Here is a 72089-nt window from a genome sequence, read left to right as displayed (position 1 = left end):
AGAAAAAAAAAAAGTCCTGCAACAATGTTTTCATGCATGTTGGCTACCTGGCTTTGGGAAGTTGTCCAGCCCTGATTCACCTTTCCTGGTGTATTAGACAAGAGCCTAACTATGTATTCATTTATTATTACTAAGGAGCCTGAATAAGCAATATCAGAAGTGTAGATATTTAGAATTCAGTTGTGCTTTACGTATTGTCAAGGCAAAAATACACTGTTCCATCTAGAATTGCTGTCACTAAAACTGAACCTTTCCTCAAGCATGGAGAAAAGTCATTTTAGTCTTTGGGTATAGAGCATGCCACACCATAGAAACATTTCTGTACTTAGACGGTCTTCTATTGGCTATTCCAAGTTGGGTGCTCGGTGTAAGGTATTTGTGAAGCCCTTTTTCGCATGTCCTCTTTTGCCAAGCTACACAACCCTGTCTAGTTTGACTACCAAACTCTCTGCCTCCTGTATGCCAAGGTCTGACCTGCAGTAGGGTCATTGTTGATTAACGTTAACTTCTGTTTTTTAAATTGTGCCATGCCACTTCCATGATGAAGTTTAAAAAATAAAAATAAAACTGCAAAAAATCCATTAATTACTTGTATCTGTATATAAGGAAGCCTATTTTATATACATAATGTCAAAATGTGCAATATGCATGGGTTTTTGTTTTCTTTTTTTTTTTTCAGAGAAATATATATATTGTATTTGCAGCAAATACAGATGTGAGTTCTTGTCCCTTGGCTGCTTTTAAGGTGTGCATTTCATGTCATCTGATGCATTGCACACATTTATGGCACTTTGGGTGAAGCACAGAAAAAGAAAATATGAGCAAAAAATAATTAAAAAATATATATGTTCATCACCTCTGTTTTTTGTCTTTCATGTTTTGGACTTTGCGCTTTTGAAGTTTGATTAATCTGATTTATTTTGTATTAAGTTGCTGTATTTTAGATTTAATTTGACAACTTCAAAGGCTGTGTAATCCATTCGTGGGCACTGTCTCCTCAAATATACAAAGTTAATAAATAGAAGGTTTAAAGCAAATTTTATTAACCAGGTAAAAGGGGATGTGTTGCCTAAGTAACTGTGAATGTAGTCTTTATAAACCTAGATAGACTAGCGTTTCCCAAATCTTCATCAGTCCTAAGGTAGCTTTAGAAGGATGGTAATTTGGCCAGTTCAACAGGGACTGTCCAAAGTATCAGTTGCCGTCCTTGTTTGACAAAAGTTGGTTGAGTGGCTTCTGTAGGAGAACAATTTGGAGAACATTTCTGGCTTATGTGGTTGGGAGAATCTGGTGGGGGTTTTTTTTTTCGTTTTTCTGTGTTTTATTTATTTATATTTTCGCTTTTTTTTATTTTTTATTTTTTTTTTCAGCCCAATGGCTGAACGAAAAAAAGGCATGTATTAGTCAGCTTGATTGTTACTATTTAGTCTTGGTTCTTTTGTAAGCTCTGTGCACTCCGTGCATGCAGTTTTGTTGTGCTGCCTGGTAAGTCTGCCACCTAAATATATCCAATGTGCCCTAACTGCCTTTTGGGTTATCTGCTGTTTGTTCCCCTCACTACCAGATGTTGTCATCAAGTGTAACATACAAATAGACAAGTGTAAGGCTGGGAGGAGTCAGGCTGCATAAAGCCTCCCCTCTGTTCCTCCTTCCCTGTCGATGGTGGCTCACATATGAGTGCCATTTTTGGGCGACTTTTTGGCATCATGATTTTTGGATCTATGGGGAAGATCGTGTGGTTGGTTCCTCCTGCTCTCCCTTCTCTTGTATAAGGCAAAAGCATCCTCACTATCTGAATTAAGGCTCTGTGTGTTAGGTGTGGCAGGTAAGGGCGGGGGCATTCTTCCCTCCAGTTCTTGGCCAACATTTTGTTCAGTTGGCAAGCCCAAGGTCCAGCACTGGCACTGCCTGGGGGAGGGGGGGGGGAGATTCACATCCTACATTTATGTATGCTGGTTTGTAAATGTCATGTTTTCTGTAGGAGGGTTGAATAGTAAGAGGGGGGATATTCCACCTTCTGGTTCGAGGGGTTTCTTTGCTTTTGCTAGAAAAGTTATCACCTGTGCCACTTCCAGCATTTAACACTCCTGGTGCTTCAACACCTTGACATTTCACTGCCTTTTCAGTCGTCTACGCGACACCTTGTCTGGGTATTTCATAGGGAGTGTGGCAGCTGGTTGACTGAGAGCTCAAATGGCCAGGAACTTGTCTGCATACACTGCATACCATTTCACATATCCATTTCTCCATCCGCTGGGTCCAGAGTTATGTAAGGCTCAGAGCAAACAGATTTTATACGGCATGGTTCCTACTACATACTGGTAATTTGTCATTTCTACCATGGTTTTGTTTTCAAACATCTGTCATTTCTACTGCTGTGTTGTATATTTTTATTTTTTTTATGTCTATACTGTCGTAATTTGGGCTTATGGGTGCCATCGGTTTCAACACTATCACAGGTACTGTTCCATGCTAAACTGTAAGGAAATATGCTTCCACAACACTTGGCTCATGTTACCCACCCATACCCCTTCTTTCGTTTACTTTCCTTTTTAATTAGTCATTCTACCTGTCTTTGATTTTCCACCTGACGCTTCCTACACTTGGGTAACTGCATAGACTCCACTCTTCTCTTATACGCTGGACTACATTTCCTAACTGAACTCTAATTCGGCCTTGCGCCCCCCCCCCCCTCCCAAATACCATCTTTGTATGAATGTAGTTCATTTCTTGGGACGGCTGGCAAGGGTTTGGGCTGGCCCTGCCTTGCATAAAGTTTCACTCTGGCGACAAGTGTTGGGCACTTGTACGTGGGCACTTTGACTAAGGCACTGCTTCAAAAAGCTAAGTACAGACATTAGTGTTCCACACTTATTTTACACAAAGTTCCCCTTATCCTCTTGCCTCACCCTTCCTTCTATTCCCATCTCACCACCCACCAACATGCTCACACTAATCTTTGCTATAATGTCCTATCTCCTCAAACTGTCATGTCTTTTGCCCCTCTCCAGCCCCCAACCTGTACATATCTCCCTCTCGTCTGCCAATATTAATAATAAATATTACTGCACTTATCACATCCTGCTCATTCTAACCCCACACAGTATCACCACTTCCACTCTACTGCCTGCCTATAAATCCCCCTCCCACCTTACCACCCTCACACTCCTGATGTCTCGTAAGTGAGTGACTTGTATAGTGCTACCTCTGCAAACTGAATCACCTCAGGGCGCTTTCTTACCACCAGAGTCTATCTGCGGCTTTTTTTTGCGTGGTCCTTTTACCCTGTCAAGTCCTGACACGCTTACAAACACATACAACATTGACATACACATAGTAAGGCCAATTTTTAGACAAGGTCTAATTAACCTACCAGCATGTCTTTGGAGTGTGGCAGGAAACTGGAGTACCCAGAGGAAACCCATGCAGGCATAGGGAGCACATGCAAACTCCAGGCAGATGGTGTCGTGGTCAGGATTTGAACCAGCGACCCTATTGCTGCTAGGTGAAAGTGCTAACCACTACACTACTGTGCTGCCGTGATGTCTGGGGACATCGCACCAAACCCTGGCCTTCCCACCCCCAAATTTGTCCGTTTACCTCCTCCAACAGTAGTCGTAACGCCCACCTTCTCATCCCAATTCCCCTGATTCCACAAGTCAGCCCCCCCCCCCCCCCCCCTCTCTTTCATGTGCCCTCTGGAATGCCTGCTTGGTCGTCAACAAACTAGTGTCTGTCAATTACATTTTCCTCTCCAAATACCTTAATCTATTTGCTATTACCGAAAACCTGGCTCCAGAAATTTGACACTACCTCTCCAGCTGCCCTGTCCCGCAGTGGCCTTCTCTGGACTCACACCAGACACAGTGGATAAAAAGGAGGTGGTTTCAGACTTATTTCCCCACACCTCCCTCTCTTTCCCCCTGCTCTTTAAAAGTGCACTGCATTTGTCTTGTCCTTTCTCTCCAGCTTGTCTGAGGGTCGCAGTCATTTATCGGCCACCTGGACCAGTGTCACGCTTTCTGGATGACTTCTCTGCATGGCTACCCTACTTTCGCTCCTCTGAAGTACCTACCATTATCTTAGGTGACTTTAACGTTGCAATCAATGTTAATACTGCAACCATCACTCAACCTAACCTCCTCTTGTTTATGACCTCCCATGGCTTCCAATACCACCTCTCTGCCGATGGCACCCAGATCGGGCTCTCCTCACGGATCTCAAACTTACTGAATGACATCTCAGTATGGATATTACACCACTTTCTCAAACTCAATTTTTCTAAAACTGAGCTTGTAATATTTTCTCCTTCCCGGTTCCTCCCATGACTTTACTATTAAGATCAGCAGCACAACCATTGGTCCCTCCACACATGCCAGGGTGCTGGGTATAATCCTTGGCTCTGACCTCTCCTTCAGCCCCCACATCCAATTGCTGGCTATATCTTGCCACCTTAACCTCCGCAACATCTCCAGAATTCGACCCTTCCTGACTAATGACACCACAAAGCAACCTATTCATGCCTTGACTACTGCTACTCTTACCTTAATGAAGGATAGTGGGGGGAAAACACTGCGCTAAGAAAAAATAGTGTAAAAGTAGTAAGCAGCTGACACTGAAGCAAACAAAGCCAAGCTGAAAAGTGGTAAATTAGTGTAGCGCTAAATATTGTACAAACAATATACGTGGAAGTGCAATTAAACTTGCAATATAAACAAATTGCCATATAAAACCCAAAAACCTTTTTTCCATCCTGAGTTTTGGAGGAGAAAGAGCCAGTCTGGATCCATCCAACCATCTTCCACATACAGCACCAGGCTGAGACTCTAAGCCTTTATGACCCACTGTCGTACGGCATGTGTGTCCAACTATATCAGTAAGTACACATCTTTTCATCTTTGAAGGGTCGGTGTAGATGTGTCTCCAGACAACTGGTTTCAAGTTTTAAGCACTATATTCAGATCGAAACTGTGTTTTGGCAACATTTTACAGGAATATTTATTCCTCTGCACTACTTATGGACTGTCATAGCTATGAGGACACTCTAGATTGAAAAATTATGTTCTCCTAATTTTTTATTTGGCTTTTTTTTTTTTACAAATTTTTTTTTTTTGTGTAATACACTTTACGATTTTGTTTATATTGCACTTCCACGTATATTATTTGTACAATATTTAGCGCTACACTAATTTACCACTTCTTACCTTAATGGCCTACCCTTACGCAGGCTATCCCCCCTTTTAGGCTGGATTCACACCTATGCATTTTTTGTGCATTTTGCAAATCTGCAAAAAGCACAAAAAATGCATAGATGTGAATCCAGCCTTAGTCTATTATGAATGCTGCTACACCTCGCTAACTGATCTGTGACTGCTGCTCCTCTCTGCCAATCCCTTTGCTGGCTTCCCCTACCCCACCGTATAAAATTCAAAATGCTAACCATAACATACAAGGCCATCCACAACATTGCCCCCAGCAACATCACCAAACTCAGCTGCAGCTATTGCCCAAATCGTCCCCTCCCAGGACCTCCTGCTCTCTAGCTCCCTTGTTACCTCCTCTCATGCTCATCTTCAGGACTTCTCCAGACCCTCTCCCATCCTCTGGAATTCCCTGCCCCGGTATATCTGATCAGCCCCTAATCTGTCCACCTTTAGGAGATCCCTGAAAACGAATTTATTCAGGGAAGCCTATCGCATCATTCCCCGCATCTCTTACCTTTTGTACCACCGCCCCCTCCCTTTAGAATGGGAGCTCTATGAGCAGGGCGCTCCTGTCCCTTCTGTATTGAACTGCACTGTAATTGTGCTGTCCCCCCTCTACATTGTAAAGTGCTGCGTAAACTGTTGGCGCTGTATAAATCATGAATAATAATAATTATACTTGGTCAGTATGCCTAAAAGGGGGGCATACCCCAGGTCTATGTTCCATAGCTTCTTGCTTTCCTAAAACAATCCATAAGGAGACTCTGAGTACAAACTCACTTTGTGAGATGCACAACGTTTCATAAAACAGCCAAATCTCAATTGAGCTCACATAACGTCTATACATCTGCTCTATATATTAAACTGTTCTCCACACAGCTAAAAGCATGCTCTTCTGTACAGTAGACTGGTAGACGCGTATTAAGTATGTGCAATGATTATTAAATACAGAGTTAAAATGTTTTTATTAGGGCTGGGAAAATTAAAGATTAATTCCTCGATTAATCGTTAATTTTTTTTTGAACAGAACCTTCGTCAGCTTCCAGGTCTTCAGGGAGTTCCATCGGAGCTCCGGTGATGCAGATGTCCGTGATGTCACTGGATCCCCCCCCCCCCCCCCAAGTGCTTCCGTCTGATAATGAAGGGAAGGGGGAGGAGTCCGGTGACATCTATGTCCGTGACGTCACCGGACAGCCTGAACAGTGATGGTAAATATGGATGTGGTTACCTGGGATCTTTCAGTGAGCTAAGTGTAGACAAATTTGATAACCTCAGTTTTTAACATTGTAAATAAAACACAACAAATGGTAAACACTCTGATATGTCTGCGTGACTGGCTAAAGTGATGCCTACTATAAAGTGACTGATAGTCAGTCAATATACTAGATATGTTTTATAATTAAAGTTGAACTAACTTTCTTAAAATGTTATTAAAAAAATTACTTACGTCAGTGCTACAGTTTGAATTTTTAATATGTATTTGTGTGAACTGTGAAGTTAAGTCATAAATTGTGGAAACTAACTAGTGTTGGGTGATTGTATATAGTGTATACCACATTTAAAACTGACTAATGCAAAGTTGCAATGCAAGGAGATCAGCTAAACGTAGTTGGATCTGTATGTGCGTTATAATTAGTCGATTAAAAAAAAAAAAAGATAAATCGAACATGGAAATTTTAATCAGTAACAGCCCTAGTTTTTAGACCTGGAGTACAGCTATAACCACTTCCCGACAGATGTACTGTGGCAGGTTTGCTCTATTGCTTGAAACAATGTACCTGTAAGTCATTTTGTGCAATAGACACTGGGGGTGCCAATCAGCAGATCCTATGTCCATCAACCACCCATGATCGTTTCCGAAATGCAGAACGCCGATCTGCCTATGTAAACAAGGCAGATCGCCATTCTGACAGGGAAGAAGATTGAGATCTTGTGTCATTAGTACAGTAAGTGCATATTTTTGTCACCGATCACTGTCACTGGTTCCCAAAACATTTTCAGGTGTTCGATTCGTCCGTTGCAATGGTGCAGTCCTGTTAAAAATCTCTGATCGCCGCCGTTACTTTTTTTTAAAAGTAAAAATGACATAAATATATCCCATAATTTGTAGTTACAGTAACTTTTGTGCAAACCAATCAATATATGTTTATTGGGATTTTTCTTGTATATTTTTGATTGGATATGTTTTATATCATTTTTTTTTTTTTTTTTTCCATAGAGGTGATCAAATACTACCAAACGAGCTCTATTTGTGGGGAAAAAAGCACATCAATTTTATTTGGGTACAGTGTCACACAACCGCTCAATTGTCAAAGTAATTCAGTGCTGTATCGCAAAAATGGCCTCGTCATTAAGGGGGTAAAACCTTCCAGGGTTGAAGTGGTTAAAGATAAATGCCATGTTATCCCCTCTTTCAATCAATCCCTCTCCTGTCATTTTAAGATTTCTTTCCTCCTAGTGATGGACAAAGATCCTCCTTTATTTTTTGGTGTAGCAAAACAACCCCTGCCTTATCAATGGTTAACCACTTCCCATCTGGGCCAATTCTGGCACTTCGCTCCTACATATAAAAAGTATAATATTTTTTTTTTGGGTAGGAAATTACTCAAATGTGTCACGTGGTATTAGTGCAGAAATGTTTCAAACACATTTTTTGGGGGGGAAATTTTTTTTAATGAAGTAAAAAAAAAACACTAATGTTAGTTTATTTTTTTGTTTGTTTTTTTTGGTGAAAGATGATGTTATGCTGAGTAAATAGATACCTAATATGTCACGCTCGAAAATTTTGCACGCTCATGGAATGGTGCCAAACTTTGGTACTCAAAAATCTCAACCGGCAACGCTTGAATTTTTTTTACAGGTTACCTGTTTAGAGTTAATTCAAATTGTTTCTCTCACTCTGTTTACAGCGATACCTCATGTGGTTTGAATGACGTTTACATATGTGGGTGTGACGTACGTATGTGTTCGCTTCTGTGTGTGAGCTTGCGGGCATGGGGGCGCTTTAAAAATAAAAAGAGTGTTTTATTTTCATTTTTTCACTTTTTTTTTTTTATTGCTTTTATTACCAATTATATGGAATGTAAACATCCCATGTAGTAGTAATAAGGCATGACAGGTCCTCTTTATGGAGAGATGTTGGGGCAATAACACACCACATCCCTCCTCCAGGCTGGAAAGCCTGAGATAAAAAAAAAAAAAACAATACGATCTCGGCTTCCAGCCGATTTTATATGGCGGTATTTATAACTGCCAGGCTGGGCGTGACATAACGTTGCACCCGGGCCTCCAAGAGCCATAGTAGATGACCAGGGACCATCTGTTAGCCGGAAATCTCTATGGTCAACTTCCAGTGTTGGTGGATTCCTTTTCGTTGGCTTGGAATCACACAGGTGAGCCAGTAGAAGTATTGGAGGGTGACAACTGTGGCTGGGAGAAAGAGGGGATATCCCCTCCCGCCGGTACCTGTAAGAACAATCAAGCGGCTGAACTGCTGCTATGATTGTTCTTGCGTGAAGGCAATCGCCAGCTGAAGAGAATGATACCGGGTTGATGCCGGTTAGGTGCAAGCATCAGCCCGATATAACCACTGAAATGGGAGAACATCCATATACGCCCTCCTGCTGGGAAGTGGTTGAATGTGACACTAAGGGCCCATTTATATCTATGCATCAAGGTATTACATTATATATATATAATTTTTTTTTTTAAACCATAAGCTGGTGGGTCCTGGGATATGCCCATTTTGGAAGGGCAAAGCTAGTAGGATGAGGTCTAACCCCCTATTAACCACTTAAGGACCAGCCGCCATAGTTCTATTGTGGCATGTTTGCTCCCGTAGACGAAGCGCTGTCATGGTACTTCGGCTGCTTTTAAGAGTTCTTAGGGGCGCACCGCGTTGCCCGCCAGCCACCCGCAATCGATCCTGACAGACAGAACGAAGATCTGTCAATGTAAACAGACAGATCTCCGTTCTGTCAGGGGAGGAGAGACAGATCTGCTGAAGATTAGGAACAGCGATCAGTCTCCTGCTCCTGGCAGTTCTATCCCCCCCAGTTAGGACACACATGAGGGAACATGTTTAACACCTTGATTAGCCTCTAGTGTTAACCCCTTCCCTACCAGTGACATTTTATACAGTAATTAGTGGCTTTTTTTTTTTATTAGCTCTGATCGCTGTATAAATGTCTGGTCCCAAAATTGTGTCCAATCTATCTCACAATGTTGCAGGCATGCTGAAAATCGCTGATCACCACCATTACTAGTAAAAAAAAAATTATAATACCATAAATCTATGCCGTTTTGTGGACGCTATAACTTTTGCACAAACCAATCAATATATGCTTACTGCGCTTTTTTTTTTTTAATATATATATATATATATATATATATATATATATATATATATATATATATACTTTTTTCCAAAAATATGTAGAAGTATGGATATACACAGTGCAGCACTAAACATGAAAGTAAAAATAATTGTAATGATAGTGAATCGTTAAATAAAATGAAAAAGGTGAAAAATATAATAATAAGAGAACTCTTGTACAGCTCATATAGGTGAGTCCTAAAACTTTGTGATGATAAGTAGTGATGATCAGTCACCCAATAGACAAAACAGAAGAAGAATCACCGCTGTGAAAGACTTCAGCCACTGAATGTCATATAAGGAGGCTTACCGGAACATATGAACCCTTTTCAGCTTATGCTAAGTCGGTCGGGCAGGCAGTGGTGTCTCAACTCCTAAGTGTAGATGGTTTGCTGTAATCTTCTCCAAGAGACCTTATGATGTTTAGGAGGATTTCTCAACAGCCACCAGAGCCAGTATAATAGATTGTGTAGACAGATAAAGCGCTTCAGAGTCAAAAGTGGAATCCTCTCATCGGTACTCCATTAGGATGTAAATCCAAGGAGAAAGGATAGAAGACTCGACAGTGTAAAACTGTAAATAACATTTTATAAAAAAAAAAGAAAGGTGAAATACTCACATTTCAATAAACATCAAAAGGCATGGATTGAATGGTGCATAGAAATCAAGTTGTGATGGCATAGGCAGGACAGTGGACCCGGCCTGTTTTGTCTCAGTCAAACATCATCTGGGGTGTCCTGATGCCTCTGCCGCCACAATATTTACAGACAATGTACCCCCTCAAATGAGTAACCACTCTGCTTAACACAGCTTCTAATCAGCCAAACACTTCCGAGTTTACCAGCAAAATGACACGGAGGTGTGCGGGTCAAGCTTTGATCTGAAAGAGTGGCAAGCATGTCAAGCCTTGATGTGAGAACAGGGAAAACACTAGAAGTAGCGTAATAACGTGTGTGTCAAGGCTCAATCCAAAGAGCGAGGTGAGTGGTTCAAACCTCGATTGGAAACAAGGAAGGACTGCTGGATATGACAGAATCATGGATGTAAGGCAAGCCTCGTATACAAAGGCTAAGACCAGCCCATATACCATCAAAAACCATCTCACTGCACATCACCCAAGCCTCTAAATGGAGAGACCAGGTGAGGCAGCAGGTGCCATCTAGATAGTGGTCAAGCCTTGTTTTGAAAAGTAAGGCAAGAACCAACCAAAATTACACCGATGCTGCAAATCTTATCATACATTCAATCGTGACAACATGTATAAACAATAGCATTAGTAATAAATCTTCTAAATAAAGATAAAAAAATTAAAACAAGGCAATACTGATGATGATTATTATTATATGAAATCTATATAAAAATCATAATTAAATCATAAAACTTTATAATTAAAATTAAAACAAAAAGACCCCATAAGCCATGTATCTAATATTCTTATGAGAGGAAATCACACTTGATTAATAAAAGCATTTATATCCCACTCCACGTTCATCTCGAACGGGGAGTAGGAATGCAATTGGTAGATCCAGAATGTTTCAAGTCTTGAGACACCTCGGGTATGAGCCACTCCATGCCAAGGTGGAATGTAATAATGAATGATCAAAAATTTGGTACCACTAGGAGTGGTATTTATGATCGTGTTAAGAAACACTATGATCAGTTACTCCCTTTTTAATATTGGCTTTCATTCACTCATACAGAGAACGTGCGGATGGTTCTGCCTACATATTGCTTGCCACATGGGCAAGTAATAATATATACGATATGCTTGGAAGCACAGGTGAAAAATTGTTTCATATCATAAACCTGATTTGTGGTGGTAGATGTAAATTGTTTAGTTTTCACTTTTTCACATATATTATGTAGGCAAACGTTACATTTCTTGCAGATACAGTTTGTAAGGGCGCTCTGAACTTCAGGACCAAGCAAAAAACAGATGTCTTTATGAACCAGAAAGTCTATAATAGGGTATCTTCCACACTTAGGGCTGCACTTATGGAAAGAAGCAATCTCTGAATAGGAAACAGAAAAACAAAGAAAAGGCGCCTCTAAGTGTAGAATTAAAAGCTGTTTAATTTCCCCAAAAAGGGTTAAAAACACTTACAAGATATGTAGACTGGCAGAGCATATCATTAATATCCATGTAGGTGGTCCAGCATGAATGCAGTGGTCACTGGCATATACCAGTTCTTTAGGCTGTGTGTGTCCAGTAGCAGGGAGGTCCAGGGGATGCCAACAGGAAAAACAGCAGGGAGCTCCAAGAGAACTGACAGGCCAGTCCGCAATCACAGTCTCAAAACACGAGGATCCTGGAAGTGACGTCAGCGGCAGGAGACAATAACCAGCAACCAGCTTGGACCACAAACAGGAAGCAAAACCGGAAGCAGTCATCAAAAAGGGACACGTTTCGGAACATCTCATTGGTTCCTTTATCAACCTGATGACTGTGTGTGTATGGGACTAATTTATACTACCTGGGCGGACCTTAGGGGCGGGGATATGTAAATGGAGCGTTATCACAATATAAAGGTATAGGACAGGGGGAGAAGCAGAAACAAAATCCCTATCCAAACAAAAAAAAAAAAATATGATTTCTTACAGAGCAACAACCAATAAGCGACATTTAAAAATAAAAATAAACATAAAATGAAAATGAGAATCAGTATTTTTACACAGTCTTCAATAATGCTTAGGTCTAGGCATAATATATAAGACTGAAGAGGAGGGAGTAGGGGAAAAAAAAAAAAAAAAGGGAGGGGCAAAAGAAGAAAGGGAATAAAGGGGCAAAGAGAAACTATTTTGAAAAATATCTAGGGCAAAAAATATATATAAATATATTAGCTAAATATATTTAAAAAAATATATATAATATATAAATATACCGAAAAGGTTAAAATTATTTAAAAATATTTACCATATTTAAAATAATATACTAATAGAAAATTATATACTACTAAAAAGATCTTGCACAAATATATTTGAAACTAGTGCCATTCTCTAGATTCCTCCTTTCCTAATATATTTGTGCAAGATCTTTTTAGTAGTATATAATTTTCTATTAGTATATTATTTTAAATATGGTAAATATTTTTAAATAATTTTAACCTTTTCGGTATATTTATATATTATATATATTTTTTAAATATATTTAGCTAATATATTTATACATATTTTTTGCCCTAGATATTTTTCAAAATAGTTTCTCTTTGCCCCTTTATTCCCTTTCTTCTTTTGCCCCTCCCTTTTTTTTTTTCCCTACTCCCTCCCCTTCAGTCTTCTATATTATGCCTAGACCTAAGCATTATTGAAGACTGTGTAAAAATACTGATTCTCATTTTCATTTTATGTTTATTTTTATTTTTAAATGTCGCTTATTGGTTGTTGCTCTGTAAGAAATCATATTTATTTATTTTTGTTTGGATAGGGATTTTGTTTCTGTTTCTCCCCCTGTCCTATACCTTTATATTGTGATAACGCTCCATTTACATATCCCCGCCCCTAAGGTCCGCCCAGGTAGTATAAATTAGTCCCATACACACACAGTCATCAGGTTGATAAAGGAACCAATGAGATGTTCCGAAACGTGTCCCTTTTTGATGACTGCTTCCGGTTTTGCTTCCTGTTTGTGGTCCAAGCTGGTTGCTGGTTATTGTCTCCTGCCGCTGACGTCACTTCCAGGATCCTCGTGTTTTGAGACTGTGATTGCGGACTGGCCTGTCAGTTCTCTTGGAGCTCCCTGCTGTTTTTCCTGTTGGCATCCCCTGGACCTCCCTGCTACTGGACACACACAGCCTAAAGAACTGGTATATGCCAGTGACCACTGCATTCATGCCGGACCACCTACATGGATATTAATGATATGCTCTGCCAGTCTACATATCTTGTAAGTGTTTTTAACCCTTTTTGGGGAAATTAAACAGCTTTTAATTCTACACTTAGAGGCGCCTTTTCTTTGTTTTTCTGTTACATTTTTTGCAGGGGTAATAACCCACAAGATTATGAAAAATGGGGTTTAACTGGAGGTTTTATTATATTAGGGGCAATTTTACCAAGTAGGGATGGGGACAGAAAGTATTCAGACACCCTTACATTTTTCACTCTTTGTTATATTGCAGCCATTTGCTAAAATCATTTAGGTTAATTTTTTTTACTCATTAATGTACACACAACACCCCATATTGACAGAAGAACACAGAATTGTTGACATTTGTGCAGATTTGTGCAAAAAAAAAAAAAATGAAATATCACATGGTCCTAAGTATTCAGACCCTTTGCTGTGACACTCATATATTTAACTCAGGTGCTGTCCATTTCTTCTGATCATCCTTGAGCTGGTTCTACACCTTCATTTGAGTCCAGCTGTGTTTGATTATACTGATTGGACTTGATTAGGAAAGCCACACACCTGTCTATATAGGACATTACAGCTCACGGTGCATGTCAGAGCAAATGAGAATCATGAGGTCAAAGGAACCGCCTGAAGAGCTCAGAGACAGAATTGTGGCAAGGCACAGATCTGGCCAAGGTTACAAATTAATTCTGCTGCACTTAAGGTTCCTAAGAGCACAGTGGCCTCCATAATCCTTAAATGGAAGCCGTTTGGGACAAACAGAACCCTTCCTAGAACTGGCCGTCTGGCCAAACTGAGCTATTGGGGGGGGGGAAAGAGCCTTGGTGGGAGAGGTGCAGAGATGCAGCCGGGAGATGGGAGAAAGTTGTAGAAAGTCAACCATCACTGCAGCCCTCCACCAGTCAGGGCTTTATGGCAGAGTGGCCTGACAGAAGCCTCTCCTCAGTACAAGACACATGAAAGCACCCATGGAGTTAAAAAAAAAAAAAAAGCCAAGATAGAACCTTTTGGCCTTAATTCTAAGTGGTATGTGTGGAGAAAACCAGGCACTGCTCATCACGTGTCCAATACAGTGCAAACAGTGAAGCATGGTGGTAGAAGCATCATGCTGTGGGGGTGTTTTTCATCTGCAGGGACAGGACAACTGGTTGCAATCGAGGGAAAGATGAATGCACCAAAGTACAGGGATATCCTGGACGGAATCCTCCAGAGTGCTCAGGACCTCAGACTGGGCCATAGGTTTACCTTTCAACAAGATAATGACCCTAAGCACACAGCTAAAATAATGGAGAGGATTCACAACAACTCTGTGACTGTTCTCGAATGGCCCAGCCAGAGCCCTGACTTAAACCCAATTGAGCATCTCTGGAGAGACCTAAAAATGGCTGTCCATCAACGTTTACCATCCAACCTGACAGAACTGGAGAGGATCTTCAAGGAGAAATGGCAGAGGATTCCCAAATCCAGGCGTGAAAAACTTGTTGCATCTTTCCCAAAAAGACTCATGGCTGTATTTGATCAAAAGGGTGCTTCTACTTCTACTGAGCAAAGGATCTGAATACTTAGGGTCCTTTCACACGGGGCGGATCAGTGCTGATCTGCCCCCTGGATATCCGCTTGCTCAGTGGGGATCGCCGGAGCAGGGATGGACCTGTCACAGCGCCGCTCCTACCTATGGGGGATCAGGTGATGACGGACCGCAGTGTCCATCGTTACCTGATCCGATGACGGATGGAAATATAGCTTTTTCCTCCGTCACACGTTTTCAGATCAGAGTGGCTCGGATGTCAGCAGACATGTCACCGCTGACATCCAACGCTCTATGGAGCATCCGTTCAGGTCCGCCTGACAGGCGGACTTGAACGGATCGTCCATGTGAAAGGGGCCTTAGGACCATGTGCTATTTCAGATTTTCTTTTTTAATAAAACTGCAGAAATGTCAACATGAGGAAAAAAAAATGAACTTAAATGATTTTAGCAAATGGCTGCAATATAACAAAGAGTGAAAAATTTAAGGGAGTCTGAATACTTTCCGTCCCCACTGTATAATCTTGACCTGATCTGGAAAAAGGGGACCCAAAATACAAACATTTTTAATAACATTCCAATGTTTATCTAGAATTTGTTTAACCTGTCTTTGCTGAGTAAAAAATGTAGTAAACTTGGACCATTTAAAGGTATCGTTCCTTATTCTGGTGACATTTAACTTCCAATAGAGAGCTTCTTTTGACATTGCATATTTTATGTAGTTCTGAGTCTATATCGACCTGCATATAGCCCTTGTCAAGAAATCTCTAAGTATAGAGGCTTGTTGAATAATTGTTCTTCAGGCCTCTATAATTGTTCAACTGTGTTTCGGTACAATTACGGCGTAAAAGCAAAAATTTACTATGAGGTATGGATTGTAGCCATGATTTATGATGGCAACTATCCACCGGTATGAAACCATTACAATCTGTCAGCTTAAAATAGGTTTTGAATTGAAATTCTTGATTAAGCAAACCAATATCCAGATCCAGGAAATCTGATGGACTCATGTGTTAGTACAATCCCTCTGCCATTGTTTAGTGACATGAAAAACTGGTCAAGGTAATCCGTGCCATCCCATAGGAGGATGCCGTCTATGTATCTGGACCAAAGAACCAAATTGGAACTATTAAAGGCATAGTTGGCATCCTCCTCTAACTTGGCCATAAAAATGTTGGCCAAACTGGGGGCAAACTTAGTCCCCATAGCCACACCCTTCTGTTGCAAATAATATTTACCATAAAACCAGAAATAATTATGTCAGGTGGCAAAATTTAGGAGTTCCATAATGTATTTACGTTGGCGCAGTGATAATGAATCATCCTTATCCAAAAATACTTCACAGCCTTGATACTTAAATGGTGGGGTATGCAGGTACAGGCATACCCCACTTTTAAGTGCACAATGGGGTTTATTTACTAAAGCTGGAAAGTGCAAAATCAGGCTCACTTCTGCATAGAAACCAATGAGCTTCCAAGCTGTATTACCAAAGCTTAATTGAGCAAGCTGGGGTTAGAAGCTCATTGGTTTCTATGCAGAAGCGAGCCTGATTTTGCACTTTCTAGCCTTAGTAAATAACCTCATTGTGTACTTAAAAGGGGGGTATGCCTGTATAGAGGGAGGTCACATCAGCTGTAGCCATTATGCAATCTCCTTTGAATATTAACGTTTTCTAGTAATCTGATAGTGTCTTTAGTGTCCTTGAGGTAGGAAGGAGTCTTTTTGACAGGGGGTTGCAAAAAAAAAAAAAAAATATATATATATATATATATATATATATATGTATATCGCCCAATGCGTGAGGTAATGGAATCAATTCCACTTACCATGGGGCGGCCTGGTGGGTGTTCGGGATCTTTGTGGATTTTTGGACAAATACATGGTTGGTATTTTAAGGGCAAGTGGCACCAAAAATGCCTTTTCTTTTTTGTTCAATATGTATTAGTTAAAACCTCTATCAATAATAACGCTTAAATCCCTTTTATATAGAGTAGTGGGGTTAGTAGCCAATTCTCTATATCTATCCCGATCCCTCAAGATTTTATTCATCCCTTTCCGGTAATCCTCTTTATCTAGGACCACAATCCCGCCTCCTTGTCTACAGAGCGGATCACTAGGTCCTTCCTTTCAAATAAATATTTTAAGCCAATATTAATTTTTGTCTGCCCAAAAGATTTTTTCAAAGGTAGTGTGCCTAGATCTTTGAGAACTAAATCTCTGAAGACAGTGATCCTGGCGCCTTCTCTTCTCGAGTGCCCCCACGGCGAGCCGCATACAAAAAAGTGTCATCAGGTGTTGAGCTGTAAAGCAACACCATTGCTATGCTAAGTTTTAAACCAAGGCATACCTGCTAAAGATCTGTGTGTACTCACCTGTCCTGCTGCCCACACTACTGAATGCCACTGTGATCCTAAGAAATGTTTAGGTGAAATCTGCAGGAAAACTACCTCTTCCAATCTACTAGTTGCCTCATAGCTCTCTCTCTCTCTCTGGTTTGCCAGGTGGGGGGTGAGTCTTAAGAGGGCCAATGAGAGCTGCAGAGCTGGAGGTGTGCATCTGTGTAAATCCAAGAAGTGAACAGGCAGCAGCTTTAGCTGCCCAGAGTTAAAATGATTGCAGCCAGACTCAGTGGAGGGAGATGTCTGCAGCATATTTGTACAGAATCACAGTATACAGTATCTCACAAAAGTGAGTACACCCCTCATTTTTGTAAATATTTTATTATATCTTTTTATGTGACAACACTGAAGAAATGACACTTTGCTACAATGTAAAGTAGTGAGTGTACAGCTGGTATAACAGTGTACATTTGCTGTCACCTCAAAATAACTCAACACACACAGCCATTAATGTCTAAACCGCTGGCAGCAAAAGGGAGTACACCCCTAAGTGAAAATGCCCAAATTGGGTCCAATTAGCCATTTTCATGTGACTTGCTAGTGTTACAAGGTCTCAGGTGTGAATGGGGAGCAGGTGTGTTAAATTTGGTGTTATCGATCTCAGTCTCTCATACTGGTCACTGGAAGTTCAACATGGCACCCCATGGCAAAGAACTTTCTGAGGATTTGAAAAAAGATTGTTGCTCTACATAAAGATGGCTTGGGCTATAAGAAGATTGCCAAGACCCTGAAACTAAGCTGCAGCACAGTGGCCAAGACCATACAGCCGTTGAACCGGACAGGTTTCACTCAGAATAGACCTCGCCATGGTTGACCAAAGAAGTTGCGTTTTCAGCGTCATATCCAGAGGTTATCTTTGGGAAATAGATGTATGAGTGCTGCCAGTTTTGCTGCAGAGGTTGAAGGGGTGGGGGGTCAGCCTGTCAGTGTTCAGACCATACTCCGCACACTGCATCAAATTGGTCTGCATGGCTATCATCCCAGAAGGAAGCCTCTTCTAAAGATTAGAAAAAATGGAGAATTCCCCATGGGGATTTTTAGCAGCAAAAAATAAATCAAAAAAAGTTTGAAAGGATCATCATTGGGGGAACTCTCTGTCTCCTTCTGTATGTTTTTTTAACAAAGAGAAGTCTCTGGATAAGCAAGCTGTCTTGGTGGAAGGGGTAAATACAGTGTGATTACCAAGTTGAGTACATGATAATATAAAAGGAATGTGATTATGTATTTTCTGTAATGCTGACATATATTCTCTCTGATGTATTTGTAGAAATGTAAGAACCCCCGAAGAAGACCGTATCCCTCAAAGTCGAAATGCATTGGGGCATTTCCCAACATCGGATAGTATAATTGTCTTTTATGAACACTGTGAGGCAATACCCTCTGATGTATATTGTTTATCAATTATATCACATGGTATTATCCACTATATGATTTTCTTCTCAGTCCAAACTATCTCGCATTGTATACACCAGAGCTCATATTTTAACTTTTGTACTATAGTATTGTCCAATTGTCTTGTAATAAAATTAATAATTTTTATGAACATTTTTGATTTATTTTTTGCTGCAAAAAAACCCCATGGGAAATTCTCCTTTTTTTCAAACGTTTGTATCAAGGTGTGCAGTCGTCTCAGACTCTTATACATGTGTCATTCTATGCTATAGCCTCTTCTAAAGATGATCCACAAGAAAGCCCGCAAACAGTTTGTTGAAGACAAGCAGACTAAGGACATGGATTACTGGAACCATGTCCTGTGGTCTGATGAGACCAAGATAAACTTATTTGGTTCAGATGGTGTCAAGTGTGTGTGGTGGCAACTAGGTGAGGAGTACAAAGACAAGCGTGTCTTGTCTACAGTCAAGCATGATGGTGGGAGTGTCATGGTCTGGGGCTGCATGAGTGCTACTTCCACCGGGGAGATACAATTCAATGAGGGAACCATGGATGCCAACATGTACTGTGACATACTGAAGCAGAGCATGATCCCCTCCCTTCAGAGACTGGGCCGCAGGGCAGTATTCCAACATAACGACCCCAAACACACCTCCAAGATGACCACTCACGCTAAAGAAGCTGAGGGTAAAGGTGATGGACTGGCCAAGCATGTCTCCAGAATGAAGCCCTATCTGTGGGGTATCCTCAAACGGAAAGTGGAAGAGCACAAGGTCTCTAACATCCACTAGCTCTGTGATGTCATCATGGAGGAGGGGAAGAGGACTCCAGTGGCAATCTGTGAAGCTGGTGAACTCCATGCTCGAGAGGGTTAAGGCAGTGCTGGAAAATAATGGTGGCCACACAAAAAATTAACACTTTGGGCCCAATTTGGACATTTTCACTTAGGAGTGTATTCACTTTTGTTGCCAGCGGTTTAGACAATAACGGCTGTGTGTTGAGTTATTTTGAGGGGACAGCAAATGTACACTGTTATGCAAGCTGTACACTCACTACTTTACATTGTAGCAAAGTGTCATTTCTTCAGTGTTGTCACATGAAAAGGTATAATAAAATATTTACATAAATGTGAGGGGTGTACTCACTTTTGTGTGATACTGTATATAAAATAATATGCAAAGTGGTTGGAGGGAAGCTTCAGAATGGCAAAGATGTTTTTATTACAAATTATGTGAGCAGACTGCAGTTCCTCTTTAAGTGTATGTCCAGGCATTACCTAAATCCTTTCCCCTCTAGAGCATGACCCTGCATTTCTTTCATTTACCTTGTTTCTGACCAGACACAGCTTTTACTAATCAAAGTTATATCATTGTGTAGCATTAGGTAAATTTAGGTGTTTTCTGCCTACCAGGGAGCAGTGATCCATTGATGGGTTCTGCTCATTGTGCTCAGATGTTGCTCATGTTGTCTGAATGTTTCATACTGGTACAGTAGGACGAGGCATATTGGACAGTGGGAGGAAACCTGACAAATGGGAGCATAGGTGTAGTTACAGCCCTGGCCATTGGCAGAAGCAGGTGCCTTGAGGCATGCTGGGTGACTGTATATATGCCTAGAGCACATGTGCTTGGGGTCTTCAGCTTGAGAGCGTAGTCCTCGGGGGAGGGAGCTGCTGCCCCTCCCCTGTGCAGACTGCCATATGGCCTCAGGTGGTTGACCTGAGGGCCGGAACTGAGGAAGCTGCAACTCAGATGTCCTGTATTATTATTAATATTCAGGCTTTATATAGCGCCAACAGTTTGTGCAGCGCTTTACAACATTAGGGCAGACAGTACAATTACAATACAATTCAATACAGTGGAAAATCAGAGAGCCCTGCTCGTTAGAGCTTACAATTTAGGAGGGAGGGTCAAGTTGTACAAAAGGGGGAAGAGCTAATGGAGAAAATAGTGCAGTTGATAAATGGAGGCAGGATAGGCTTTTCTGAAGAGGAAAGTTTACAGGGATCGCCTAAAAGTGGATAAATTTGGAGACAGATTGGGGTAGGAAATTCCAGAGGATGGGCGAGGTTTGGGGGGAGAAGTCCTGGAGGCAGATATGGGAGGAGGTGATGAGGGAGCTAGAGAGCAGGAGGTCTTGGGAGGAATGAAGAAGACCATTAGGTTGGTATTTTGAGACTAGGGCTACTGATGTAGCTGGGGCAGAGTTGTGGATGGCTTTGTAACTTATTGTTAGTATTTTGAATTTAATTTGTTGGGTGAGTGGCAGCCAATGGAGGGATTGGCAGAGAGGGGTAGCAGACACTGAGCAGTTTGTAAGGTGGATGAGTCTGGCAGCAGCATTCATAATGAACTGAAGGGGGGATAGTCTATTTAAAGGTAAGCCAATGAGGAGGGAGTTGCAGTAGTCAAGGCGAGAGATAACCAGGGAGTGAATCTGGAACTTTGTGGTGTCATTTGTTAGAAAGGGATGTAGTTTAGAGATGTTGCGGAGGTTGAGGTGGCACGCTTTGAAAAGTGATTGGATGTGAGGCCGAAAGGAGCGTTCAGAGTCCAGGATAACGTCTAGCGCGCTGACATGTGGGGATGGGTGGATGGTTGTGCCATTGTTTTTGACAGATAAGTCAGGGGAAGAGGCACGTGGGGGAGGAACTATTATAAGCTCGGTTTTAGACAAGTTGAGTTTGAGGAAGTGTTGTAACATCCATACAGATATGTCTGTTAGTAAGTTAGTGATGAGTGAGAAGACTGATGGAGTGAGTTGAGGGGTGAAGAGATAGATTTGTGTGTCAGCGTAGAAATGATGATCAGCTGACCCAGGCAAGTGGTGTAGATTAATAATAAGAGGTCCAAGAATAGAACCTTGGGGGACCCTGACAGAGAAGGAAAGAGGAGTGGAGGAAGTAGACTTGTAAGTGACACTGAAGGTGAGTTGGGATAGGTAGGATAAGAGCCACTGAAGAACACAGTCATGGAGACCAAGGGAGTAAAGTTTTTTGAGGAGGAGAGGGTGGTCAGCCATGTCAAAGTCAGCTGAAAGGTCCAGAAGTAGGAGTACAGAATAGTGTCCGTTGGTTTTTGCAGTTAGTAGGTCATTTGTGAGTTTTACAAGAGCAGTTTCTATGGAGTGTTGAGGGCGAAATCCAGATTGAAGGGGATCAAGAAGGTTATTCTTAATGAGGTGGTCACTCGGTTGTATGCCAAACGTTTAAGAAGTTTCGAGAAAAAGAAAAGCAAGGAGCTATGGCATAGGTTGTTAATATTGGTAGGGTCTAAGGACGGCTTTTTAACCCTTTCATGACTAAGCCTATTTTTGGAATTTGGTGTTTACAAGTTAAAATCCATATTTTTTGCTAGAAAATTACTTGGAACCCCCAAACATTATATATATTTTTTTAGCAGAGACTCTAGAGAATAAAACGGCGTTTGTTGCAATATTTTATGTCACACGATATTTGCGCAGTGGTGTTTTAAACGCAACTTTTTGGGAAAAGGGACACTTTCATGATAAAAAACAAAAAACAAAACAGTAAAATTAGCCCAATTTTTTTGCGTAATGTGAAAGATAATGTTACGCCGAGTAAATAGATACCAAACATGTCACACTTTAAAATTGCGCGCACTTGTAGATTGACGACAAAGTACGGTACCTAAAAATCTCAATAGGCGACGCTTTAAAATTTTTTTACGGTTATCAGGTTAGCGTTACAGAGGAGGTCTAGTGCTAGAATTATTGCTCTCGCTCTGACGATCGCGGCAATACCTCACATGTGTGATTTGAACACCGTTTACATACGCGGGCGCGACTTCCGTATGCGTTTTCTTTGCTTTACGAGCTCGCGGGGACGGCGGGCGCTTTAAAAAAAAAATTTTTATTTTTTTATTTATTTTATTTATTTTAAAATGACTAAATTGTTTTAAAAAAAAAAAAAAATTGATCACTTTTATTGCTGTCACAAGGAATGTAAACATCCCTTGTGACAGTAATAGGTGGTGACAGGTCCTCTTTATGGAGGGATCGGGGGTCTAAAAGACCCCCCACCCCTCCTTTACACTTCAATGTATTCAGATCGCCGAAAACGGCGATTCTGAATACCGGATATTTTTTTAAAACTGGCGCCATTGGCAGCCGAGTAAACGGGAAGTGACGTCATGACGTCGCTTCCGTGTTTACGATGAGGCTTCGTTCCAGTTCCTCTGCAGCACCCGGAGGCGTCGGATTGCGAATCGGTGCTCGGTGCTCCCGATCGAGCGGGAGCACCGGTAACAGCGGCGAGAGGCGGCGGGAGGGGGGGACGTCCCCTCCCGCTCCTCCGGCATAACAGCCGAGCGGCTTTTAGCCGCATCGGTTGTTATGCCTGGATAGCCAATCGCCTGCTGCAAAAAACGGTACCAGGATGATGCCTGCAGGTGCGGGCATCATCCCGGTATAACCCCCGGAAGCCGAGTACGCAGATCTGCGTACGCTCGGCGGGAAAGGGTTAAGTATGGGGGTGACCAATGCATGTTTTAGAGCATTGGGGAAGATGCCAGAGGAGAGGGAGAGATTGAAGATGTAGGTTAGAGTATGTAGGATAGAGTCAGAGGGCGACCATAGTATTTGAGAGGGAATAGAGTCCTCGCCAGTGACATTTATTGCGATTTTTTTTTTTTTTTTTTTAACCAAAAATATGTATAAGAATACATATCAGCCTAAACTGAGGAAGAAATATGTTTTTTTTTTTGTTTTTTTAATTGGGATATTTAACCACTTGCCTACTGGGCACCCCTCCTGCCCAGACCAATTTTCAGCTTTCGGTGCTCTCACACTTTGAATGACAATTACTCAGTCATGCAACACTGTACCCAAATGAATTTTTTGTCCTTTTTTTCCCCACAAATAGAGATTTCTTTTGGTGGTATTTGATCACCTCTGGGTTTTTTATTTTTTGCGCTATAAATGAAAAAATAACAAAAATTTTGAAAAAAAAAACACATTTTTCTTTGTTTCTGTGATAGAATTTTGTAAATTAATTTTTCTTCATACATTTTGGCCACAATTTATACTGCTACATATCTTTGGTAAAAATAACCCAAATTAGTGGATATTATTTGGTCTTTGTGAAAGTTAGAGAGTCTACAAGCTGTGGTGCGAATCACACAAAATTTATCACATCTGATGTACTGGTGGCCGATCTCATTTCTTGTGACCCGAACAAGCCAGGAAAGTACAAATACCCCCCAAATGACCCCTTTTTTGAAAGTAGACATTCCAAGGTATTTAGTAAGAGGCATGGTGAGCTTTTTGATGTTGTCATTTTTCCCCACAATTCTTTGCAAAATGAAGATTTTTTATTTTATTTTAATTTTTTTCCACAAAATTGTCATTGTAATAGGTTATTTCTCTCACATGGCATGTGTATACCACAAATAATGCCCCAAAATAAATTCTGCTACTCCTCCTGAGTATTACGACACCACATGTGTGGGACTTTTCCACAGCCTGGCCACATAGGCCCAACATGCAGGGAGCTCCATCACATGTTCTAGGAGCATAAATTACACATCTAACTTGTTGACTACCTATTACACTTTTGAAGGCCCTGGAGCACCAGGACAATGACACGTGACACCGACGTGGCACTGATGACAGATGGCACTGATACGTGTCACTGATGACATATGCCACTAATATGTGGCACTGATGGAACGTGACACTGACAGATGGCACTTATACATGGCACTGAAGACACATGGCACTAGTACGTGGCACTGATGACACATGGCACTAGTATGTGGCACTGATGACAGATGGCACTGATACATGGCACTGATGACAGATGGCACTGATACCTGGCATTGATGACACGTGACACTGATAACAGATGGCACGTGACACTGACAGGTGGCACTGATACGTGGCACTGATGACTGATGGCACTAATATGTGACACTGATGACACATGACATGGATATGGCACTGATGACAGATGGCACTATGTGGCACTGATGACACGTGGCATTGATGTGGCACTGATGACAGGTGGAACTGATGACAGATGGCACTTATATGTGGCACTGATGACAGGTGGCACTGGGGACAGATGGCACTGATGACAGGTGGCAGTGGGGGCAGATGGCACTGATAGGTGGCAGTGGGGGCAGATGGGCACTGTATTTTCATTTTTTATTTTATTTTTTATTTTTTTTACATTGACCGCTGCATCTCTGCAGCAGTTCATCTCTCCCTCCTCACACGCTGTCTGTGTGAGGAGGGAAAGCCGGCGATGAAAGATGATCTCATATGTTTACATATGAGATCATCTCTCATTAGGCATGCCAATCACGATGTAAACGGCCACTGTGATTGGCCGTTGACAGCGATCTGTGACTGGCTGTGTCCGAGGAACACGGCCAGCACAGAACTTCCCGGATGCGCTCCCGCGGCGGCGCACAGAGGGGAAGTTAAAGGGAGGACGTCCAGGGAAGGCCTCCCGGCAGTTAGCGTCCGCGCTGCAGCCGTCTTTTGGCTATAGCGCGGGCACGAAGTGGTTAATATAGCAAAAGTAAAAAATATTGTGTTTTTTTTTTTTTTTAAATTGGCGCTCTTGTTTTGTTTATAGTTCAAAAAATAAAAACTGCAGAGGTGATCAAATACCACCAAAAGAAAGCTCTATTTGTGGGAAAAAATTATCAAAATGTCATATGGGTACAGTGTTGTATGACCACGCAATTGTCATTCAAGGTGTGACAGCACTGAAAGCTGAAAATTGGCCTGTGCAGGAAGGGGGTGAAAATGCCCTTTATTGAAGTGGTTAAGCACATTGTTTACAGAGTCTCTTGAGAGTCAAGGCAGACACCCTGTTTTGCTTTGGAAAAAAAATCAATGTATGATTGTGGAATGGGGTTAAAATCGGCACAATTCTGAAGTCCATCAGGCAGGTACAAAAAAAAGTTAGGAGCATCCTGAGTTTCTGGCAGATCAACAGTTGTTTTTGGACTTAAGCATTTGAGAGGGATAAAACATGGTGAAATGGGCATGTATTAGAGGGGTGTACTGACGTACCCTTTGAAGCTGAACTCTGTAAATTAATCCTTGTGGCAGACTTACATTGGTCCATTTTGGTATGGAGTTTGCATATCCAATTTCTGATGGACCACTGGGGATGCTTGACAATTACTGTAGTAGGTGGTGCTATCTTCCAGGTCCTAGGCCAAGCAGCTTCTCCTCTGCATACTAGAGCAGACAGAATCTGGTGCAGCTGTGCATGGCAATCAACCCGGTTCTAGTTTTCATTTTTAAACCTTAACCAAACAAGCTGAAGCTAGAAGCTGATTGATTACCATGCACAACTGCTCCCAGGTTTAGTAAATTCTTCTTTTTATTTGTTCTGTGAAAACTATGCATTCTCTGATTGGATGACATGGAGATTGTGGCTTTACCACCCTTCCTCTCCACCTCATCCAATCAAAGAAACTTGTATTTATTGAAAAAAAAAAATACGGGAGGTAGTGACGAAAAATAACAATACAGGACTCTTTTGGATGCCCTTAGATGTCCGGGGCTGCACGCGGGCTACACTGGATCAACCAGGTAGCCCATCGTCGGAACCACAAGACATTCTATGAATGGCAGTAGTGTTTAGCAAGTTACCCAGTGTTGTGAGTGTGCAGAGGAGAATTATTTTACATCAGCCTCTTGTGATGCCCTGCACAGTAGCACTTATACTGGAGGAAGGAGGGTCTGAACTAATTAGGCTCTACTACATTGCACAGTGCTATCAGTCTCCCTTCACACAAGGGGATACTCTCATTGTCCAATCAACAAGACGGACAGGGTTGGTGAATGGTGACTAAGCTGGATTGCTTAACCCACACCTTGCACTCCCTGCAGGGTCCACTTTTTAAATGTGACCACCTCCCCCTTGCTGAAGCACTGGGAAAAAAAACATGGAAAAACAGCTATAGGAGAAACGTTGGACAATAAAAATACCTTTCGCCCAGCTCCTGTAGGGTATGGGATGATGGCAAAAACCAGGGGATGAAATACAAAAGAACACTCAGTACTCATCTCGCAGGAAAACAGATTGGGGGTTATCCAGGCAAATCCACTTTGTACTACAAGTGCACTTGAAAGTGCAATCGCTGTAGATCTGAGGGGAAGCTCTGCAGATTTTATCATCCAATCATGTGCAAGCAAAAATGCTGTTTTTTATTTTCCTTGCATGTCCCCCTCGGATCTACGGTGACTGCACTTCCAAGTGCACTTGCTGTGCACTTGTAGTGCAAAGTGGAGTTTCCTTTAGTAAATAACCCCCATTGTCTTCTCAACAATACTTGCACCTAGGTAATGTCGGTAGAAGCTGGGGAATGGGTAACTTTTTCGCTCACAGAAGTCTTATTCAAAGTATCATCAAGGGGTAGGGAGGTTTAAGGTCCACTTGAATTACAGCAGAAAATAAAGGTCACCAATTTAGCTGTTTTCTGACAGTGTATCTAGATTTTAAGGCAGAACAGATCTGCAAATAATTTGGTGGAGAAACCAGTTCCAATTTATGAGTTATGCTAAAAAATTGTTAAAATTATGCTTTATAAATGCATTTGGTCTTCAACTTTAGGTATTTAAAATGGTGGATGAACTGTACTCTTATATTACTTTTTTTACATTTTTTTTTAATCTAATTTAACATTATACTAAAAGTAATCATCATTACTTTACTATCAGTCATTTATATATTTATTTTAATCTCATTATTAAATGTTTACATTTCAGTCATAATCCTAAAAGAACACTCTTGTATCATAAGACTTTGTCTTGTTGGAAACGCACTCCAAGTTGCTTGCGGACTTCATCCATGATGGTGTGCAGCAGCTCACTGTCTGCCAAGGTCATTAATGGACTTTCTTTTAGTCCTAGAATCAGAAAATCTCATTTAAACACAGCATAGGGAGCATCAGTGGAAAACGTACATCACATAATCTTGCACGGTACCTTTTAACAGACACTGGCGCACATGCTCGGCCTCATAGCTAAGTCCTGTGCTGTTTGTAAAATGCATAGGCTTACTGGATTGCGGAAGGGGAAATTTTGTTTCTTTGCCATTCAGAATAACAGAGGTAGGGCACCACATGCATGAAGGAATCTACAAAAATATAAACATATACTGATGCAATAAATCATACACAGAATAGGCAGCAACTATCAGGATTATCACATACAGTCCCCTTATGTATGCTTGTCATTTGCAAATCAAAGGAAGAAATGGAGTTGTAGGTGATACTTATGGAGCGCGTAAAAGGTAGGAGGGGTACCAGGAAAGAGCGTTGAAGGCTAAGGAAGTACATTTTTATGAGGAAGAAATAGTGGTCAACTGTGTCAAATGCAGGAGAAAGATCTAATATCATAAGTATGCCATTGGTTTTAGCAGTTAGTAAGTCATTAGTGAGTTTTAGAAGGGCAGCTTCTGTGGAATATTGTGGGCAAAAGCCAGACTAAAAGTCACTGTTCACATCTGGGGTTTTGGGATCTTGGTCAGAATTGCTGCAATTCTGCCTGTGATTCCAAGTTACACTGCAATAGTAGCAAAATGCACCACGTGTGTGCGGGTGCCATTCATTTTCAATGGCACCTATGATGTGGTGCGGTTTTGCCTAAATAGTCACCAGAGAAAGCGAGGCAAACCACGTTATGCGAAGCATGTCTTCCAAAAGAGGCTCCCTTTTTGGGTGATAAGATACACGTGATTGCAGTGCGATTTACCACATCAGAGAGAGGTTTAGCAATATCCTCTATAGTAACAGGGTCAAAAGTAGAAATTATTGAATGTGGTAATAGATATGAAATGTTAAGGGGAAGATATCTTGACAGAGGTGATCCATTTACAAACTGCATCTACAAATATCCTGGGCAGTGATTGAGTTAGTTGGTGGGGAAGGAAGTAGAATTAAAGGTAGCACAGAGTTGACAAGGACTGTGTGTTTATGTGAGTGATAATGTTAATGCGAAAAAAGTGTTAATGTGAAAAAAGGTATTTTTGACATTTTAGGGTAGGTTTATAAAGAGTGAAGCCATGAAGGGATTTCATTTTATGTGACACTCACTCAAAAACAGGGCTATGATGCTTCTGGTGTCTTCTGAGGTTATTGTGAGAAGGATTCTATGGGTTACCTTTTGTTCCTTGGAGATGGATAGGGGGTTAAAGAGGAAGTAAACCCTGATGAGTTTACTTCCTCTTTCATTCCCTGCAAAGGTAAAGCATAATGGACTACTATGCATCGCATAGTAGACCATTATGTGTCACTTACCTGACACAGGAGCCAGCGAAGTCGCCGCTGTCCCCTGTAGTCCGCCGCATCCATCTTCTTGGTGGGGTCTCGCAGTTCCCCTGCTGTCATTCGGCGAAGCCGCGATGACGTCACTCCCGTGCATGCGCACGGGAGCCGACACGCGCGGCAGCTCCGTCGTCGAGAATTCCGCGCTCAGTGCGCCTGCGCGCCGCTGTCTACGGCGCATGCGCCGTAGACAGAGGTGCCTGTTTTCGGGCAAATATCTCCTAAACCATATAGGTTTAGGAGATATTTCTTGGACCTACAGGTAAGCCTTAATCTAGGCTTACCTGTAGGTCAAAGTGGTTTGTAAGGGTTTACAACCACTTTAAAGACAGGGAGAGTGTGGAAGTGATACAATTGTTATTAGAGAGAGGAAAAGGGAAAGGTTGCAAAAAGTGTAGAAGATGATGTTAGGTTGCAAAGCTGAGAGGTGGCTGGGAAGTTAGCATTAACAGGAATTTTAAGGTCTCCAAGAATGATAGTAGGCATTTCAGAGGAGTGAAAGATGGCTAGTCACTCAGAGAAGTTGTCAAGGAAGCATGGCACTGGTCCAGAAGGCCAATGAATCAAAGCAATCATTAAACAACTGGTAAAAATAAATATAATGAGATTTAAAAGAGAAGAGGGAGGTGAAGGAAGGATTTAGAGAGTGCTTTGTGATAGAATGATTCCAACTCCACCTCCCTTTCGTCCACTGGTCTGGGTGAGTGAGTCCAGAGGAGGCCACTGGAGAGACAGAGTCAGATTCCTGAAGCCACGGTGCAGGAATGGCAAGTAGGGTAACAGAGTTGGAAATAAACAGGTCAGGGACACAAGTGAGTTTTTTTTACAGAGTGGGCATTCTAGAGGGCACATGAGACTAGGGTGCTGGTTCTTGGAAGCAGGGAAATAGAAATTAAGCCCCATACACACTTCAGTTTTTCTGCTGAGTTTTTCCTTCAGATTTACCAAAACCATATAATAGGAGGTCAAACCTTAGGAGTTTAAATTTGTATGCAATTAGGCAGGCCCTTGCACTACATGGTTTTGATAAATCTGAAGGAAAACCTCAGCAGAAAAACTGATAGTATGTATGGGGCTTTAGAGTGTGTGGATTATAGCTGCTATCAGAGGAAGGATGGAGCTGGGTGTGGGGGTAAAAGTTAGATAACAGAGAGTTTATCCCCTATGGTGACCAGAAGCAGTAGAATAAGGGACATAAGATGGGATTGAGATTTGTAGGAGTGTACATGCCCTAGTGGTGTAGAGGTTACGTCAGCATGTTGGCTCAGCATTAGGAGGAGGTGATGAGTGCAGTAATATGGAGAGAGCAGGAGTGAGGGTGATATATACAATAATATATATATATATATATATATATATATATATATATACAAGCTGTGAGGTAGAGAAAATGAGTAAGGGAATGAAATGTAAATTAGAGAGTACACTATTGTGAAAAAGCAAAGTAGACCGTGGAAGAAAAAACTGGACATGTTTTTTTAAGACATTACCATACACGAATGTGATGATTTAATTCAAGCTGATCTTTTTTCCATGTTTCTTATAAAAAAAAAAAACTGTAGAGATGACACAGCCCTTTTAATAATGCATACTATTGTATGTCCATAGTGTGCTCTCACGTGAGACAGTTTTCCTTTTTTTAGAGAATTTAAATACCTGAATCATTCCTGTTGAGCCACAAATGGCTGCCTGGTTTGGCATTGCCACCATGATAGTGCAGGTCAGAATTGCTTGACGTTTTCCTGAATATTGAAGAATAATTGTCACAGTTTCATCCACACCTATTGGGAGAATGATGACACGGGCAGTAATAGCTATGGTATGGTTGTGTTATAAATGTACATTTTAATTAAGATAAATGTTTGTTTGGCATAACTAAGCTGGAGATATATTAGTCAGCTATTGTAGACAAATAGTGGTGATGTGCATTCATACACTTACCAGTCTCATACAGAAAACCTTTGGCAGTCACTGATTCTGGTTTTTCACCGTTAAAAACCATTAATGCAAACTGGAGACAGTAGCACCCGATATCTAGCAGTGCCCCTCCTCCCAGCTCCTTCCCCACTGCCCGGGGGACATGGTACTGGTTAGAGCCAAATTCTGCCCGGACAACCTTTACATCCCCTATGGCGTTCTGGGATAAGAGGGAACGGATCTGATCATACACAGGAAAATATCGACTCCAAATGGCCTGCAATACAATAAATGATCCTTATAAGCAATCCTCCATAGCAGTTAATGGATGGGAAATGAAAAATGAAGCTTTGTGATACATACAGGTAGCACAGCCTGCTCATTACTCTTTTCTAAACAGTTTTCTACCCAGGTATTGCTGTAATTTATCAGGCCAACCAACTACCTTTTTTAGTAATCTGATGATCTGGGAAACCACCCTGCTTGTGATAGAGAACAGCTATTTTCCCAATGCAAGCTTCTTTCCATCTCTCACACCTAGTAAGCCTGATTTAAAAGAAAATGTGCAGTACTAAAAGGTTTCTTTCCCATCAAGTCAAATTTAAACCTGTCTTAAAAGTTTGAATGATACAGGAAGCAGAAAAAAAGGTGGAATTAACACAGGATAGGCTTTGGGAAATATATTTCCAGTCATTCTCATGTGCTATCAGAATTTTTGCTACAGGGAAGTGCCGAATACTTAGATGAATATAAACTGAGTGTATTTTATGATATGGGCATAGTTGCATTTAGAAAGTCAAAGTCACCGCTTTGGCCTATGCTTCCAACTTCCTGTTGTATCAGTGAGTGATAGCCTTACAGACCAATAGAGCAGCGTTGAATGATGTAGGTAGAAGTACCAATTCATAGATACAATTGGTATGTGTATTATACAGTGCTTTGAGTTTTGTGTTTACTAAGTCACAAAAGAATCTGAAGATACAGTATTTTTAGGAACCTTCAGTTGCAAACATTTTCATTTTAGTTACGAGTTAAGGCACAATGTCACCTGTCAGAAAATATCACCAGTCACAGAAAGGTCCTAATCATGAGTGGATGAATGTAGAAATCTACACTAAGTGCTGCCTTGTTCTATACAGAAAAAGGTGAGAAGACTTCTTGCCAACAGACATAAGCTTTGCTATTTTGTCCTCGAAAGATGACCTGTGGACTTTGGTTTGTTTCGGGAGTCCTCTACATTTCAGCCGATATCTAAGGGCCATTTAAACGAAAAGTGATAAATATATGCTGAAAGATTATACAGTGGACCAATGTCTTATATCTCAGGGACTCCAGTGTTGGAATCTGTTCATTCAGATAGGTATTGTGGGTGTGATATTTATTCTAAAGACCTATGATAAAAATGTAATTGCGTTATCCATTAGAACTGATTGGTCTATTTTTGGGTTTCTGATATTACATTCATAAAGACCTTTTAATTAAGAGCTGTATTTTAGATAGATTGGGAAAGTATATTGAGGTTGTGTCTGCTTAATATGGACATATCCAGCATACTCTGAGATTTATGTTTCACTGCCCTTGAGTAAACGTTAGTATTGCGATGTTATATTGTCTTACGGGTTTGAGGGCACAAACCAAAGGGGAACACTGACAATGTGAAGGGAATTTTGAGTGGGTTATACACCCCACTAGAAAGATGGCATATTTGGGTTCTAGCCTCCATTTAGCATTTTGTTTTTTTGACTAATAAAAATACTTTTGTTACACTGGGGAAGAGTTAGAAACTCCTTCAGGTTTTTATTTCTGCCTGTATCACCATTGGTGAGATTTCCCATAGCTTCCTGCCTTGCATACAGCACAGAGGATCTAACCCTTCCCCGATTTATCCAAAGTTCAAAGAAATTGAGTTGGAGTTTCATTTTAGAAGAACTGGTTCATTGCAAAAACTTTTCAGCGGAAACTCTTGTAAACCAAGCCGCAGTGCTATGGGTCTGCTGATTTCAGACTGTAAGTATCTGGACAGAGGTGTGCATTTCTAAATAGAGAAATTGGGATGGGGAAGGGGAAGATCATTGTAATTTTTTAACATAACTTTAATTCTAGTTTACAATTACATTTAATTGATGTAATCATTGTTTTTATATCTGCTAGGAGTTCAGTTCTAGACAAAGGCCGTGTTACAATACCTCCATAAAGAAGACTTTGTATTTCCTGGCAGCTGCTATGAGCTCTTTCACCTCTGTAGAGTTCATGGCCAGAGGTTTTTCACATATGACATTTTTCCTGTGCTCCAGATACATCAGAACCACATCCCGATGGATGATATGCAGGACACCAACATATATAATATCTGCAAGTAAAGACAGCATAAAAGGACATACAGACACATTTCCATGTATAATAATTACCCCAGACCTTTTATATGCAAGCACTGCATTTTCATAGATCTTTGTTTTCACAGACATGTGCATGGGGCTCCTAGCAGTCAGTGTGTAATAATGATTAACACAGGATAATTGGCAATAAGACTTGAATCGAAGAAGTACACAGTAGTCACAGCTAGCTGGCTGTTTTATTGGTTTGGTTTCAGTGCTTTATTGTGGCAAAAATAATACTGGCTTATGAACTGGCCTCCAGTCCTCCAGTGTAGGCAATGACATCCAACTCCTAAATATATTCAAATCTCTGAAACTAAAGTCAGAAGCTTTTGGCTTGTAAGTATCAGTGGTTAATAATGTAGTTATTTAGTAGTTAGTAACCGCTAATAGATCATTTAGATTGCAATCTCTTCCATTGGATTGCAAGTATTTCTAACTCCCGAGCAACCTCTGTAAAGTCTAAAAGAGTGTACTGAACCAAATGGTTTATTTTACACCTTGTGATCGGGTGCTGCAAATCAATGTTCTAAATGCTGCCTGCTTTGTTCATACTGTGGTTTTGCTATTGTTATTATTGCTAGATCAAACGCTTGTCACCAAAGCGATGTGCTGGAAACCTAGGGAAAAAATATTCTCACTCTAATGCATAGGTTTCAGCTACTATGCCATTAACGTGTATCCAGATCCAAAAGTGCAGCCTCCACGTCTTATACCCCGTACACATGATCAGAAATTCCAACAGCAAAAGTCCAATGTGAGCTTTGGTAGGAAATTATGACCGTGTGTATGCTCCATCGGACTTTTGCTGTCAGAATTTCCGTCAGCAAAAGATTGAGAGCAAGTTCTCTATTTTTCCGATGGAAAAAGTTCCAATCGGAATTTCCGATCGTCTGTAGCAATTCCGACGTGCAAAATTCCTACGCATGCTTGGAAGCATTGAACTTAATTTTCTCTACTCGTCGTAGTGTTGTACATCACCGCGTTCTTGATGGTCAAAAGTTCAGAGAACTTTTGTGTGACCGTGTGTATGCAAGCCAAGCTTGAGCGGAATTCCATCGGAAAAAACATCCAAGATTTTTCATGACGGAAATTTCCGCTGATGTGTACAGGGCATAAGGACTGATAAGTTGCAATATATTACAGTATGTTCTTGGGTTTAGATATCCCATAAGGCTCATTCGCATACTGATCCATACACGTGTGCTAAGAGCCATCTTTGCCTGCACGTGGGTGCACAGGAGTTCTGTGCATTCAAGTGAATTGTGTTCCATTAATGCCTATTGGGACACAACCACCACATGGACACAGTTGCTGGTTCCAATTTGACAGCTTTGTGGGTACAAGTGCGTGTCCCTCAACACATACAGTGTGCATTCCGGGATACGTACCCGCACCTGCACAACTGTCAAATTGGGACTAGTGTCTATGCATGGGAATGTATGAAACACTAATGCATGCCTAAATGGATTGCTATGTCCACATGAATGAGCCCTTAAAATAAAATTCTTTCTTACCAATATCGGGGTCCTTGGCAAGCTCTTCATATGAACTGTACACTTTTGGTATATTGTGAGTTTTTGCGAATTCTTTAGCGCGTTTCTGGTCTTTTGCTGCAACAGCCACTGCCTGCAGGGTATAAACAAGAGTAGCTATAATAATTCATGATATCAAACACATTTTAATGAACATAAAAGAAAGAGATCATTAACACCAAAAGAAGAATAAGTGCTTAATGACGGTTTGCACAACCACTTACCAGTGCCTATAGCCCATTATCGATATAGGTGCAGGGACCCTGCCGTAGGAAGTAGTGTTCCTAGTTCAGTGTCGTGATTTCATGAAAAAGCTAGACTGCAGCCAGCCTAAAGTTGGCCATTTACAGCGTGATTTTCAGCCAGTTCCCGATGAACTGGCCAAAAATTTGCTCAGTAGGTGGCCCTGGTGGCCCCCCTCATTTTGAGATGCAGGTGCTGCTTGGGTATTTTGATATTTGGCTGAGCCAGCTGTCAAAATACAATAGCCACAGTTAGAGATTCACCCATCCGCTCTGTATAATGGCTTCAGTTTGATATCAGTTTAAGATGATTCTGAGATAATTTACAATTCATTGATACACTATATTACCAAAAGTATTGGGATGCCTGCATTTACACCCACATGAACTTTAATGGCATCCCAGTCTTAGTCCGTAGGGTTCAATATTGTGTTGGCTCGCCTTTTTGCAGCTATAACGGCTTAACCACTTCCCGCCCGGCCTATAGCAGAATGACGGCCAGGCGGTGGTTCAGTTATACTGACTGGGCATCATATGACATCCTTCAGGATAACAGCCATTGCGCGCCTACTGGGGCTTGCATCGTGGAGATCGTGGTGCCGTTTGTCAGTCTGACACTCCGCTACACCGATCTCGGTAAAGAGCCTCCGACGGAGGCTCTTTACCACGTGATTAGCCGTGTCCAATCATGACTGATCACGATGTAAATAGGAAGAGTCAGTGATCGGCTTTTCCTCACTTGCATCTGACAGACGCGAGTAGAGGAGAGCTGATTATATGCTCTCCTCACAGGGGAGGTCTGCGCTGATTGTTTAGTGGGAAGGGGGCAACATGTGGATGGCCAGATATGTATGCCATGACCATCCACATGTTCAAATGAATGCCCAATCAATGCCCACAAATGAGCACCGATTGGCACCAGTATGTACTAAAAGACAACAGTGATGCCCATCAGTGCCCACCTATCAGTGCCCATCAGGGTCCATCTGTGCCACCTATCAGTGCCGCCCATCAGTGCTGCATATGAATGCCACCTATCAGTGCCCATCATCAGTGCCACCTCATCAGTGCCAGCTCATTGGTGCCCATCAGTGCCACCTTATCAGTGACCGTCATTGAAGGAGAAAACTTATTTACAACATTTTTTATTTAATTTTCGTTTTTTTTTTATTTGTTGCGCAAAAAATAAAAATCACACAGGTGATCAAATACCACCAAAAGAAAGCTCTATTTGTGGGAACAAAATTATAAAAAATTTGTTTGGGTACAATGTCACATGACCGCACAATTGTCATTCAAATTGCGACAGCGCTGAAAGCTGAAAATTGGCTTGGGCAGGAAGGTGTCTAAGTGCCTGGTATTGAAGTGGTTAAACTCTTTTGGGAAGGCTATCCACAAGGCTTAGTAGTGTGTCTATGGGAATGTTTGACCATTCTTCCAGAAGCACATTTGTGATGTCAGGCACTGATGTGGACAAGAAGGCCTGGCTCGCAGTCTCCCCTCTAATTCATCTCAAAGGTGTTCTGTCGGATTGAGGTCAGGACTCTGTGCAGGCCAGTCAAGCTCCTCCACACCAAACTCGTTCATTCATGTCTTTTATGGACCTTTGTGTATTGGTCCAAATCATTTTGTGAAGGGTGGATTATGGTGTGGGGTTGTTTTTCAGGATTTGGGCTTGGCCCCTTAGTTCCAGTGAAGGGAACTTTTAAAGGAGTTGTAAAGTGTCCAGGTTTTTCAACTAAATGCAATGTGGAAGAATGGTCAAACATTCCCATAGACCCACTCCTAAACCTTGTGAAGAGCCTTCCCAGAAGAGTTGAAGCTGTTATAGCTGCAAGGGGTAGTGATGGACGAACTTCCGACGGGACGTTTCAGGAACGCGGCCGATAATTTGCGAACTGTAACGTTCGCGGTGGGCCCCATTGACTTCAATGGGAGGCGAACTTTGCAAACCTCAAGGTCAAGGTCAAATTTGCAGCCACAAAATAATTACTAGCTGTGCAAACATAGTCCCACCACATGGCCAATGACATAACACATGTATGAGGTGAATCTGGGATCGACAACTACAAGCATTCTTTTTTTATATGTGAAATTGTTGTGACAATTCAGGACTGTGGAGCGCATGAAGGCAATGGAGGAGAGGGAAGGTCAGGGTAGGCAAAGGAGAGGGTGCAGGAGATGATCATCAGCAGCATGACATACAGCAATGACACCTGCACCGTGATAGAGTGATCTGACACCAGCACCGTGATAGAGAGCACTGACATCAGCAGCGTGACATAAAGCACTCACACCAGCACCGTGATATACAGCACTGACACCAGCACCGTGATAGAGAGCACTGACATCAGCAGTGTGACATACAGCAATGACACCTGCACCGTGATAGAGTGATCTGACACCAGCACCGTGATAGAGAGCACTGACATCAGCAGCGTGACATACAGCAATGACACCTGCACCGTGATATACAGCACTGACACAGCACCGTGATAGAGAGCACTGACATCAGCAGTGTGACATAAAGCACTCACACCAGCACCGTGATATACAGCACTGACACCAGCACCGTGATATACAGCACTGACACCTGCAGCCCCAGGAGGAAGTCAGCATAGCACAGGGATGGTGGGAGCCCCTCATAATATGCACAGCAGAGGTACAGCCCCAGGAGGAAGTCAGCACAGCACAGGGATGGTGGGAGCCCCTCATAATAATCAGCCACAGGAGGATGTCAGCATAGCACAGGGATGGTGGGAGCCCCTCATAATATGCACAGCAGAGGTACAGCCCCAGGAGGAAGTCAGCACAGCACAGGGATGGTGGGAGCCCCTCATAATAAGCAGCCACAGGAGGATGTGAGCACAGCACAGGGATGGTGGGAGCCCCTCATAATAAGCAGCCCCAGGAGGAAGTCAGCACAGCACAGGGATGGTGGGAGCCCCTCATAATGAGCATAGCACAGGGATGGTGGGAGCCCCTCATAATATGCACAGCAGAGGTACAGCCCCAGGAGGAAGTCAGTACAGCACAGGGATGGTGGGAGCCCCTCATAATAAGCAGCCCCAGGAGAAAGTCAGCACAGCACAGGGATGGTGGGAGCCCCTCATAATGAGCATAGCACAGGGATGGTGGGAGCCCCTCATAATATGCACAGCAGAGGTACAGCCCCAGGAGGAAGTCAGCACAGCACAGGGATGGTGGGAGCCCCTCATAATAAGCAGCCCCAGGAGGAAGTCAGCACAGAACAGGGATGGTGGGAGCCCCTCATAATAAGCAACCCCAGTAGAAATATGACACCGCTCAACCTCTTCAAACAGGAGGGTACGGGCATATAGTACGGTGTGCTTTTTTTGGACAAGGAAGTGAGTCAAATGAAGAAAGAAGGTCTGTGTGCTCGATTAAAAAAATTGTTTATAGACATATACATGGTCTACTGGTCACATGTGTTGAATTCCTCTGAGATCCATGCCTCATTCATTTTTAGAAATGTGAGGTAGTTAACACTGTCGTGAGCTAGGCGAGTACGCTTATCGGTCACGATCCCCCCTGTTGCACTGAACGTCCTTTCGGACAGGACACTGGACGAGGGGCAAGCCAAAAGTTTGATTGCAAATTGGGCAAGCTCTGGCCAGAGGTCAAGCCTACCCACCCAGTAGTCCAGGGGTTCATCACTCCTCAGAGCGTCCACATCGGCCATTAACCCGATGCTGGATCCGGATGACACCTGCCGATGGGTCAGCTGAAAGAATGGAAGTGCTCCATTCTGCCAGCCCTCTGTGACGGCGGTAACATTTCCGCCATTTTGTGTTTGTACCGGGGGTCTAAGTACGTTGCCACCCAGTACTGGTCCTTGACCCTTATGCTTTTTATACGGGGGTCCCTATTAAAACACTGGAGCATGAAGGCCCCCCATTTGCACTAAACTGGAAGCGGTGTGGTGGCCTGGCTCCTGCTCATCATCCAGGATAATGTCGTCCTCTTCATTCTCCTCTCCCCATCCACGCACAACAACAGGGATCCCAGAAAGGTTTAAAGCATGCTCTTCTTGCTCCTCCTCATCCTCCCCGGCACCATCCTCCTCTGACTCCTCTTCAGACTCCTGTTGTTCACTTGTCTCAGATAGAGTAGCCCCCCTGGGAATTCATCCAGCATTGTGACTTCTTCATCTTCCCGCTCCTGCTCCTCCACAGCATGATCAATGACACGACGCAATGCACGCTCCATAAAGAAGGCATAAGGTACCATGTCACTGATGGCGCCATGGCTGCGACTGACCAGTTTGGTGATCTCCTCAAATGGCCGCAGAAGTCTGCATGCGTCACGCATGAGCAGCCACTGGCGTGGTGAAAAAAAACCCAGCTCCCCAGAACCTGTTCTGCCGCAGAGTTCATACAGGTAGACGTTAACTGCACGTTTCTGCTGGAGCAGCCTATCAAGCATATAGAAGGTTGAGTTCCATCGCGTCGGGCAATCGCAAATAAGACGTCTGACCGGCAGATTGTGTCGCCGCTGAATGTCAGCAAGGCAAACCATGGCCGTGTAAGATCTTCTGAAATGGGCCGAGATTTTCCTTGCCTGCCGCAAGATGTCCTGGACCCCAGGGTATTTGACAACGAATCACTGCACGACCAAGTTTAAGACGTGTGCCATGCATGGCACGTGCGTAATTTTGCCCTGTTTCAATGCGCTAAGCAGATTGGCACCGTTGTCACACACCACTTTACCAACTGTCAAATTGAGCGGTGTTAGCCACTGATCTGCCTGTGAACGCAAAGCTGAAAGGAGTGCCGGGCCAGTGTGGCTCTTGGCTTCCAGGCACAACAGACGCAGCACGGCATGGCAACGTCTCACCTGGCATGTCGAATAGGTTCTGGGGAGCTTGGGCGGTGCAGCGGTAGAGACGCTAGCAGCAGAAAAGGAGGAGTCAGCCGAGGATAAGAGGGAGGAGGATGGAGTAGGAGGAGGAGGAGAAGAAGAGCCAGGCCTGCATGCAATCCGTGGCGGTAAAACCAAATCTACACGGGTGCCACGGGTTACATGCTTGACGGCCGTCAGAAGGTTCACCCAGTGGGCAGTAAAAGTGATATGCCTTCCCTGCCCGTGTTTGCTAGACGACGTGTCGGTGGTCAGATGTATCTTGGCACCAACACTGTGTGCCAGAGATACATTCACTTGCCGCTGAACATGGCCATATAGCTCTGGGATGCCCTTCTCTGAGAAATACATCCTTCCTGGGACCTTCCATTGTGGTGTTCCAATGGCCACAAATTTTTGAAAGGCCTCCGAGTCCACCAGTTTATATGGCAGTACAGTGGCGTAACTAGAACCTTCAGGGCCCCGATGCAAGAAACCATGAAGGGCCCCCCTGAACCCCAGCCAGGGCCCTTCCCTATTAGTCCGGAGGTGGAACTCCAGAGTGTGGTCACAGGTATGACCTTTGTGAGCCCTGTAGTTCCACCACTGGTATCAGTAGTTTTTTTTTTATTAGTTTTTTATTTATTTTTTTAGGTGCCCCATTGGGGGACTGTCCCTAGGCAGGATGGGGTCCCCATCCCCAGAAGAGATAAGGTCCTTTTCTCCAGGGCAGATGAATTGACTGCCCCCAGGTGAGAAGGGGCCCCTGTCCCCAGGGGAGGTGGGGGTCCCTGTCCCCACAGGAGAAGGGGTCCCTGTCCCCAGGGGGAGATGGAGGGGGTATGTAATGGTGTGTGGGGGATGGGGTCTTCTCACTCACCATGACCAAGCTGTAGGCCGCGCACTCATCCATGTTGGCCTGGGGTCCATCCAGTGTGCTGGATGGGTGATCAGCATATCTCCCAGAAAGACCTTTCATCATCTGTGTATGATGGGGGCCTGGCAGACAAGCCTGCGGTGTCCTCTGGCGAGCCGGCTCTCATAGGGCTGCACTGCATCTGTGTGCTTAAAGTTTGTTTACCCGGGAGAAATATGCAGTGCAGAGTGGGCCGGACTCGGGGAGGGGGCGGGACTCTGGCTGGGGAGCCGGCCGAGGACACAGGTCATGCAGAGAATGCACAACTAAAGAGCAGCCAGTGCGATAGTCGAGCATGGAGCTCTGCTAGTCACCCTCCACCTCCAGCCCATGTGCATGGTGCGCTGGTACCCCTAGCTACCTATGCTGCTGCCGGCCATATGTAGAGGGGGCTGCATGGGCCCCCTGCATCACAGGGCCCGGTTGCGGTTGCGACTGCTGCACCCCCTATAGTTACGCCCCTGTGGCAGTAGTTGGCGGGCTATGAGTTCTGACAAGCCAGCCGTCAACCGTTGGGCAAGAGGGTTATCCGGCGTCATCATTTTTTTTACGCTCGAACATTAGGCCCACGGAAGCCTGCCTTTTTGCAGAAAAACGTGAGCTTGGCGTGATGGAAGGTGGAGTGGAGGACAATTGTGAGTCGTCCCTAGGTGAGTGTTGGGCTTAACGCGACTATTGCGTTGACTGCAAAGATTGCAGATGGCAACGCTATTGTCAGCAGCGGACACGTTAAAAAAAGCCCACACTGCGGAGCCATGTGCCGGTGTCCTGGGAGCGCCAGATGTGACCGTACATGGTCGATGACTCGCTCCTGATACATTTGCAGTCTGCTTTGTCCCTCCTGTGCAATGTAAGTTATTCCTGCTTCTCCTCCCTATCTGCTGGTCCATATCTCCCTCTGAACTCCCCTCCTCTTCCTCTCTTGTGGGCACCCACGTGACATCACTAGACACGTCATCATCGACGTCACCTTCCCCACCGCTATAAGTAGAGATCTCGGAGTAGGCAGCAACACCGGGGACCAACGTCCTCCTTGGGCTGATCTGGGTACTGTCATCAGACTGCTGAGTGGCGGTTGTTGCTACCTCCTCTTCCTGATCCAATACCAAGAGTGGCTGCGCATCAGAAATGTCTTGATATGGATCGGAAAATAATTCCTGTGACTCAAGCGGAAGGTATGTGGTGGTGGTGGTGTTGTTGGTGGTAGTGTCTTTGGGGGTGCACATAGCAGAGAGTGAAGAAGAGGGTGCAGATCGAGAGGATGAGGAGGGTGCAGAAGAGTAAGGCTGAGTGAGCCACTCAACCAAGTCTGGTGCGTCCTTTAAAGTAATTGAACGCACTTTCTGCAACTTCCCACTTTGGCTCAAGCCTGTTGCTCCTGCCCTACCCCTACCACCCCTGCGGAAGGGACTGCCTCTTCCTCTGCCTGTCATTTTTTAAATGACCCTGTGACAAAACTCTCAGTCCCTATACTGATAAAGAACTGCTCGCAGTATAGGGCAGCAGTCAGTAGTAGTGCACCTCAACCCTATATATTGTAGACCTTTACCAGTCCTTAAGGAATAGCAGACTGTACCTCACTCAACCCTATGTACTGTAGTACCCTATACCTTACCAGTCCTTATAAGGACCTTTGTGGAACTAGTAGGTTGTGAATGTTTAGCAGACTGTACCTCAGTCCCTATACTCATAAAGGACTACTGCAGCAGAAGGGCAGCAGTCAGCAGTAGTGCACCTCAACCCTATATATTGTGGACCTATACCAGTCCTTAAGGAATAGCAGACTGAACCTCACTCAACCCTATGTACTGTAGTACCCTATACCTTACCAGTCCTTATAAGGACCTTTGTGGAACTAGTAGGTTGTGAATGATTAGCAGACTGTACCTCAGTCCCTATACTCATAAAGGACTACTGCAGCAGAAGGGCAGCAGTCAGCAGTCAGCAGTAGTGCACCTCAACCCTATATATTGTGGACCTATACCAGTCCTTAAGGAATAGCAGACTGTACCTCACTCAACCCTATGTACTGTAGTACCCTATACCTTACCAGTCCTTATAAGGACCTTTGTGGAACTAGTAGGTTGTGAATGTTTAGCAGACTGTACCTCAGTCCCTATACTCATAAAGGACTACTGCAGCAGAAGGGCAGCAGTCAGCAGTAGTGCACCTCAACCCTATATATTGTGGACCTATACCAGCCCTTAAGGAATAGCAGACTGAACCTCACTCAACCCTATGTACTGTAGTACCCTATACCTTACCAGTCCTTATAAGGACCTTTGTGGAACTAGTAGATTGTGAATGATTAGCAGACTGTACCTCAGTCCCTATACTCATAAAGGACTACTGCAGCAGAAGGGCAGCAGTCAAGTATAATATTCTTTCTATATTTGGAAGAAAGAATATTATACGTGTACAAGCCTATTACCATACCAGTCCTGAAAAGAACCTTTGTGGACCTAATAGTAACAGCTACTGATTAAACTGACAGTCCCTCACTGCCACACACAGCTTCCTGCCTGTCCCTATTTAAACTGACAAAACACAGGCTGCTGGAACAATAACTTGAATAGCACTCAAAACTATATCCTGTACTACTTTACCATACCAGTCCTGAAAAGGACTTTTGTGGACCTAATAGTAACAGCTAATGATTAAACTGACTGTCCCTGCTGCACACAGCGTCCTGTCCCTCTCTCTACACTGACAAAAGACAGGCTGCTGCAACAATCATTAGCACAGCAGTGCCTCAAACCTATATCCTGAACTACACCTAACACCTTTACCATACCAGCCCTGAAAAGAACTTTTGTGGACCTAATAGCTAGCGATTTGGGTCACTGCAGTCTCTCCCTGCTCCACACTGCAACCTCTCCCTATAGTGACAGTAGAAAGAATGTAAAATGGCCGCCGGATCGGGTCTATTTATAAGTTAGGGAGAATGTCCAAGTGTCCATGTGCTGTAATGTCTCAATTGGCTGTCCTGTACCCCATGATGGATGTGTCATCATAGGTCAAAGTTCTTTTACACAGTAAACACGGAAGTCCGCTGGGCGAACGGCAGCAATAGTCCGCCGATTGGGCGGACTGCGAACAGCCGAAATTTGACACGAAACGACCGCCGGGCGAACTGTTCGGCCATCCATAGCAAGGGGTTGACCAACTCAATATTCAAACCTATGGACTAAGACTATGATGCCATTAAGACGACAATAAGAAAAAATAAGATTGCGCTATGGACAAATTTACCTGTTCACTAGACAAGTTTGAAATAACCAAAAAAACTACAATAAAGTGAACTATGAGGGGTTAAAGCTGCCTGTGCTTGAAACCTATCCCTCTAAATGGGAATAGGCTGGAAATCTGAAAAGTAAGTTGAGCTTTGGCGCTAAAACCTTATTAGTGTACTATAAATATGAATGCTAATACTCTGCAAGGTTAAACGAAACCTAATGTAGAAATTTCCCAAACTACATTCTATGCGTAATGTTAAACAAATTGCGTGAGATGAAAAAATGTGAATGAAATGTGTGTCTGTTATCTTACAACATAAACATGCACAAGTGTAGTGAAAAATACAGTTAATCTATCACAACTAAAAATATATATATATATATAACAACTAAAAATATGGGTGCTTTAGTGAAAAGTGCTTTTGCTCACATATGTGAGCCAATGATTATGCTCCAAAAGTGACAATCAGAAAAGCATTGTGAAAATACCAAGTAAAAACACCAAAAAAATCATATAATGTCCAATTAAAAATATTTTATAATGTCCAACTAAAAATATTGGTTCAAAGTCGCATCATCTAGTTGCTGTAAAAACGCATAAAACTTTTATCAGATAAGGAAGGTGAAGCAAGGTGACTGGTGTAAAAGGGTTGGATTCCTTTCCGGTGCGCCACTCTGTGTTGGAGAAGAAATATATATATGCGCTCACCAGACATCAAACCCTCAATGGGTTAACCAAGCAGTCACAGTATGAGCCACTGTGCAGCTCTCTCAGGGCTCTGCCTCCGCTGTGATGTGGAGATATTTTGCACTCTTCCTTCCGTGAATGATCCGTTTAGCGTTTATGCATAAAGGGAAACAGAAGTACAGCCATAGTGCAATACTGTTGTATAAACGTACTTGTTTATTAAAATCAGGTTACTCACAAAATCCGAAAAGACAAATCGCTATGAAATTGGTTGCGCCGGCGTTACTGCTTGAATAGCAGTGTAAGGTGCACGTCCTAGGCCACGCCCTACGCGTTTCGTCAGAGCGACGTCATCTGGAGCGGCCATATTGGTGCACCCTCACGTTTATGTAGGGTGCAGTGCTCTTCTGCGCTTGCGCGATGTATTAGCGCCATTTTGATTGTGGGAATGCCCTATCCGAGCCGCTGTGTGTCTATGCTATATGCTCTCTTGTGACAGTACCACCGTGGGAAGACTCTTTACTTATTGCAGACCCAGGATATACTGTGTTCTGCCGTATATCGATCACAATAAAACCTTTGCCTTTATATTTGTAATTGCGGACTCCGGGCATGGTAAATTATAAAGCACCGCAACCTACATATCTATTCCAGTATGCTTATAAGAAGAATATTAACAACTATACATGAATACATTCAATATCTTCCGATGTATTTATAAAAATGTCAACAACTATACATAAATACAATCAATAAAATTAATACAATATATGTAGAAAATATATAAACCGTACAAAAGTATAAAAGGAGAAAAAGAATTAAAATGTATGAGGACTATATATGTTTTTAATATTTTTAATAGTAATTCCCTAACCAACTACATACTGCATATATTGCCTGTAGGACTCTCCGAGTACAGGATTTTTTTATGTATGTTTTCGGTGTAAATTATAATTATAATAGTTAAAAACAAAAATATAAAAAACTGTATGTCCACTGCCTTAGTGAATGGATATATTCCCAAAAAAGGAACAAGGAGAATAAAATGAATTAAAATGAAAGGCGTGGAACGAAATGGAAAAAACTAAACTAAAGGTGTGAATATGTGTATGTGTGCTTCTATGCTCACACAAATTCTAGGGGATATTTACCAATAAGGTAAAATGAATATAATATGGGGAGATGTTAATACCTGCTCATTTGAAGAACATTCTTTTAAGAACATTTTTTAAGGCAATTTGTTAGTAGGGCAAGCTAAATGGAAAAAGTGCAGTGAAAGGAAACTGGTAGTGAGGATGGATGGGGGACTCAGTATATTAAGACCTTGTATATGGCCGTACATGTTGTTAAACGTATCCTCCTGTGGGGGACAGACCTTTTTAAGTGGTTCTTTTTCCTGTGATGCCACAGATTATTGAGGGGGGGGAGGTGGGAGGGGAAAACCTCCTTAGTTTGTGGGTCGAATGTTATACTATGATTTATCGGTCTTTTGGTCTATATTGGTCCTACCTTGAACCGGTAATGTATAATTATAAGTTTAGACTGGGGGAGTTTTAAAAGTTCGTTAAAAAGCAGTTCAAATCCAGCTCTACGTTCATTCCCTGGGGTTGGAGGGTATCTAAATTGTATATCCATTTGGTTTCATTTCTGGATATTTTGATGGTTTTGTCCTCACCTCTCCAGTGGGCCCTTACCTTGTCAATACCATAAAATGTCATCTGTCCTGGGTCACGATTATGGTAATCTCTAAAATGTCTGGAGACACTGTGATTGGGATACCCTTTTTTGATATTCCTAATATGTTCCCCAATTCTAGTTTGGAGTTCTCTCGTGGTACGTCCTACATACTGTCTGGGACAGGGGCACTCTATGATGTAGGTGACATAAGTGCTTTTGCATGTAATGAGCTCATTTATTCTGTATTCTTTTTTGTTTGAAGCTGACTGAAAAGTGGTTCTTTTCTTTTCAGTTTTTTTACTATTTTTACAAGGGAGGCATATGCCGCACCTGAAAAAACCTTTCAGATTACCCACTACTTTAATTTGTTTCGGGGGATCAATAGTATTTTTAACAAGTTTGTTTCTCAATGTAGGTGCCCTTCTGTAAATAAATCGCGTTTTTTTTGGTAGGATATCTTTGAGTGTGTGATCTGCTTTCAGGATAGGCCAGTGTTTCTTGATGATGGATTCCACCTCTTTATGTTGCCTGTTGTATCCCGTAAGGAAAGCAACTGGTAAGTTGTTAATTTTATCTCGTTTTTTATCTTCCAATAATTTGTTCCGTTCCATTTGTTTTATTTCGTTTTTGAGTTTGCGCAGACCCCTTTCATCATATCCCTTATTTCTGAACCTTTCTATTATTATTTCCGCTTGTTGTTCATAGTCAATGCTACTGCTGCAGTTTCTGTAAAGTCGCATCAGTTGGCCCTTTGGTATGTTCCCCAACCATTTAGCATGATGACAGCTATTTGTGGGAATGTAGCCGTTGCGGTCGGTGGGTTTGAAAAAAGTACGTGTGCCCAGTCTGTTTCCTTCTTTGTATATTTGTAGATCTAAGTAATCTACACTGCTGTTGTTGTAATTACCAGTGAATTTTATATTGTAAATATTGTTGTTGATCTCGTTGAAAAATTCTTGTAGTTGTTCAGAACAACTACAAGAATTTTTCAACGAGATCAACAACAATATTTACAATATAAAATTCACTGGTAATTACAACAACAGCAGTGTAGATTACTTAGATCTACAAATATACAAAGAAGGAAACAGACTGGGCACACGTACTTTTTTCAAACCCACCGACCGCAACGGCTACATTCCCACAAATAGCTGTCATCATGCTAAATGGTTGGGGAACATACCAAAGGGCCAACTGATGCGACTTTACAGAAACTGCAGCAGTAGCATTGACTATGAACAACAAGCGGAAATAATAATAGAAAGGTTCAGAAATAAGGGATATGATGAAAGGGGTCTGCGCAAACTCAAAAACGAAATAAAACAAATGGAACGGAACAAATTATTGGAAGATAAAAAACGAGATAAAATTAACAACTTACCAGTTGCTTTCCTTACGGGATACAACAGGCAACATAAAGAGGTGGAATCCATCATCAAGAAACACTGGCCTATCCTGAAAGCAGATCACACACTCAAAGATATCCTACCAAAAAAACCGCGATTTATTTACAGAAGGGCACCTACATTGAGAAACAAACTTGTTAAAAATACTATTGATCCCCCGAAACAAATTAAAGTAGTGGGTAATCTGAAAGGTTTTTTCAGGTGCGGCATATGCCTCCCTTGTAAAAATAGTAAAAAAACTGAAAAGAAAAGAACCACTTTTCAGTCAGCTTCAAACAAAAAAGAATACAGAATAAATGAGCTCATTACATGCAAAAGCACTTATGTCACCTACATCATAGAGTGCCCCTGTCCCAGACAGTATGTAGGACGTACCACGAGAGAACTCCAAACTAGAATTGGGGAACATATTAGGAATATCAAAAAAGGGTATCCCAATCACAGTGTCTCCAGACATTTTAGAGATTACCATAATCGTGACCCAGGACAGATGACATTTTATGATATTGACAAGGTAAGGGCCCACTGGAGAGGTGAGGACAAAACCATCAAAATATCCAGAAATGAAACCAAATGGATATACAATTTAGATACCCTCCAACCCCAGGGAATGAACGTAGAGCTGGATTTGAACTGCTTTTTAACGAACTTTTAAAACTCCCCCAGTCTAAACTTATAATTATACATTACCGGTTCAAGGTAGGACCAATATAGACCAAAAGACCGATAAATCATAGTATAACATTCGACCCACAAACTAAGGAGGTTTTCCCCTCCCACCTCCCCCCCCTCAATAATCTGTGGCATCACAGGAAAAAGAACCACTTAAAAAGGTCTGTCCCCCACAGGAGGATACGTTTAACAACATGTACGGCCATATACAAGGTCTTAATATACTGAGTCCCCCATCCATCCTCACTACCAGTTTCCTTTCACTGCACTTTTTCCATTTAGCTTGCCCTACTAACAAATTGCCTTAAAAAATGTTCTTAAAAGAATGTTCTTCAAATGAGCAGGTATTAACATCTCCCCATATTATATTCATTTTACCTTATTGGTAAATATCCCCTAGAATTTGTGTGAGCATAGAAGCACACATACACATATTCACACCTTTAGTTTAGTTTTTTCCATTTCGTTCCACGCCTTTCATTTTAATTCATTTTATTCTCCTTGTTCCTTTTTTGGGAATATATCCATTCACTAAGGCAGTGGACATACAGTTTTTTATATTTTTGTTTTTAACTATTATAATTATAATTTACACCGAAAACATACATAAAAAAATCCTGTACTCGGAGAGTCCTACAGGCAATATATGCAGTATGTAGTTGGTTAGGGAATTACTATTAAAAATATTAAAAACATATATAGTCCTCATACATTTTAATTCTTTTTCTCCTTTTATACTTTTGTACGGTTTATATATTTTCTACATATATTGTATTAATTTTATTGATTGTATTTATGTATAGTTGTTGACATTTTTATAAATACATCGGAAGATATTGAATGTATTCATGTATAGTTGTTAATATTCTTCTTATAAGCATACTGGAATAGATATGTAGGTTGCGGTGCTTTATAATTTACCATGCCCGGAGTCCGCAATTACAAATATAAAGGCAAAGGTTTTATTGTGATCGATATACGGCAGAACACAGTATATCCTGGGTCTGCAATAAGTAAAGAGTCTTCCCACGGTGGTACTGTCACAAGAGAGCATATAGCATAGACACACAGCGGCTCGGATAGGGCATTCCCACAATCAAAATGGCGCTAATACATCGCGCAAGCGCAGAAGAGCACTGCACCCTACATAAACGTGAGGGTGCACCAATATGGCCGCTCCAGATGACGTCGCTCTGACGAAACGCGTAGGGAGTGGCCTAGGACGTGCACCTTACACTGCTATTCAAGCAGTAACGCCGGCGCAACCAATTTCATAGCGATTTGTCTTTTCGGATTTTGTGAGTAACCTGATTTTAATAAACAAGTACGTTTATACAACAGTATTGCACTATGGCTGTACTTCTGTTTCCCTTTATGCATAAACGCTAAACGGATCATTCACGGAAGGAAGAGTGCAAAATATCTCCACATCACAGCGGAGGCAGAGCCCTGAGAGAGCTGCACAGTGGCTCATACTGTGACTGCTTGGTTAACCCATTGAGGGTTTGATGTCTGGTGAGCGCATATATATATTTCTTCTCCAACACAGAGTGGCGCACCGGAAAGGAATCCAACCCTTTTACACCAGTCACCTTGCTTCACCTTCCTTATCTGATAAAAGTTTTATGCGTTTTTACAGCAACTAGATGATGCGACTTTGAACCAATATTTTTAGTTGGACATTATAAAATATTTTTAATTGGACATTATATGATTTTTTTGGTGTTTTTACTTGGTATTTTCACAATGCTTTTCTGATTGTCACTTTTGGAGCATAATCATTGGCTCACATATGTGAGCAAAAGCACTTTTCACTAAAGCACCCATATTTTTAGTTGTTATATATATATATATATATTTTTAGTTGTGATAGATTAACTGTATTTTTCACTACACTTGTGCATGTTTATGTTGTAAGATAACAGACACACATTTCATTCACATTTTTTCATCTCACGCAATTTGTTTAACATTACGCATAGAATGTAGTTTGGGAAATTTCTACATTAGGTTTCGTTTAACCTTGCAGAGTATTAGCATTCATATTTATAGTACACTAATAAGGTTTTAGCGCCAAAGCTCAACTTACTTTTTATGATGCCATTAAACTCAATGTGCATGTAAAGGCAGTCATCACAATACTTTTGGTATTATAGTGTAAGGGCATTTGACCTCTTATGACCTACTTGAAATGGGCTTTGAATTCCCATAGACTTGTATGAGAATGCAATATCCATTTGAAGCAAATAAAAACTCCCCAACATAAGACCTTAGATATGCTTTCTCCTTTGGTCCTCATCCACATAAAGACTGTGCTGAGAATTCTGCTCTTCTGCGGATCCTGGAAGATATTTCTCTGCAGGGGTTCTTATGCAAACTGAGAAAAAAAAAGTGTGGTTGTCCACAGCTGAAATAGCCACAAGAGGGGACAGAGACAGGAAACTCCCTGCTAACCGGCAATTACAGAAAGAAAACACAAGTAAACCCATTGACCTTGCTGTGTCTGTGTTGCCTGGACTTAAAAGTATGAAGTTGCTGCACCGTATTAAGTCACAGAAGTCACTAATAAAGAGTAGGGATTAGCTCAGGCATGTTCAAATCCTAGTCCAAACCCACCTGAGCGATCCCACCACATGTATACATGCATCTGCAGGATGAAGAATGCCTTGGCAGCTTACGATTGGTTCAGTACAATGACAGCTTCCTGGTGGGATCACTGAGGTAGGATCAGACTAGGATTCGGACATGCCTGAACTCATCCCTAATTAGGAGTAGGGATGAGCCGAACACCTGGTTTGGTTCGCACCAGAACCTTCGAACGGACCAAAAATTCATACAAACGTTAGAACCCTATTAAAGTCTATGGGACTGGAACGTTCAAAATCAAAAGTGCTAATTTTAAAGGCTAATATGCAAGATATGCAACAGACAACACCAGCAATAAGGGGTATCTTCAGGTGTATACTGTGCTGGAGACACACAACACCTACTAACTCCTGCAGATGCCTGTATTAGAGAATACCAGCAATAAAGGGTAGATAAAGGTGTATACTGTGCTGGAGGCACACAACACCCACTTTAACTCCTGCAGATGCTTGAGAAAAGAACACTGTCCCTGCCTATCTTGCTCTTTCCCTGCACGCCGGAACACACTACACAAGGCTGCCGTGCTGGCGGCCTTATATAGTGTGGGGCGTTTACTAAACCCCCTGAGCTATAATTGGCCACAGGCATCCTGCCTGTGCCCAAATACAGTGGTGTGAAAAAGTGTTTGCCCCCTTCCTCATTTCCTGTTCCTTTGCATGTTTGTCACACTTAAGCGTTTCGGAACATCAAACCAATTTAAACAATAGTCAAGGACAACACAAGTAAACACAAAATGCAATTTGTAAATGAAGGTGTTTATTATTAAAGGTGAAAAAAAATCCAAACCATCATGGCCCTGTGTGAAAAAGTGATTGCCCCCTAAACCTAATAACTGGTTGGGCCACCCTTAGCAGCAACAACTGCAACCAAGCGTTTGCGATAACGTGCAATGAGGCTTTTACAGCGTCCTGGAGGAATTTTGGCCCACTCATCTTTGCAGAATTGTCCTAATTCAGTTACATTAGAGGGTTTTCGAGCATGAACGGCCTTTTTAAGGTCATACCACAACATCTCAATAGGATTCAGGTCAGGACTTTGGCTAGGCCACTCCCAACTCATCCCAGTTGAAGTCTCCACGACGTAACGCGTAGGAACCCGGAAGTGACGCCCATATCCGGTTTAAACTTTATGCTGTCTGTCTTATGTACTTCGCTTGTGAGTAGTTTTAAATCTTTTTAATAAAATTTATACATGTTTGAAATACTACACTATGGCGGTCCTCTTTAATCCATTTCCTTGAGCTTACCTGCCATTCATGAGGAAGTTAGAGAAGTCTCCCAAAGATTGTGTTACACAGCCGTTTCTGCAATCATCTTGATGTCCATTACTTATTTTGCTGTTTACCCACAGCAGTGAGGTAATTACATAGCATTTGCACTTTCTGCACGGACCATCACGGATGGATTGACTACCCAGCACGTTGCACGTTTTATTTAGTGTGTCTACCGAATTGCACGATTTGATCTGATTGTGTATGGGACATTTTAATCACGTTGGTCACTTGGATTTAATATTTTATATATATCTTTTCCTTCTTTTTTTATACCTGTTTTTTTGCTCCATTTTATACCTTGCAACAAGTCTCACCCACTTTATATATATGTATTTTAGTCTATATGATAAACTTGCGTCTGTTTGCACATAAAGTCACTTTATGGTTTATGCACTAGTTATCACCTTAACTTATGCACAGATATCTGTCTTTGCTCCACTTTGTACATATTGTAATAAGTTTACACACTCTATATATGGATTTTAGTCTATATGACAAATTTGCGTCTTTTTGCACATAGAGTTATCTTATACACCAGCTATTACTCTAAATATATGCACAGGGGCATTTTTTGATTTATTTATGCACAGTTGCACTTTATATGATTTTATAATCGCAGATTTGTGGCTTACTGCGATTATTGTATGGTTTGAAATTAGCGCATCACATTTTTTATTCTAATAGGCCACTCCAAAGTCTTCATTTTGTTTTTCTTCAGCCATTCGGTGGTGGACTTGCTGGTGTGTTTAGGATCATTGTCCTGCTGCAGAACCCAAGTTCGTTTCAGCTTGAGTACACGAACAGATGGTCGGACATTCTCCTTCAGGATCTCTTGGTAGACAGCAGAATTCATAGTTCCTTTTATCACGGCAAGTCTTCCAGGTCCTGAAGCAGCAAAACAGCCCCAGACCATCACACTACCACCACCGTATTTTACTGTTAGTATAATGTTCTTTTTATGAAATGCAGTGTTCCTTCTACGCCAGATATACTTGGACACACACCTTCCAAAGAGTTCCACTTTTGTCTCATCGGTCCACAGAATGTTGTCCCAAAAGTCTTGGGGATCATCAAGATGTGTTGTGGAGAAATTGAGACGAGCTTTGATGTTCTTTTTGCTCAGCAGTGGTTTTCTCCTTGGAACTCTGCCATGCAGGCCATTTTTGCCCAGTCTTTTCCTGATGGTGGAGGCATGAACGCTGACCTTAACTGAGGCAAGTGAGGCCTGCAGTTCCTTGGACGTTGTTGGGGGGTCTTTTGTGACCTCTTGGATGAGTCGTCGCTGCGCTCTTGGGGTAATTTTGGGCGGCCGGCCACTCCTGGGAAGGTTCACCACTGTTCCATGTCTTCGCCATTTGTGGATAATGGCTCTCGCTGTGGTTCGCTGGATTCCCAAAGCTTTGGAAATGGCTTTATAACCCTTTCCAGACTGATAGATCTCAATTACTTTCTTTCTCAATTGTTCCTGAATTTATTTGGGTCTCGGCATGATGTGTAGCTTTTAAGGATCTTCTGGTGGACCTTACTGTGTCAAGCAGCTCCTATTTAAGTGATGCCTTGATTGTGAACAGGTGTGGCAATAATCAGGCCTGGGTGTGGCTAGAGAAATTGAACTCAGGTGTGGACAACCACAGTTATAGTATGTTTTAACAAGGGGGGCAATCACTTTTTCACACAGGGCCATGATGGTTTGGATTTTTTTTCACCTTTAATAATAAACACCTTCATTTACAAATTGCATTTTGTGTTTACTTGTGTTGTCCTTGACTATTGTTTAACCACTTCAGCTCCGGACCAATAAATACCTTAAGGACCAGAGGTCTTTTTGCAATTTCGCACTGCGCTGCTTTAACTGGTAATTGCGCGGTCATGCAATATTGCACCCAAACGAAATTTGCGTCCTTTTCTTCCCACAAATAGAGCTTTCTTTTGATGGTATTTGATTGCCTCTGCGATTTTTTTTTTTTGCGATATAAATGGAAAAAGAGCGAAAATTTTGAAAAAAAAAGATATTTTCTTCTTTTTGTTATAAGAAAAATCGAATAAACTAAATTTTAGTCATACATTGAGGGCAAAATTTATTCAGCCACATGTCTTTAGTAAAAAAAATGTCAATAAGCGTATATTTTTTGGTTTGCGCAAAAGTTATAGCGTCTACAAACTAGAGTACATTTTCTGGAATTTACACAGCTTTTAATTTATGACTGCCGATCTCATTTCTTGAGGTGCTAAAATGGCAGGGCAGTACAAATCCCCCCCAAATGACCCCATTTTGGAAAGTAGACACCCCAAGGAAATTGCTGATGGGTATGTTGAGCCCATTGAATATTTATTTTTTTTGTCCTAAGGGATTGAATAATGACAAAAAAAAAAAAAAAAAATTTTTTTTACAAAAAGTTGTCACTAAATGATATATTGCTCACACATGCCATGGTTATATGTGGAATTGCACCCCAAAATATATTCCGCTACTTCTCCCGAGTATGGGGATACCACATGTGTGGGACTTTTTGGGAGTCTAGTCGCGCACGGCACCCCGAAAACCAATCACCACCTTCAAGATTTCTAAGGGTGCAAATTTTTGATTTAACTCCTCACTACCTATCACAGTTTCGAAGGCCATAAAATGCCAAAATAGCACAAAACCCCCCAAAATGACCCCATTTTGGAAAGTAGACACCCCAAGCTATTTACTGAGAGGCATGTTGAGTCCATGGAATATTTTATATTTTGCCACAAGTTGCGGGAATATTACAAACTTTTTTTTTTTTGCACCAAGTTGTCACTAAATGATATATTGCTCACACATGCTATGGGCATATGTGAAATGACACCCCAAAATACATTCTGCTGCTTCTCCTGAGTACGGGGATACCACATGTGTGGGACTTTTTGGGAGTCTAGTCGCGCACGGCACCCCGAAAACCAATCACCACCTTCAGGATTTCTAAGGGTGCAAATTTTTGATTTAACTCCTCACTACCTATCACAGTTTCGAAGTCCATAAAATGCCAAAATAGCACAAAACCCCCCCCAAATGACCCCATTTTGGAAAGTAGACACCCCAAGCTATTTACTGAGAGGCATGTTGAGTCCATGGAATATTTTATATTTTGCCAAAAGTTGCGGGAATATTACAAACTTTTTTTTTTTTTGCACAAAGTTGTCACTAAATGATATATTGCTCACACATGCTATGGGCAGAAGTCAAATTACACCCCAAAATAAATTCTGCTGCTTCTCCCGAGTACGGGGATACCACCTGTGGGGGACTTTTTGGGAGCCTAGCCACGTACGGGACCCCGAAAACCAAGCACTGCCTTCCGGATTTGAATATAAAATGCTACCAAAAAACCTGTTAGCGATGGCAGGGATCAGGCCTGACTCTGCGATCGCTGCAGTTATGTGTTTAGTGTTTTGTAAGTGACAGTGATCGATCGATACTGCACTTGGGTGGGCTGGGCAGAGGGGCAAAACGCAGGTGCCAGCAGGTATTTGGGCTGATCCCGCTAACAATGCGTTTTTTTGGAACCCTAAACTGCTGGGGACGCTAGTATAGATCTGATCAGATCAGATATTGATCTGTTCAGATTCTATACCACTACGGGAGGTGTATGCTTTGCGTGTGGGTGTTAGCGGTACTGGCACTAACCTAGCGCTGCCTGGGGCGACGCAGACCCTGACCCTAAAACCTAATTGATATCACCCGCCGGGTGATCAGGGGGTTAAACCTTTATTGGGTAATAAATGGTGGGTGCCCTGATGCTATAAAAAACAAACTAACCAGAGTCACCCGTAACACTTATGCGGTGATCAGTGGTGAAAGGGTTAACTAGGAGCAATCAGGGGGTTCAAATTTTTATTAGGTAGTATATGGGGGTCCCTGGCGCTATATAAAAACCTGACGGGGAACCTAAATAACTAACTGGCTAACCAGCGTCACCAGTGACACTTATACTGTGATCGCTGGTGAAAGGGGGTGAAAGGGTTAACTAGCAGCAATCAGGGGGTTAAAACCATTATTGGGTAGTATATCGGGGTACCTAGCGCTATAAAAACCTGGCGGTGAACCTAAAAAAATAACTAGCTACCTAGCGACACTAGCGACACTGATGCAGCGTTCAGAAAAATTATCGCTTAGTGACACTGGCAAAAGGGGGTGAAAGGGTTAACTAGCGGAAATCAGGGGGTTAAAACCATTATTGGGTAGTATATCGGGGTACCTAGCGCTATAAAAACCTGGCGGTGAACCTAAAAAAATAACTAGCTACCTAGCGACTGTAGCGACACTAATGCAGCGATCAGAAAAACGATCGCTTAGTGACACTGGCAAAAGGGGGTGAAAGGGTTAACTAGCGGCAATCAGGGGGTTAAACCCATTATTGGGTAGTATATCGGGGTACCTAGCGATATAAAAACCTGGCGGTGAACCTAAAAAAATAACTAGCTACCTAGCGACACATGCAGCGATCAGAAAAATGATCGCTTAGTGACACTGGCAAAAGGGGGTGAAAGGGTTAACTCTAGGGGCAATCAGGGGGTTAAATCTTTATTGGGGGGTGATAGGGGGCTACCCTGGACCTAACACTAACTGTCCTGACAGTTTTTACTGTCACAACTGACACTGAATGCATTGATCAGTAAAGAAATGATCAATGCAATCAGTGACACTGTGACTGGGGGGGGAGGGGGGGCGGGGGGGATCGGGGGGCGATCGGGGGGGGGGATCGGGGGGGGGGGGGGGTTTGTGTGCCTGTGTGTACCTACATGTCAGTGTAGTGTTGGTGCACACTTACTTTTACTCTTCTCCTCGTAGTCCGGTCAAAAAGACCGCCCCGAGGAGAATGACATCACTTCCTCCTTCCTGTGTAAACAATACACAGGGGAGGAAGCTTCTCATTGGCCAGGAGCGATCCAGAGGGGGTGGCCGAAAACCAACGGCCATCCCCTCATCACGGAGCGCTCCTGGACCGAATCGGACCGCCGTAACCAGCGGGAGGGGGTCCGATCGGACCCCCCACCCGCTGGAAGGCAATCACGTAGATGTACGTGATTGTGCCTGCCTGTGCCATTGTGCTGACGTACATTGGCAATACGGCGGTCCTGAAGTGGTTAAATTGGTTTGATGTTCCGAAACACTTAAGTGTGACAAACATGCAAAGGAACAGGAAATGAGGAAGGGGGCAAACACTTTTTCACACCACTGTATGGCTCTCCTCGCTGCCAGCGCTGTGATTGGCCAAGCATGCGGGGTCACAGTGCATGCTTGGCCAATCATGAGCCAGCAATGCACTGCGATGGCGTAGTGCATTGTGGGCCGTGACCGCCACATGAATTTGGTGCGAATGGTCCAAAAAGTTCTGAATTCGCCGACCAGGTCGAACGGCCGTTGTTCGAGTCAATCATGCGTTCGAGTCGAACACCAAGCTCATCCCTAATTAGGAGCTACTGTTGCTGTGATTTTAGCTTTTCTTTTTTTTGTACCTGTTCTATAGCAGTTGTATTATAGGAGAATTCCCCATACTTTAGGGAAAGATTTATTCACTTCCCATTGCGCATCCAGGAAAAATCAAAAGAAAGCTTACACCTGCCACCATTTTATTCTACAGGGCCTCTGCTTTCAAAAAATATACAAGTGTTTGGGGGTTTAACAACTTGGCAACAGCCTACTGCATATATATATACTGCGGCAAGGTGGCTTGGCTGTGCAAACCGACATACCCGTATGTCAGTATATGCATGTGATGGTGCGGGACTCTATGTCCACCGGCCACCCGCGATCGCAGTACAGAGAGGCAGAACGCGGATCTGCCTATGTAAACAAGGTCGATCCCCAATCTGACGGCGGACAATATGGAGATCTGCTGTTCCTAGTGATCAAGTGATCTGTGTTGTGCCAGTAAGCCCATCCCCACAAAGTTATAACACACCCAGATAACACAGTTAACCCCTTGATTGCCCCTTAGTGTTAACCCCTTCCCTGCCAATGTCATTTATACATTCATCAGTGCATTTTTTTAGCACTGTATTGGTGGTACTGGTCTCCACAAAGTGTCACTTAGATTTGTCTACCGCAGTCCCGCTAAAAATCGCAGATCACCGTCATTACCAGTAAAAACAATTTAAAAAAATTAAAATTCCCTAAATCTATCCCCTATTTTGACGCTATAACTTTTGCGCAAACCAATCAATATACGCTTACTGGGATTTTTTTTTTTTTACCAAAAATATGTAGCAGAATGCATGTTGACCTAAATTGATGAACAAATTCGATTTTTTTAATTTTGTTTGGATGTGTATTATAGCAGAAAGTATTTTTTTCAAAATTGTCTTTTTTTGTTTATAGCACAAAAAATAAAAACCACAGAGGTGATCAAATACCACCAAAAGAAAGATCTATTTGTGGGGAAAAAAAGGACAATTTTGTTTGTGTACAGCGTCGCATGTCCGCACAGTTGTCAGTTAAAGTGGCGCAGTGCCGTATTGAAAACAATGATCTGGTCATTAAGGGGGTAAATCCTTCCGGGGCTAAAGTAGCAAAGTAATTTTGTAACAAAAAATTTGAAAGATTTAAAAAAAAAAAGTCTGTGTAGAAAGGTGGTTACGTTTGACAAATCATGGATAATTCGAGAAAAAAAATAGACGGACTGATCGATACATAGGTGGAAGGTAAGCTCACCTGGTGATCCTGAGCTGGCAGTGTATGCAGAGCAACCATGAAATCATTGCTAATCTTTCCTGCAGCACAGATACCCCATCTAGTGGCCATACTGAGGGATTACAGCTTCTCCCAGAACACAGATACTGCCAAGTGTTCTCTGTTCCTGTGCTTGCCTGCCAACCTGCCTTTATACTGAAATGTACTGGGTGTGTCTATTTCTTTATAGTTAACAAGAAAAAAAAGATACTGCTGACAAATCATTGCCAGAGATGAAGCCAAGGTCTTTTACCAATGATTGCAGTGACACTTAGCTGCTGGTTAATGTTACTGCCTGCCAGTAGAAGCCATTGTGGACTACAAATGTATTACAAATTACTGCAGAATCACCATCAATTCCAACCTTCTTATACTGTATATGTGGATATAGAACCATTTCTTTATTGATCATATCAGTGATTTTAAAATTCAAGAAATTGAGTGCAGAAAGTTTACCAAATGTAAAAAATGAATTTGTATCTTAAGCCCCATACACACTACCAGATTTTCTGCTGAGTTTTTCCTTTAGACTTACCAAAACCATGTAGTTGAAGGACCTGCCTGATTGCATACAAACTGAAACTCCTAAGGCTCGGTTCACACAGGGGCGACTCAGATCTGACTTCAGGTCGCCCCTAGTCGCCTCAGGTCGGACAACATTTAAAAATCAATGTAACTGAATAAGAGCCGTCTTAATGCACGCTACTGAAATCGTTCCGACTTCAAAAGAAGTTCCTGTACTACTTCAATCCGACTTGTAGGCGACTTGTACCCATTGATTTCAATGGAGGTCGCCTCCAAGTCGGATCTCTGTATATACGGAGGCGACTTTGACAGAATTATTAGCTCTGAAGGGGGAACTCCACGCCAAATTTATGAAAAAAAAAAATGGCGTGGGTTCCCCCTCCGAGAGCATACCAGGCCCTTAGGTCTGGTATGGATTCCAAGGGGAACCCCCTATGCCGAAAAAACGGCGTGGGGGTCCCCCCAGATCCATACCAGACCCTTATCCGAGCACGCTACCCAGCCGGCCAGGAAAGGGGGTGGGGACAAGCGGGCGCACCCCCCTCCTGAGCCGTACCAGGCCGCGTGCCCTCAACATGGGGGGGTGCCTTGGGGGAGGGGGGCGTGCGGCCCCCCACCCCAAAGCACCTTGTCCCCATGTTGATGAGCACAAGGGCCTCTTCCCGACAACCCTGGCCGTTGGTTGTCGGGGTCTGCGGGCGGGGGGCTTATCGGAATCCGGGAGCCCCCTTTAATAAGGGGGCCCCAGATACCGGCCCCCCACCCTATGTGAATGAGTATGGGGTACAATGTACCCCCACCCATTCACCTGTAAAATAAAGTACAAAAAAAACACAACACACAAGATAAAATAGTTTATTGCACAGCTCCGGGGGTCTTCCATCTTCGGGGGTCTTCTCGCCGGACTCCTCCGCTATCTTCTTCTAGCTCTTTTGCTAGCGGAGGAGCCCGGCTTTCTTCCTCACCGCCGCCCTCTTCTTCCGACTTCGGGGGTCTTGTCCCCCTCTTCGGTTCTTCTGCCGGGCCACCGCGCCTTCTTATAGCTCTTTTACAGGCGGTGGCCCGGACTTCTGTCGCCGCCTTCCGTTCTTCTTCTTCTTCTTCTCCTGGAGATGTTGACTCGACACTCTCTCCGGCCGCAATGCCAGGGATGCGCTGCGCAGCGACTTATATAAGGACAAGGGGCGGGGTCATCGGTTGATGTCACGGCTCAGGAGGGGGGGCCGCGGCCGCTCGTCCCCACCCCCTTTCCTCGCTGGCCGGGTAGCGTGCTCGGATAAGGGTCTGGTATGGATCTAGGGGGACCCCCATGCCATTTTTTCGGCGTAGGGGGTTCCCCTTGGAATCCATACCAGACCTAAGGGCCTGGTATGCTCTCGGAGGGGGAACCCACGCCAAATTTTTTTCATAAAATGAGTTCCCCCTTCAGAGCTCATTCTCTGATTGGCCGCGGCAAAAGTCTCCTGGCCTGGGGCGACTTGTAAGGTCGTGTCTAAGTCGTGTTCAAGTCGTCTCAAAGTTGCCTCACAAAGTTGTCCTGAAGTCGTGTCGCCCCTTTGTGAACCGAGCCTAAGGTTTGACCTCATATTATATGGTTTTGGTAAATCTGAAGGAAGAACTCAGCAGAAAATCTGATAGTGTGTATGGGGCTTTAGTAGCAGTTCATACACTTTTTAGCATATGTTGGGTTTGACAGAAATGTGTAGTGGTTTTGTTTTGACTTTCTTTATTAAAGTCAGGACTATAATAAAGTGAACATTTAAAGTGTAAAGAAATGTTATTTTGTTTTAGCCATTTAACCACTTGCCGACCGCCGCACGACGATGTACGTCGACAGAATGGCACGGGCAGGCATAAGGGCTTACATGTACGTCCTTGCCTGCCCGGTGCCTGCGGCGGTCGGTATTAGTTCGGGAGCGATCCCGGACGAGGGGACGGCCATTCATTCATGGCCACCCCCTCGCGATCGCTCCCGACGAATGAAAATGTCCCGTGACATCACTTCCTCTCCTGTAATGTAAACACAGGAGAGGAAGTGATGTATTCTCTCCTCCGTGTCGGTATTTTTCGTTCTGGCACCGAGGAGAGAGCATCGGTGAGTTGCACAAGCACTACACTACACAGTAGAACATGCCAGGCACACTCACACCCCCCCTTTACCCTCCGATCACCCCCCAATTACCCCTGCCCCCCCAGTCACAGTGACACCAATTGCTTTTTTTTTTTTTTTTTTTTTTTGCATTGGTGTCATTTGTGACTGTAATAACTGTTAGGGCAGTTAGGGTTAGCCCCCTTTAGTTCTAATGTGCCCCCCTAACCCCCCCAATAAAGGTTTAACCCCGTGATCACCCCCCCTCGCCAGTGTCACTAAGGCTGGGTTCACATTGCAGCGGTTTATGAGAACGAATGTGATTCGCACCGCACTGCAGTGCAAATCACATCCGATCTCTGTGCGATTCGAGTTCAGCCATACAGATAGTATGGCTGAATTCGTGTCGCACCCGCCACACCCGCCGCAAATTCGCACGGGACCCTTTTTTTGGCCCGCAGCAGAATCGGATCGCATGGGTGTTCACACCATGCGATACGAGTTTGCAGATCGCACTGCGATATGCGAACTGATCTGGGGGTGTCATTAACATTTCACTGACACTCCCAGCAGTTCGCATAAGGCAGTGTGAACTGCCGCCGGGAGGCATGCGATGCGGGAACCGGCCGCGGATTCATGGCGTTCCCGCATCGCTCCAGTGTGAACCCACCCTAATAAGCGATCATTTTTCTGATCGCTGTATTAGTGTCACAGGTGACGCTAGTTAGGCAGGTAGGTATTTAGGTTCGCCGCAGCTTTTTATAGCGCCAGGGACCCCCATATACTACCGCATAAAGCCCCCTGATTTCCCCCTAGTTAACCCTTTCACCAGTGATCACCATATAACTGTTACAGGTGACGCTGGTTGGTTAGTTATTTTTTTATAGTTTCAGGGCACCCGCCATTTATTACCTAATAATAAAGGTTTAACCCCCTGATCACCCGGCGGGTGTCATTTGTGACTGTAATAACTGTTAGGGCAGTTAGGGTTAGCCCCCTTTAGTTCTAAGGTACCCCCCTAACCCCCCCAATAAAGGTTTAACCCCGTGATCACCCCCCGTCGCCAGTGTCACTAAGGCTGGGTTCACATTGCAGCGGTTTATGAGAACGGATGTGATTCGCACCGCACTGCAGTGCAAATCACATCCGATCTCTGTGCGATTCGAGTTCAGCCATGCAGATAGTATGGCTGAATTCGTGTCGCACCCGCCGCACCCGCCGCAAACTCGCACGGGACCCTTTTTTTGGTCCGCAGCAGAATCGGATCGCATGGGTGTTCACACCATGCGATCCGAGTTTGCAGATCGCACTGCGATATGCGAACTGATCTGGGGGTGTCATTAACATTTCACTGACACTCCCAGCAGTTCGCATAGGGCAGTGTGAACTGCCGCCGGGAGGCATGTGATGCGGGAACCCGCCGCGCATTCGTGGCGTTCCCACATCGCTCCAGTGTGAACCCAGCCTAATAAGCGATCGTTTTTCTGATCACTGTATTAGTGTCACAGGTGACGCTAGTTAGGCAGGTAGGTATTTAGGTTCGCCGCAGCTTTTTATAGTGCCAGGGACCCCCATATACTACCGCATAAAGCCCCCTGATTGCCCCCTAGTTAACCCTTTCACCAGTGATCACCATATAACTGTTACAGGTGACGCTGGTTGGTTAGTTATTTTTTTTATAGTTTCAGGGCACCCGCCATTTATTACCTAGTCTCACTAGTGTACCCCTAAACTTAGGGGTGTCTACTTTCCAAAATGGGGTCATTTGGGGGGGGTTTGTGCCATCTTGGCATTTTATGGCCTTCAAAACTGTAACGCCCTTAGAAAGCCTGAAGGCGGTGCTTGGTTTTCGGGGCCCCGTACGCGGCTAGGCTCCCAAAAAGTCCCACATATGTGGTATCCCCGTACTCAGGAGAAGCAGCAGAATTTATTTTGGGGTGTCATTTCACATATGCCCATAGCATGTGTGAGCAATATATCATTTAGTGACAACTTTGTGAAAAAAAAATAAAAAAAAATTAAAGTTTGTAATTTTCCCGCAACTTGTGGCAAAATATAAAATAATCCATGGACTCAAAATGCCTCTCAGCAAATAGCTTGGGGTGTCTACTTTCTAAAATGGGGTCATTTGTGGGGGTTTTGTGCCATCTTGGCATTTTATGGCCTTCAAAACTGTAATAGGTAGTGAGAAGTGAAATCAAAAATGTACGCCCTTAGAAAGCCTGAAGGCGGTGCTTGGTTTTCGGGGCCCCGTACGCGGCTAGGCTCCCAAAAAGTCCCACATATGTGGTATCCCCGTACTCAGGAGAAGCAGCAGAATTTATTTTGGGGTGTCATTTCACATATGCCCATAGCATGTGTGAGCAATATATCATTTAGTGACAACTTTGTGTAAAAAAAAATAAAAATTTATTTTTTGTCATTATTCAATCGCTTGAGGCAAAAAAATAAAATATTCAATGGGCTCAACATGCCACTTATCAATTTCCTTAGGGTGTCTACTTTCCAAAATGGGGTCATTTGGGGGGGTTTTGTACTTTCCTGCCATTTTAGCACCTCAAGAAATGAGATAGGCAGTCGTAAACTAAAAGCTGCGTAAATTCCAGAAAACGTACCTTAGTTTGTAGATGTGACAACTTTTGCGCAAACCAATAAATATACAATTATTGACTTTTTTTTTACCAAAGACATGTGGCTGAATACATTTTGGTCTAAATGTATGACTAAAATTGAGTTTATTGGATTTTTCTAATAACAAAAAGTAGAAAATATCATTTTTTTTCAAAATTTGCGGTCTTTTTACGTTTATATCGCAAAAAATAAAAATCGCAGAGGCAATCAAATACCATCAAAAGAAAGCTCTATTTGTGGGAAGAAAAGGACGCAAATTTTGTTTGGGTACAACATTGCATGACCGCGCAATTACCAGTTAAAGCAGCGCAGTGCCAAATTGTAAAAAGACCTCTGGTCATTTACCAGCAAAATGGTCCGGTCTGAAGGTGGTTAAGTATGTAATATTGGGCATAAACATTATATCCATGCAGCAGGTAGAGGTCTCACTTGCTTTCCAATTTCTTTGTACTGTACTGCTATGAAAAGCCAGTTTGGTTTGCTGAAATGTGCACATAGTATTGAATGAATAGGAGTGACACATTGCCTATTGACCAGCTCAGTCCAAAGTTTCACTGAGATAAGGCCAGCTGGAGTGCTCTGCAGTGTGTTTTCAGCACAAAGATTAAGTTTCAGGTCTTATAATAATGACTGGGAGCCAGAAGGACCATCTCTTGGTCACATATTTGTGTGATTGCCAGTCACTATACAGACCACCCCATGTTCTTTCTCCCCTTGCACAGAGAGAACTACGTTGTATCCTTTTCTCCTCGTTAAAGGAGAAGATTGTAAACAAAAAAGATTGTGTAAAAAACATAAAATAAAAGTAAAATAGCTAGATCAGTAGATGGGTGCACCAGTTTCGTGCATTACCTAAGGCAGTGTTTCTCAACCTTTTTTTCAGTCAAGGCACCCTTTATTATTCTGCACAATATTGGTACACCCCATTCTGAAATGTAAAAAACTAAACTAATAGTTTGTTTTTGTTTTTTTTATAATGCAGCAACATCCATATAGTAAGGACGTTAGAGGTGATTTATTGTTGTGACTCAATATTCAAACCTATGGACTAAGACTGGGATGCCATTAAACTTAATGTGCATGTAAAGGCAGTCATCACAATACTTTTGGTATTATAGTGTAAGGGCATTTGACCTCTTATGACCTACTTGAAATGGGCTTTGAATTCCCATAGACTTGTATGAGAATGCAATATCCATTTGAAGCAAATAAAAACTCTGCAACATAAGACCTTAGATATGCTTTCTCCTTTGGTCCTCATCCACATAAAGACTGTGCTGAGAATTCTGCTCTTCTGCGGATCCTGGAAGATATTTCTCTGCAGGGGTTCTTATGCAAACTGAGAAAAAAAAATGTGTGGTTGTCCACAGCTGAAATAGCCACAAGAGGGAACAGAGACAAGAAACTCCCTGATGACCGGCAATTACAGATAGAAAACACAAGTAAACTCATTGACCTTGCTGTGTCTGTGTTGCCTGGACCAAAAAGTATGAAGTTGCTGCACCGTATTAAGTCACAGATGTCACTAATAAAGAGTAGGGATTAGCTCAGGCATGTTCAAATCCTAGTCCAAACCCACTTGAGCGATCCCACCACATGTATACATGCATCTGCAGGATGAAGAATGCCTTGGCAGCTTATGATTGGCTCAGTACAATGACTGCCTCCTGGTGGGATCACTGAGGTAGGATCAGACTAGGATTCGGACATGCCTGAACTCATCCCTAATTAGGAGTAGGGATGAGCCGAACACCCCCCGGTTCGGTTCACACCAGAACCTTCGAACGGACCAAAAATTCGTACAAACTTTAGAACCCTATTAAAGTCTATGGGACTGGAACGTTCAAAATCAAAAGTGCTAATTTTAAAGGCTAATATGCAAGATATGCAACAGACAATACCAGCAATAAGGGGTATCTTCAGGTGTATACTGTGCTGGAGGCACACAGCACCCACTAACTCCTGCAGATGCCTGTATTAGAGAACACCAGCATAAAAGGGTAGATATAGGTGTATACTGTGCTGGAGGCACACAACACCCACTAACTCCTGCAGATGCCTGTATTAGAGAACACCAGCAATAAGGGGTAGATACAGGTGTATACTGTGCTGGAGGCACACAATAGCCACTTTAACTCCTGCAGATGCTTGAGAAAAGAACACACTGTCCCTGCCTATCTTGCTCTTTCCCTGCACGCCAGAACACACTACACAAGGCTGCCATGCTGGCGGCCTTATATAGTGTGGGGCGTGTACTAAACCCTCTGAGCTATAATTGGCCACAGGCATCCTGCCTGTGGCCAATTATGGCTCTCCTCGCTCCCAGCTCTGTGATTGGCCAAGCATGCGGGGTCACAGTGCATGCTTGGCCAATCATGAGCCAGCAATGCACTGCGATGGCGTAGTGCATTGTGGGCCGTGACCGCCACATGAATTTGGTGCGAACGGTCCATAAAGTTCTGAATTCGCCGACCAGGCGAACGGCCGATGTTTGAGTGAAACATGCATTCGAGTCGAACACCAAGCTCATCCCTAATTAGGAGCTACTGTTGCTGTGATTTTAGCTTTTCTTTTTTTTTGTACCTGTTCTATAGCAGTTGTATTATAGGAGAATTCCCCATACTTTAGGGAAAGATTTATTCACTTCCCATTGCACATGCAGGAAAAATCAAAAGAAAGCTTACACCTGCCACCATTTTATTCTACAGGGCCTCTGCTTTCAAAAAATATACAAGTGTTTGGGGGTTTAACAACTTGGCAACAGCCTACTGCATATATATATACTGCAGCAAGGTGGCTCGGCTGTGCAAACCGACATACCCGTATGTCAGTATATGCATGTGATGGTGCGGACTCTATGTCCACCGGCCACCCGCAATCGCAGTACAGAGAGGCAGAACGCGGATCTGTAAACAAGGTCGATCCCCAATCTGACGGCGGACAATATGGAGATCTTCTGTTCCTAGTGATCAAGTGATCTGTGTTGTGCCAGTAAGCCCACCCCCACACAGTTATAACACACCCAGAGAACACAGTTAACCCCTTGATTGCCCCCTAGTGTTAACCCCTTCCCTGCCAATGTCATTTATACATTCTCCACAAAGTGTCACTTATGCCGCGTACACACGACCAGACTTTTCGAGGGACTAAGTTTGACAGACTTTCGACGGAGTTGTGACAGAGTTCTGACGGACTTTCCGAATGAACGGACTTGGCCACACACAATCACACCAAAGTCTGACGGATTCGAACGTGATGACGTACGACTGGACTAGAATAAGGAAGTTCATAGCCAGTAGCCAATAGCTGGCCTAGCGTCGGTTTTTGTCCGTCGGACTAGCACACACACGAGCGGATTTCTCAGTAGGAACTAGGTCCGGCAGAGTTCTGTTGGAAAAATTTGAAACATGTTCCATTTCTAAAGTCTGTCAGACTTTTGCAAATCAAAAGTCCGCTGCAGCCCACACACGTTCGAATAGTCTGCCGGAATCATTCCGTCAGACTTTTGATGTTGAAAAGTCTGGTCGTGTGTACGGGGCATTAGGGTCAGATTTGTCTACCGCAGTCCTGCTAAAAATCACAGATCACCGTCATCACCAGTAAAATCAATTTAAAAAAAATAAAAGTCCCTAAATCTATCCCCTATTTTGTAGACGCTATAACTTTTGCGCAAACCAATCAATATACGCTTACTGGGATTTTTATTTTTTACCAAAAATATGTAGCAGAATGCATGTTGACCTAAATTGATGAAGAAATTAGATTTTTTTCATTTTGTTTGGATGTGTATTATAGCAGAAATTATTTTTTTCAAAATTGTCTTTTTTTGTTTATAGCACAAAAAATAAAAACCACAGAGACCACCAAAAGAAAGATCTATTTGTGGGGGAAAAAAGGACATCAATTTTGTTTGTGTACAGCGTCGCATGTCCGCACAGTTGTCAGTTAAAGTGGCGCAGTGCCGTATTGAAAACAATGGTCTGGTCATTAAGGGGGTAAATCCTTCCGGGGGGCTAAAGTAGCAAAGTCATTTTGTAACAAAAAATTTGAAAGATTTAAAAAAAAAAAGTCTGTGTAGAAAGGTGGTTACATTTGATAAATCATGGATAATTCGAGAAAAAAAATAGACGGACTGATCGATACATAGGTGGAAGGTAAGCTCACCTGGTGATCCTGAGCTGGCAGTGTATGCAGGGCAACCATGAAATCATTGCTAATCTTTCCTGCAGCACAGATACCCCATCTAGTGGCCATACTGAGGGATTACAGCTTCTCCCAGAACACAGATACTGCCAAGTGTTCTCTGTTCCTGTGCTTGCCTGCCAACCTGCCTTTATACTGAAATGTACTGGGTGTGTCTATTTCTTTATAGTTAACAAGAAAAAAAAGATACTGCTGACAAATCATTGCCAGAGATGAAGCCAAGGTCTTTTACCAATGATTGCAGTGACACTTAGCTGCTGGTTAATGTTACTGCCTGCCAGTAGAAGCCATTGTGGACTACAAATGTATTACTAATTACTGCAGAACCACCATCAATTCCAACCTTCTTATACTGTATATGTGGATATAGAACCATTTCTTTATTGATCATATCAGTGATTTTAAAATTCAAGAAATTGAGTGCAGAAAGTTTACCAAATGTAAAAAATGAATTTGTATCTTAAAGTGGTTGTATACCCTTTTTTGTAACTTTTACCTACAGGAAAGCCTATAATAAGGCTTACCTGTAGGTAAAAAAAATATCTCCTAAACCTGTACGGTTTAGGAGATATTCCCCTCGGTATGCGCCGCTGACTGCAGCGGCGCATGCGCACGAGGGGATTCTTGGCCTGAAAATCCGGCAGTGGCCGGCGGCCGGAAAGAAATCTCCCGCGCATGCGCGCGGGAGATTTCTTTCCGGCCGCCGGCCACTGCCGGATTTTCAGGCCAAGAATCCCCTCGTGCGCATGCGCCGCTGCAGTCAGCGGCGCATACCGAGGGGAATATCTCCTAAACCGTACAGGTGACGATATCGCGGCTCCGGCCACTCACAGCGCCGGAGCCGCGATACCCGGAAGAAACGCAGAGGGAGCATGTCAGCTCCCTCGGCATGGATCGTGCCAGATGTCGGGGCCTCGTTCTAAGGTAAGTATTTCATAATGAGCTAGTATGCGGTGCATACTAGCTCATTATGCCTTTTGCTTTGCAGGTGTTAAAAAAAAAAAAAAATAGCGGGTTTACTACCGCTTTAAGCCCCATACACACTACCAGATTTTCTGCTGAGTTTTTCCTTCAGACTTACCAAAACAATGTAGTGGAAGGACCTGCCTGATTGCATACAAACTGAAACTCCTAAGGCTCGGTTCACACAGGGGCGACTCAGATCCGACTTCAGGTCGCCCCTAGTCGCCTCAGGTCGGACAACATTTAAAAATCAATGTAAGTGAATTAGAGCCGTCTTAATGTACGCTACTGAAGTCGCTCCGACTTCAAAAGAAGTTCCTGTACTACTTCAATCCGACTTGTAGGCGACTTGTACCCATTGATTTCAATGGAGGTCGCCTCCAAGTCGGATCTCTGTATATACGGAGGCGACTTTGACAGAATTATTAGCTCTGAAGGGGGAACTCCACGCCAAATTTATGAAAAAAAATTTGGCGTGGGTTCCCCCTCCGAGAGCATACCAGGTCCTTAGGTCTGGTATGGATTCCAAGGGTAACCCCGTACGTCGAAAAAACGGCGTGGGGGTCCCCCCAGATCCATACCAGACCCTTATCCGAGCACGGTACCCGGCCGGCCAGGAAAGGGGGTGGGGACGAGCGGGCGGCCCCCCCTCCTGAGCCGTACCAGGCCGCGTGCCCTCAACATGGGGGGTGCCTTGGGGGAGGGGGGCGTGCGGCCCCCCGACCCCAAAGCATCTTGTCCCCATGTTGATGAGCACAAGGGCCTCTTCCCGACAACCCTGGCCGTTGGTTGTCGGGGTCTGCGGGCGGGGGGCTTATCGGAATCCGGGAGCCCCCGGATACCGGCCCCCCACCCTATGTGAATGAGTATGGGGTACAATGTACCTCTACCCATTCACCTGTAAAATAAAGTACAAAAAAAACACAACACACAAGATAAAATAGTTTATTGCACAGCTCCGGGGGTCTTCCATCTTCGGGGGTCTATTCGCCGGACTTTTTTCCTCGCCGCCGCCCTCTTCATCCGACTTCGGGGGTCTTGTCCCCCTCTTCGGTTCTTCTGCCGGGCCACCGCGCCTTCTTATAGCTCTTTTACAGGCGGTGGCCCGGTCTTCTGTCGCCGCCGCCACCGCCGCCGCCTTCCGTTCTTCTTCTTCTTCTTCTTCTCCTGGAGATGTTGACTCGACACTCTCTTCGGCCGCAATGCCAGGGCGACTTATATAAGGACAAGGTGCGGGGTCATCTGCGCAGCGACTTATATAAGGACAAGGGGCGGGGTCATCGGTTGATGTCACATGGGTTGATGTCACATGGCGACAGTCCCAGCATCCTCCGGGACTGTGACATCGTAAGGGGGCGGGGTCACCATGCGACATCAACCCATGTGACATCAACCGATGACCCCGCCCCTTGTACCTATATAAGTCGCCGCGCAGCGCGTCCCTGGCATTGCGGCCGGAGAGAGTGTCGAGTCAACATCTCCAGGAGAAGAAGAAGAAGAATGGAAGGCGGCGGCGGCGACGGCGACAGAAGGCGCGGTGGCCCGGCAGAAGAACCGAAGAGGGGGACAAGACCCCCGAAGTCGGAAGAAGAGGGCGGCGGCGAGGAAAAAAGCCGGGCTCCTCCGCTAGCAAAAGAGCTAGAAGAAGATAGCGGAGGAGTCTGGCGAGAAGACCCCCGAAGATGGAAGACCCCCAGAGCTGTGCAATAAACTATTTTATCTTGTGTGTTGTGTTTTTTTTGTACTTTATTTTACAGGTGAATGGGTAGGGGTACATTGTACCCCATACTCATTCACATAGGGTGGGGGGCCGGTATCCGGGGGCCCCCTTATTAAAGGGGGCTCCCGGATTCCGATAAGCCCCCCGCCCGCAGACCCCGACAACCAACGGCCAGGGTTGTCGGGAAGAGTCCCTTGTCCTCATCAACATGGGGACAAGGTGCTTTGGGGTGGGGGGGCCGCACGCCCCCCTCCCCCAAGGCACCCCCCATGTTGAGGGCACGCGGCCTGGTATGGCTCAGGAGGGGGGCCGCCTGCTCGTCCCCATCCCCTTTCCTGGCTGGCCGGGTAGCGTGCTCGGATAAGGGTCTGGTATTGATCTGGGGGGACCCCCACGCCGTTTTTTCGGCGTAGGGGGTTCCCCTTGGAATCCATACCAGACCTAAGGGCCTGGTATGCTCTCGGAGGGGGAACCCACGCCAAATTTTTTTCATAAATTTGGCGTGGAGTTCCCCCTTCAGAGCTCATTCTCTGATTGGCCGTAGCAAAAGTCGCCGAGTCGCCCCAGGTTGTGTCTAAGTCGTGTTCAAGTCATCTCCAAGTTGCCTCACAAAGTCGTCCTGAAGTCGTGTCGCCCCTGTGTGAACTGAGCCTAAGGTTTGACCTCATATTATATGGTTTTGGTAAATCTGAAGGAAAAACTCAGCAGAAGATCTGATAGTGTGTATGGGGCTTTAGTAGCAGTTCATACACTTTTTAGCA

The 72089-nt window shown here is 43.3% G+C and overlaps 1 protein-coding gene across 2 annotated transcripts; it reads right to left on the bottom strand.

Moving 5' to 3' along the window:
- Positions 1-27450: 27450 nt before the first annotated feature.
- Positions 27451-68756, bottom strand: DHDH (dihydrodiol dehydrogenase). 2 transcript variants are annotated; one of them, XM_077457526.1, is made up of 7 exons: positions 68607-68756; positions 34867-34978; positions 33161-33324; positions 30999-31251; positions 30714-30838; positions 27718-27868; positions 27451-27638 (listed from the first exon to the last, which is right to left on the bottom strand). In XM_077457526.1, exons 1-7 carry the CDS (start codon positions 68694-68696, stop codon positions 27526-27528), a joined length of 1008 nt encoding a protein of 335 aa, XP_077313652.1. In that variant the 5' UTR covers positions 68697-68756; the 3' UTR covers positions 27451-27525. The 2 variants fall into 2 exon arrangements, with proteins under 2 accessions (XP_077313652.1, XP_077313651.1); XM_077457525.1 differs by lacking the exon at positions 68607-68756 and adding an exon at positions 59180-59333.
- Between the last annotated feature and the right edge of the window lie 3333 nt (positions 68757-72089).

This window comes from Lithobates pipiens, unplaced genomic scaffold, assembly GCF_037356315.1.
Source record: "Lithobates pipiens isolate NorthernLeopardFrog02 unplaced genomic scaffold, aLitPip1_a1.2 Scaffold_27, whole genome shotgun sequence".
Lineage (NCBI taxonomy): Eukaryota > Metazoa > Chordata > Amphibia > Anura > Ranidae > Lithobates > Lithobates pipiens.
The sequence above is the reverse complement of the archived record's forward strand: the minus strand, read 5'-3'. Positions and strand labels throughout refer to the sequence as shown.

What these genes read in the sequence shown, in the direction of transcription:
- DHDH (XM_077457526.1), bottom strand. Translation starts at nt 68,696, where the DNA reads ATGGCCACTAGATGGGGTATCTGTGCTGCAGGAAAGATTAGCAATGAT. An exon ending in ACAAAGTCTTCTTTATGGAG is followed by an intron (nt 31,252 to 33,160) that starts GTATTGTAACAC and finishes ATTGTATTGCAG; the next exon opens with GCCATTTGGAGTCGATATTT. An exon ending in GCGCCAGTGTCTGTTAAAAG is followed by an intron (nt 27,639 to 27,717) that starts GTACCGTGCAAG and finishes TTCTGATTCTAG; the next exon opens with GACTAAAAGAAAGTCCATTA.